Source organism: Nicotiana sylvestris, chromosome 4, assembly GCF_000393655.2.
Source record: "Nicotiana sylvestris chromosome 4, ASM39365v2, whole genome shotgun sequence".
Classification (NCBI taxonomy): domain Eukaryota; kingdom Viridiplantae; phylum Streptophyta; class Magnoliopsida; order Solanales; family Solanaceae; genus Nicotiana; species Nicotiana sylvestris.
The window spans coordinates 71,882,994-71,955,082 of NC_091060.1; the positions used below are offsets into that span (position 1 = coordinate 71,882,994).

Below are 72,089 nucleotides of genomic sequence, written 5' to 3' on the forward strand. Positions count from 1 at the left end.
TTGTAGTTTCAGGAGACTGCAATGGGGTCTTTCATGGGCTTTTGTGGTGCACGGCTAATGATCACGGGCTCGTTCAGCCTAGGTGGAATTACTGGTCCCCCCGCCACATAAATCCCTTTGGGTACATACATCTTGGGTCCCTGTTCAGCTCGAACCTTTTAGGAGGACTCAATGGCAATTGTTCTTTTCTGTGAGCCGGGGAACATAGAGAATGGCGTATTTAGGAGGTACTACCCCTGTTTTGGTTTCCACCATCTTTTCTACACTTCGAGGAGTGGAGTTACTCTTCTTATCCCCCTTTTCTTGCTTTGCAACTACCCTTGGCTTCTTTTCAACATCGGCGATAGCAATGACGACTTTCAGAGCTGGGTCAAACTCTTTATCTTCACAAATCATCCCAATAACTGGCCCATTGTTATGAGCCGGCAATGGGTTATTGGTCACATTGGGGATCTCTTCATCTTTCAGCACTACTCTCTTTTGCTCTATTAGGTTTTCGATTGCCCTTTTGAGAATCCAACAGTCTTCAGTGTCATGCACTTCCGCTCTTGAATGGTAAGCACATCGAGCACCATATCGGTAAGAGGGCGACTCTAGGTTTTGCCTGGTTTGGGGAACGAGTTACAACAAACCCTTTTGGACTAGTTTAGGAAACGGCTAGAGTATGATTCACCAATAGGCATGAAGTTGTTTCTTCTGGGTGGCTCCCGGGCACGGGCATTGTATGGAAAATTATTTTGTGGGGGATGGAGATTATATGGAGCTTGGTGAGGATGGTTATTTCTAGGAAGTGGAGCTCGGTTTTGGTTAAATTATTGTTGTGGCCGAGCATATGGCTGGGCATTCATCACCGCATAAGGCTGAGGAGCCATGGCATAAGCCACATCCTGGTGAGGATAATAATGTTGCGGGGTGTTTGGCGGGAAGTAACCTTGGGGTTGATAGGGGTTCCTCAGACTTGAAGCCGCCATTGCCACTTCTTCTTTCTTCTTTCTGTTTGCTACACCTCCTGACCCACTCTGGATTGCTTGGTACATAGCTCTTATAGCAAACTGGCTCAATATGCAGCCTGTCTTCAAACCATTTTCGACCATCTCCCCAATTTTGATAGCCTTAGCAAATGGCTTTCCCATTGCAGATATCATATTCTGGAAGTAGTTAGCCTCTTGGGCTTGTAGAAAAACACTGACCATCTCGGTCTCATCCATCAGGGGCTTCACCCTGGCTGCTTGTTCGCGCCACTTAACAGCATATTCTCTGAAACTCTCCGAAGACTTCTTTTTGAGATTAGACAGGGAATTTCTGTCTAGAGCTATGTCTATGTTGTACTGGAATTGCCTAACAAAATCTCGAGCCAAATCATCCCATATGTGCCAGTGAGACATGTCTTTATCCATGTACCACTTGGATGCAATGCCAACTAGACTCTCTCCGAAATAAGCCATTAGGAGCTCTTCTTTTCCGCCCACCGCTCTCAATTGATTGCAATACCTCTTGAGGTGGGATATGGGGTCCCCATACCCATCATACTTTTTGAACTTGGGGGTCTTGAAACCGATGGGCAAATGAGCATGCAGGAACATACATGCACCAGTGTAGGATATGCTCTTTTGGAAACTTAAACCTTGTATATTCTTAAGGCTTTGGTCCATGCTTCTCATTTTTCGAGTGATTTCCTCTTGCTCAGGATTCTTTGTAGCTTTCTCTTGTCCCCCAGTAAACTCATACCGGGGTTGTTGAGGGTAAGAATTTGTGGTGAAATGGACAGTGTCTGGTGAAAAAGATGGTACTTGGAAAGTAAAAGGAAGATGGATCAAAACTTGACCTGGGCAAGTTGGTTTTGCCGTAGCCGATGTTGGTGGTGCAGTAAATATGTTAGAAGCCACTCCCAAAATCAATGCCTGGGGGTGAATCTCATAAGGCGTTTCGACAAAGTGGGCTGACATGGTGGGGCACCCAAGTGGGGTGTTCGGGTAACTTATTGGGATGTTGGAAGTTCCACTTGCTCTGGGAAGTTGCTCAGGGGCGGCTCTCTACCGTTGGACCAAGCATACCACATTTCCAACATGCGGAAGCCCAGTGCCCTATTCTCTTCAGCAGTCGCTGACTCTGAGGTTGGGATAAACGATAGCGAGCTATCCTCTAGGATGGGAATTGTTGGTAGATGACTTTCTAATGACATTTCGACACTTCCCTTGGATCTTGTAAAGTAAGGGTGCGAAGCCAGGTTACCACAAAACCAACCACCTTAGAACAGAACCTATACTCAATAGTAGACACAATACACCGATTAGTTCGAAGCAATTAACACATAGGGAAACGCACATTGAGGGTGTGATGCACCTATATAGTTAAATGTGTTTCTACATGTTTTACAACGATTACGTGTCTCATCCCGGCCTTTGTTTAAATCCCCGATCTTTCTCTTGCTCTCTTTTGCACTCTCTCACTGTTTTCTCTCTTGTTTTTGTTCTCTTTTTTCTTGTTTTATCTCTTTTCTCTTTTTCCTTCTTTTTTTTCTTTTGGTTTTCTCTTTTCTTCATTTTCTCTTTTATTCGAGTTATTTTAAAACTATGACCCGATCCGGTGGGGATTTTCTATGTATCACGACGCAGCGTGAATCAGATCATCACGTAGTTCAAGGAATAAATGCATCAAAAAAAAATAAACACAATTTTTTTGGTTTTTCTTCAAATTTCATTTAAAAATAAAAACTCCTAATCTTTTCTATTACAATGATTCCATCATACTTTTCTAGGAATTGAAAAATTAAAAACAGACTCGAAACAGAGTCTAGAATCGAAAACTAAAATACAGACTCGAAACGAAAATCAAGAATACATAAGTGCTTCTAAAACTACTCCAGGGGCCCGCGGGACATCAGTCAGTCTCACCACGGGCCTATGTGCAAGCTCTCCTTGGAGACGATCCAAGTCATTCATTATTTGGCAAACGAAGGTCATCACTGCGGCAAAAAAGGTGGATCTAGTCATGTCCTCACATCCATGGAACTTCATGACGATGTAGTCGGCAATTGCTTTAATCATTTCCCTGATGATGCCTTTCTCTTGGAGAAAATGTTGAATTTGTTGAGACATAGCTTCCAGAACTTGGGTGTCATGGTGGTTTTGGCCCTGCAACTATTGCATATCCTCTTCTAGTCGAGCCATCAGTGCATAACAATGTTCCCTCTCTGCCTTTAAGTTCTTTGCTTGTTTAGCCATTTCATTCTCGTGGGTAGTTAGCTTTTTCTTCAAACTCATGACTTCTCTATCATATTTCCCTTTTAATTGCCGAACAAAATATGCATGTCCCTCAGCGTTCTTTGCCAACTGTGCCCGAGCTCTTGCCAAACTGCCTTCGGATTTTTCTAAATCATTCCCATACTCACATATTTTCTTCCTAAGAACATTAATGAGTCTTTCATCCGCTCGGCTACTTTCCGGATTCTCAGCAGCTATCTTTATCCTTTGGATCTGGGCCCGGAGGACTTCATTTTCTTGGGCTAACTTTTTCTTCTCACCCTCATCCGCAGCGGCTTGCACATCACTATCGAACTTATGGTCTCTGATTTGCCCTTCTAACCCGCTTATGGTGGCCCGATATTCATTTTTTTTTTCAACCACTCCCATTGTTCTTGTGATGATTCAACAAATTCTTGGAGGTGGGGTCTTTTAGCTGGCCTTCCAAACTCAACTTTCCTTTTGTACCAAGCGAGGTAATCGGGTGAGACTTCACCTTTGGATAGATCACGTACTCGGGTATTTGCCGTCAAATATTGGCACTCACTCCAAATCTGGCGAACCACTGCTTCATGAAATTGGTCATCAGAACGGATCTTAACCACATGAAGGCTAAGGTCTTCATCCTTGGGAACTATTTGGCATCTTTCTAGCTGTCTCAAAACCCAGTACGGGGCATAAGGCTGGACACTTCTGAGACCCATCAGGAGGAAATGAGGACCGGTGGCTGGCATGTATATGATTTCATCAATAGGAAGCCAACCTAACGTCCATTCTATCTGATTTGCAGTGACGGAGCAGAGGCAAGATACCCAATCTGCGACCCCTTCTAGTATTTTGAACCCGTCGACCCTTGTATAAAACTCCTCTATGCAGCTTTTCCCTATCGACCCATAGTTCATGTATAGAGGACGATGACATAGATGCTCAATCATCCACATTTATAGCAATAAGTTGTACCCTTCAAAAAAATCTACTGCGACTTTGCAGGCTGTAAGAGCTCGGAATATTTCAGACACTATCATGGGTGCGAGGGTGCTTTTGGCATTGGTAAGCAAAGTGTTGACGACCCCGGATATCCGTACATCGATATTCCCGTCCTTTCTGGGAAACACTAGAATACCCAAAAATACTACCATGAAGGAGAAGCATTTATGCTCTTCCCATTTTAGTCGGTTCCCTTTGCTACAAATTTTTCTTTCCGGATTTTCAAATCCTCCTATGTGTCTGTACCGCTGGTATATGAACTGTGGAGTGGAAAACCTAGCCTCCAAATCTGCATATTGGACCACCCTGCTTATCTTTAGTAAATCCAGAAACTTGTGAGGGGTGACAGCCCTTGGAGAGACTAGGTATTTATGTCTTAGGGCTTCGGTACTCCCAACATAACCGGTTATCTCTTCCAAAGTGGGTGTAAGCTCGAAGTTCGAGAAATGCAACACGTTATGAGCTGGATCCCAAAATGTCACTAGTGCTTTTATTATCTCTCCTCTGGGCTTGATCTTTAATAACCCGGTGAGACCCCCCAAATGATGGTTGACCATGTCTTGTCCTGATTTACCCAAATCTTCCCACCACATGTGTAGCTCCAAAGGAATCTTGGCCATGACCTTCATTGGCAAGTTTTGACTCGTGCTCATTCTGCACATTTAGATTAAGGTGGTTGGTTTAAAACAAAGCAAATTTTATAAAAGAGATCAATTTTGCAAAAATTTTAAATAACATGGCTACTTTTGCAAATACGGCCCTTCAGCACTTTGAAAAGGAAGATTTTAGGGTTGTGCTTGCTAGGTAGCCAAAATTTGATAAAGAAACCTTCGGTGGCTATTCTTGCAAAAACAGCATTCTGGTGCCCTGTCGGAGTGTCTGGCTTATTAGACAAAAATGGCGTTACCCAATTTATTTTGACAACAAATGAAGACATTTTCAAATTTTGGGTTATTTTTTGCAAAAAAGCGGGGTTGGACCCGATGAGGGTTGCCTACGTATCCCACATCCGGTGAGAATCAAACCCGCGTAGTTCGGTCAGTTTTGACATAATAAAAAGACATGAAATATTTTGAAACCATTTTCCTTTCCTTTTTCCTTTTTCTCTTCTTTTTCAAAATTTTGGCAGAGTTTCTGTATATTTTGGACACCAGGTTTTTTCAAAGGCGGGTAATCATCTCTCTCATACCTCAAATTTATTTTATTTATTCCAATTTTCCTCCATATTCTAGAAACCAGTCAATATGCAAACCGAAGCAAATAATTGTATAGGTAGCACGTAAAAAATGCATCAGGGTGGTCTTTTGATTCTGGGGTCCACCTGTTCTAGACGGTCCCAACCCTTTTGTTGAGTCCCCAAAGTCAAATGCACATGATGCAAACAAACGTTCCTACTAGGGATACGGCATGAGGCTGAGTTATTCTAGGTTTAAAACCTAGGTATAGTGTTCTAGACTTGGTGTACCCGAGCGGACAACTCGAGCCGGGGGGCTACGTACCGGAAACCAAAAGGTCATCCGGCTTTGTAACTTATCCGATCCTCTTTCTAATTTAAGGTATGACACTAACAGAAAGAGGAGTCACACCAGCGTGCACATCCCCAAAGATGAAAAGAGAAGGGTTTCGTAACAGTTTATATACAGTTCAAATAATATCAAAGCGGGAAAAAGCGACATTTACCACATTAGGCCCAAACATGTAATAAAAAATCAGATAATAAATAAAAGCCAATTATAACAGTTATTCTAAGCTCGAATTCTTGAACCTTGAACCAAAAGTTCTGGGTTATGATTCCCCAACAGAGTCACCAGAGCTATCACACCTCCTTTTTACCACCCGTGGGGGATATAAGGGAGTTTTTCCAATTAAAGTGACATTAATCGAAATGAGATTATTTTATTTTATTTATCAGAGTCGCCATTTGGAATAGTTTAATTGGTGTCCCAAGTCACCGGTTTATTTTAAAATCCCAAATCGAGGAAATTTTGACTTTATTTTAAAAGTCTGCGAACCAGAAATTCTAAGTAAGGAATTTTGTTAACCCGGGAGAAGGTGTTAGGTATTCCCCGGTTTCACGGTTCTAGCACGGTCGCTTAAACTATTAATAATTGGCATATTATCTGATTTACTACGTGTTTTAAACCTATTGTGCATTTTTAAAACTTTATAACTGCTTTTAATTATTTATTATTACATATTGCAAATCATGTCACGGGAACCGTACCCACGATTTACAACATGTTTAAATTAAGGAAAAAAGTTATTTAAAGTTGTGGTGGGTCACATAAATGTACCCCCCCCCGGATTTGGGAATTAGGTATCACAGCTACGTCACGGGAACCGTACCCGTAACTATGATGATTTTAATTAAACGCGCCTAAAGCAAACTACGAGTGTTTAAAAAGGTGATTTTCTATACTAAGTTAATATTAATATGAGGGCCATAGGTTATGGATTTTGTTTGTATATGGCACATCTCAATTTATTTTAACAAAGGGTTCCATTTCAATTAATTAAGACTAAGGATCCTAATTTTGAAGTTCAAACTAAGAATTCTCTTAACTTAAAGTATGGAAAGGCTAGGCTTTTAAATTACTTCTCTTGAAATAGGGGTTTAAGCTTGGGCGTTCATCACGGGATTAAATTGGGAAACATTCAGCTTTGAAAAGCTGCATTTGGGCTCAAAGTTTGGCCCAGCAGAAAGAGAACTCCAGGGCTCTTGCCCCTGTTGGAATTAAGTCGAAGTTTTTGCCTACATTGGGCTATAGGCGGGCCTAGTTGTAATTGTCTAATATCTGGGCCTATCTACCTCTACCCTTAATTATACATACACACTTATGACAAAAGAGCTTTCAGAAATAACGTTTAAAGAGGTTTAGAATACAAAGATTAAAAGCGATTCTATACTGGAAATAAACCAACTGAACATAAAAAATGATCCAGGATAAAAGGCTCCTAGACTGACTCAAAGTTTGGGCCTATAGACGCCCGACTCATTTGAGGTTGGTCTTTCACTTGGGCTGCAAATTTAGCCCTTTTTCCATCGAATGAGCAGCCTTTTGGTTCTGCTGAGTGGGCTCAAAACCCATCTCCTTTACACCACTACTACTTTTTGTAAAATACATCAAACATACAATTAAGCTCCTAATGTGTCTTAGTACATGACATTAAATCCTAATGCATTATAGCCTTTAAGTAAACCAAACAGCTTTTCAAAACCAAATGCCTTACATTAAGACTTATTACATAAACTAACCATATTATGAGCTAAACTATTACAAATCTTCCTGATTGACATCATGAAGAATTCATGCCTCTTTTGGACATGATTTGTCCATTAGAGCTTGGCCTCCTTTTGTCAAAATATCATAATTCCATTTTCCAGCTTTTGAACCTACTGATTTGGCCAACTAGTAGCCAAATCTACAGGCAGTAGCTTACAGCCAAACAGACAAAAGAGAAAATAAATGGCTTCAAATAAGGGGAAAGCTGTCTACTCAGATAAAGGAAAGAAAAATGACTTTAAAATTTCATAATCAACCTTAATGACTAGAAGATTTGGCTATGAACATAAACAAGGCTATTTTTGCAAACTGAAATTACAAGGCATTCAAGTATCAGTTAGTTTATTCATGCTCAAACTTTAAAACTCACATAGTCAAAACTTAATCACATTCATATCATTGTAAGCTAACTACTAGCATAAAAAAACATTCACTTCTACAAACACCATTTATACATCTGACTTTATATCATTTTAACAAACCATTCATGGCATTACATAGAGTAGGAGTTGAGGTTAAATACCTAAGCAGCAGCAATAAAACCAGCAAACAACAGGAGAAAGAAAAGAATGAAGATGCCTGAAATTTGGAAAGACAGAAACCAACACAGCAGCAGCATCCCCAAATAAACCAGAATTTTAAACCAAACCCAACCAACTTTGAAACCAAAAATTCCAGCTAAAGAACCCAAGAAAAATCCTCTACTCAACGCATATTTTTCAGCTTGTAAAAACCAGAAATAAGAAGTTTTGAATGTTTTCTAGAGTTTCTGAAATCTGATCTTTTTTCAGAAAAGAAGAGAGAACTTTTTGTGCAGTAAATGATGTTGAATGTGTGTCATTTTCAGAATGAGAGTATCTATATATAGGCTGCCTAGGATGGGTATTTTTTAGGAATATTCCTTATCCTAATTCTGAAAATAGTATTGTCCGTTTTTCACAGCCCTGGTACAGTTGTCCCTTTTATCCTATTTTCAGCATCTTTTTACAACAACTAGGACAGTTGTACCCTTTCTAGAAAGTTCTTTTCCTTAGATATTTTCTGAAAATTTATCCTAAGTTTCTTTAAATCAATTAGATCCCTATAAGTCTTAATGATTTACAAACTAGGTCAAACAAGAACAAAGTCTATCAACCAATCAAAAATGCAAATTAAAAGATGTCAACAAAAATAAAATAAAAGAGATGATGCAATTTGAACTAAAATTAACCTAATTACTAATAAAAGGTGCTTTATCTAATTAACTATAGTAATCAAACTAACATTTATCAGAAAAACCACAAAGAAATCCTAGAAGTTGAACTAATCATGTATATGAATCAAAATAGATTAATTAACTCAATTAACACGTGAAATCTAATTACAAAACACGGGAGAGGAACATTTAAACAAAGCAAAGACAGAATAATCGATTCACCAAAACCCTAATTAGGCCTAAACCTATGCAAAATTAACTTTTAAATGAATTGCAAGATTCAGCATGCTTTATAAACAAGTTGACAATATCAATTAAAGGAAACACTGTCACTATCTAAATCATATATGCTAAAAGGAAGAAACAAGTGGAAGAAAAAAAAGGTAGTATAGAAAAAAGAAAAGAAAGAAAGAAAACAAAAAATGGAAAAAGAATTACCTAAGGTTGTTCTGGACCGGACCAGTTGATGAACTATTCTGAATGAAACACTCATGTAACGACCCGACCGGTCATTTTAAGCTTTTACACTCCGCTCGGCAGTTCTCGGGCATGACTTACCCCGTGTAAGGTAATATGACTTATGTAAATTGTTGGTTTTGGTTTTCAGGATAATCGGAATAAACTTGGAAGAACAGTTCTCAATTTGAAACTTGAGATTAGAAAGGGGTTGACCAATATTTGACTTGTTTGTATATGATCTTGGATTGGAATTTTTATGATTTGGTTAGCTCCATAAGGTGATTTGGGACTTAGGAGCGTGATCGGAATGCATTTTGGAAGTCCATGGAAAGTTTAGGCTTGAATTGGTGAAATTGAGATTTCGGCGTTTTCCGATTGATAGGTGAGATTTTGATATAGAGGTCGGAATGGAATTTCGAGAGTTGAAGTAGCTTCGTTGTGTCATTTGGGATGTGTGTATAAAATTTCAGGTCATTCGGACGTGGTTTGGTTGGATTTTTTATCTAAAGCATAATCTAGAAGATTTTGGGATTCTTAGGCTTGAATCCGATGCAAATTTGGCATTTTGATGTTGTTTGGTATGTTCCGAAGGTTGGAACAAGTATGAATGATGTTATGGGATATGTTAGCATGTTTGGTTGAGGTCTCGAGGGCCTCGGGGTTATTTCGGATGGTTAGCGGAGAAATTTGGAGTTGTGTTGCAACAATTGATATTGTTGCTTCTGGTATTTTTGCACCTGCAGTTTGGGGACCGCAGGTGTGGTGCCGCATATGCATTGGAATGGCCGCAGAAGCGAACGAGGAGGAATTTGGCAGGGACCGCAGAAGCGGTCAGGATAGCCGCATCTGCGGAGTCGCAGATGCGGAGTTTGTATCGTAGATGCGGATTATGGTCCCTTAAGTGATTTCCGCAAATGCATAGGGTAGACCGTAAATGCGGTACCGCATATGCGGTTAAAATGCTGCAGATGCGGAAAGGCCTGGGCAGATCATATAAGTCATTTTTATTTCGCGAGTTTGAGTTATTCCACCATTTTTTACTTCGGCTTGAGAGCTTTTGGACGATTTGGAAGAGGGATTTCAAGGGAACCTCGTTAAGGTAAGGATTTTGGACCTAAAACACACTTCTATGGTAGTATTTCATATATTAAGGCTGAAATTAAATGAATTAAAAGGCTAAAATGGAGGATTAGGGCTTGAGTTATGAGGCCTTAAATTGAGGATTTGACGGGTCATTTGAACTTCGATTTTGGTATTCTTGATATGCATAGACTCGTGGGAAGATGAAGAATCTATTGATGTAAAAATTTCTGAGTTTTGAGAAGTGGGATCGGGGCTCGGGTTTTGGTAATTTCGGGATTTGTGCCCTTTGTTGATTGTTTTCGCTTGGACTATGTTCCCTTAGCATATTTTAGCGTACTCGTTCTGATTTTGGATAGATTCGGCGTGCATGGAGGCCGATTTGAGGGGCAAAGGGGTCGCGAGCTAGAGATTTAGTCGGTTCGAGGTGAGTAATGATTGTAAATGATGCTCTGAGGGTTTGAAACCCCGGATTGTACCTCGTAGTGCTATATTGAGGTGAGGCACATACTTGACGATGAGTGTAGGGTCGTGTACTATTGGGGATTGTGACTTGGTCCGTCCCAATTGATGATTTTACCGAGTATTTGACTGAAAACTAATTGTTATCATCATTATTTGGGCTGAATGCCATATTTGGGAATAGTGCCAGCTATTTGAACCCTTCGGGGATTGTTGTTGATATTTCCTCATTGTTTTGATTTTGTACTTGAACTCAGTCATGTTATTTTCCACTGTTTTCAAAACTCAGCCAAATTTATTTTGCTTTAACACTTGAAATGATATTTCAAATAACATTTTGGGTTAAGCATCATGTTTTACTGTTGCCCGAGTGGCTTATGTGATTTTTGACTGAGTAAGGCCGAGGGCCTGTATTGTGAGGATACTTTTGGATCGGCCTGCACGCCGCAGCAGTGAGATACTAATTTTATTATGAGGCCGAGGGCCTGAGATATGTACGCCACGAGGTGGCTTGTTGATTGATATGAGGCCGAGGGCCTAGATTTGATGCCACAAGATGGCTTGATATTGCGCTTGGGCCGTAAGGGGCCCCTTTGGAGTCTGTATACCCCCAGTGAGCGTGGGTACCCATTGTGATGTGAGATTGAGCCTGAGGGGCTGGTATTGTTCTGAGATTGAGCCCGAGGGGCTGGTACTGTTCTAAGACATTGCCCGAGGGGCGGATTTGATGACATTACCCGAGGGGCGGATTTGATGACATTGTGCCCGAGGGGCGAACCTTATGTGCTTATCTTTTCTTATTTTCCTGCCATTTACCTGTTTAAATTTTGTATTTGTGCCCGAGCGGCGGATTTCTGTGCTTATCTGCTCTAATTATTTTGCATTCATTTGCATAACGGTTAAAAAGTCATTTTCAAAGAAGTTTCAAATTGAGCTAAGATGTTTTAAGAGATTTTATAGCTTCACTGCTCTGTTACTGGATTTGAACTGCTTCTATACAGTATCCTGATATGCTTTACGTGATTTCGTACCATTCAGACTTTAGTTATGATTATTACTCACTGAGTTGGAGTACTCACTTTACTCCATGCACCTTGTGTGCAGATTTAGGTATTTCTGAACCCGGTAGCGGGTATTGGCTGGTTGGATGCAGAATCATCAGAGTTTAGAAGGGTAGTTGTCGACGTTCGCAGCACCGCTTTTCTCTCTCTTCATTTCATTAGTCTGTATTTGTACAACTTCAGATTTTCAGTTGTATTTATACCCTAGTAGATGCTTGTGACTTGTGACACGCCGATTAGGGCTATGTTGGGTTGTATTTCTGCTACCTATTATCATTAAATCATGTTTAGACTATTTTTATATTGTTGAACTATTTTAAAAAGTGAATTGGGTTTAATTGGCTGGCCTTGTCTTCGCGAGAGGCTCCATCACGATCGGGTTCGGGGATAGGGTCATGACAAGTTGGTATCAGATCCTATGTTATATAGGTCTCACGAGTCATGAGCGGGTTTAGTAGAGTCTCGCGGATTGGTACGGAGACGTCTATATTTATTCTCGAGAGGCTGCAGAACCTTTAGGAAAACTTCACATTCTTGAATTCTAATCGTGCATCCTTGATTTAGCTTGAAAAGTAACTCTTGAATTCCTTCCACGCGTTCGTATGCGCGCATGAGCACTCAGTATCAGATGTGCCTCCATGGTTTGTGATTCCCTGATCGAGGGGCGAGATGTGATCTCTGTGAGTTGATGTTGGGCCAGTCTGGAGAACTTGAGGCTGGATCTTTGCCTATAGCTTGAGCACCGAGATGCTGATTGTGTGAACAAGTGTTTTTGAACTCATATGTTTGGTAGTGTCCCTACTAGTGGGAGTGACGGTTGGATAACTATGTGATGAGTATGCTAGTACTGCGAGATGTATCCAAATGATTTGGAGGTGACGAGAAGGGTCTGCTAGAGGATAGAAGAACTATTAGGTGCTTGAATTCCATCTTGATTCGAGTTATAGCCCTGAGTTATGGGCGTGTGAAGGATCTTTTCATGTTTACCAGTTGTGAGTGAAGTAAATTTCATGTTACGGTATGAGTTCAGACTCAAGAAGACTAAGTGACTACGTACAGTTTATGACGGTGGAAGGTATACAAAAATGTTAGTTAGAGGCAAAGCAGGTGGGTTGTCTCCTACGAAGTGTCCTGAGGTTGTACGATCCTTATGTGTCTGTTAGAAGATCTTATTTGCGAGTGAAAGATATGTGTTGCAATTTAAATTGGGTCACTTCGAGAGTGGGTGTAACTATTGCGAGAGTGGAATGCGAGATTTGTAGAAGAGTTAAAATTCTAGATGATCTGTGTTTCCACAAGCTTATAAAAGATTTGAGTTTAATCTCACTATGGTATCATGGCATCAATAGAGTATAATCATTATGAGTTATTGAGTGTATGTTGATCTATGGCTTCGAGCCAAGTGGGGGAGTCTGCTATTGAATAGGCAATTGCACGGTTAGGTGCTATAGTGAATCAGTTATGGCTTGCGGAAATTGAGACCGAGGATGGCTCGAGCAAAGGAAAATTTTGATAGAGGTTATATTATGCTACATAGGGTATGAGAATCATGGAATGTCTTGAGTTGTTTGCTCGGTGCATAGAGCAGGAAGTGGCTTAGTTGTTCTAGGATGAGGTTACACTCAGCGGTGTTGGAGTGCTATTGAGGCACGGGTGGTTATGTTCGTTTGGTCAGGCTAATTGCAATTTGAATAGAGTGAATGACTCTCGAGAATGGTTCTAATGTGTTCAAGATTCTACATGTAAAATGGGGAATTTTAAGGTTGTATATGTGGTTAGAAACTGAGTTTTCATTGGAAGATGTCAAGACTTGTGGTATTTTCTATATTAATTATGGGATTATATGTATTTGTATCAGGAAGGTAAAGGTAATGGATTTAGATTCGCAGGAAGTTTTCTCAGAGTAAAGTATTTTGAATGTGGTGCTTTTACGAATATTTAAGAGAGTATTCAGCGGCTTATGAGTTTTGGACGGTGTGGTTTTGTGCTTGGGTCTCGCGTGGTGAGTCTGGGTTGAGGAATTATGGCGTTGTAGCAAGAAGAAGTGTCAAGCTGACGGTAGATCAGAGGGAAACTCGGATAGATGGGATAGCGTGGTAGTAGGCCAGATCGGTATGTTAAGTATATGATTAGTTCCTTGGGTGTTTACAAGGTAACGAGTCTCTGCAGGTGTTTCACGGCAATTCTTTTGAGTTTTAGTGACATGCGTAGCTTAGCTGAGTTAGAAGGATTCAGTCCTGATGAGTTAGTGTTGTGCAAAAGGAATTCGGGGAGTTCTAGATGGATTCCACCACAGTTAGAGAGGTATATTTTTTCCTATTGGAGTGAGGAGCATGGGATGTATAGTGGTTCTCTTCTAGATGGGATCAATGGGAAGTTCTTGGCTTGTGGAATGCATAGCTTCTTGTGGTTCATAAGGGATATGAAATTCTCATGGTTATTCTAGGATGGTACGGGTTATGCGGTATGTTGTGAAGGATTGAGAATCATGTGTGTAAGGTTGTGGTTCGGTTCTGAAAGGAAGGTCACAAACTCTTAGGCGGCAGGAAGTTTTAGACAATTAGAGGAATGAGCTTCAGATAATTAGAGAAAGGGTCTTCGGATGATTAAGGAAATGGTATTGCTAATTTGGGGTAATTTGACGAGGGCATATGTTTCAGAAAGGGCAATGTGATTAAGTTGATGATACTTCGGTAGTATTGCGGCATTTACTTATTAGATCGACTGCTGATATTCGAGTTTGCTTGGTGGCATAGAGAAATTCTAGATTATCTCTCATGGAATGATTGGGTATTTGAGGTGTGATATGTATTCGGACGGCAGAATTGGGACTAGATATGTTGATTCATGGGCCATATGGAGTTGGAGACGGGAAGTTCTCATATTCAGGTTATGTGGTGGTTGTGAGTCATGTGTATCGGCATTGTTTAGTGACTATTGGGATTTGGAGACCCGAACGGAACTTTTGTTGCTTGGTATGTTAGATTTTGGATGTGATATTGGGTTCAGATTATTTGTCTCTGTGTGGTGTCATTCTGGACTATTGCGCTAAGGTGACGTTGTTGGCTATGCCGGAAATATCACGGATTGAGTGGCGAGGTTCGACGGATTATATCCTAGTGGAGTGGTTATGATTCGAAGACCTAGTGGACGGCTGGGAAGGATTGTTTTTCTTAGTTGGGTTTTCGTGATAGATGTCAGTGCAGAGGCTCCTACCATTGATTTAGTTCCGGTGATGAGGGACTTTTCGGATATGTTTCTTGTTGTCGGGCATGTCGTCGGGCAAGGTTGTTGATTTCGGTATTGATTTGATGTCAGGAACCGTATCGTATGGCACCGGCAGAGTTAAAAGAGTTGAAGAGCAGCTCCAGGATTTTCGTGATAAGGAGTTCGTTGGCAGGCCAATATGGATGCGTGTTCTAATTTGAGCCTGCTTGGTTGGATCCTAATTGTACCGTAGAGGGATGTGTTGATTCGATTGTTATTGAGCTTATTAGTAATCTGGGGAGATCCATGAATTACCTTTCTGTGTTGCGAGATGTTATGATTTGTTGGCTATGGGCACATATGGTGCGGTTCTATTGGGGTTTCATGGTGGAAGTCGAGCGGGAAGAGTGATTGGGTGTTGCTCGGTGAATGACGTATCGGTTATGTCCTTTTGGGTTAGTGTGGTGTATGTTATTTTCTTCACCGTGGGTATGATGATTTGCTTTGGTTTCAGACATCCAATTGTGTGTGGTTGTCGATTTCGAGCATAGTGATTTAAGGTGGTTCATGTGGAGAAATATTGGATAGGATCGCACATCGCAGTGAAGTTATGTGGAGGTATGACCTTGCGGGTTAGATTCTTGTGTTCTGTTCCTACGATGTGAGACGGATTCTCCGCCTTGTGTTGTGGTGGTACTGGTGAACTTGAGGTACAGCTCTTTCATTTAAGTCATTTTCATGATTTGAGTATGTTCGGACTGTTGTGTATTGGTGCGTGTATTGTGCAAGTTATGGCTTAGGCCTGTATGGATGTGTCATGTCACCAGAGTAATGTGTTGGATTATAGAAGATCGTTGGGGATCACTAATAAATACGAATGGATGCGATTTCAGCATGTTGGAAGGATAGTATCGAACTTCGGTTCAGAAATTTGCTGTGGTATTTGCCAAGGAAGAAGTGGCTCCATGAATGGTTGATCTGGGAAATAGTTACGGCTTACCGCGTGTCTTAGTGATCATAAGCAGTATATGAAAGTGTTGGGATAAGACTTTAGTTGATAAGAGTTTTTCTATCGGTATGCAGATGTTGTGTGCAGCTACTGTGGTTAGAAGTTATCACTACAAGTGTTGAGTTATGTGGTACACCATGTGATTGCACCGGAGATAGCATATATAGTTTGATACAGCTTGTTCGGACTTATTCACAATATAAAAGTGAGATTCTGATCGTGTTGACGATTTTAGAAGTAGAAATGTGGTTCTATGGTTTATGGACTAGGATGGATTGTGAAATTTTAGTTATATTGTGTTATCGAACCTATGTGAGATAGGGTGACATGGGATCACCCCCGGGTATGTGCATGGTGAGGTTATTCAGCAATTGGTTGGCTTTTGGAACAACTCTGGGCACGTTTGAGGACGAACGTATGTTTAAGTGGGGGAGAATGTAACGATCCAACCGGTCGCTTTGAGCTTTTGCATTTCGCTCGGCAGTTCTCAGGCATGACTTGCCCCATGTAATGTAATATGACTTATGTAAATCGTTGGTTTTGGTTTTCAGGATAATCGGAATAAACTTGGAAGAACAGTTCACAGTTTGAAGCTTGAGATTTGAAAGGGGTTAACCAATATTTGACTTGTTTGTATATGATCTCGGATTGGAATTTTTATGATTTGGTTAGCTCTGTTAGGTGATTTGGGACTTAGGAGCGTGATCGTAATGCATTTTGGAAGTGCGTGGAAAGCTTAGGCTTGAATTGGCGAAATTGAGATTTCGACGTTTTTCAGTTGATAGGTGAGATTTTGATATAGAGGTCGGAATGGAATTTCGAGAGTTGCAGTAGCTTCATTGTGTCATTTGGGATGTGTGTATAAAATTTTAGGTCATTCGGACGTGGTTTGGTTGGGTTTTTTATCTAAAGCGTAATCTAGAAGATTTTGGGATTCTTAGGCTTGAATCCGATGCAAATTTGGCATTTTGATGTTGTTTGGTGTGTTCCGAAGGTTGGAACAAGTTTGAATGATATTATTTGATATGTTAGCATGTTTGGTTGAGGTCCCAAGGGCCTCGGGGTGATTTCGGATGGTTAGCGGAGAAATTTATGTTGCAGCAGCTGATATTGCTGCTTCTGGTATTTTCGTACCTGCGGTTTGGGGACCGCAGGTGCGGCACCGCATATGCATTGGAATGGCCGCAGAAGCGGACGAGGAGGAATTTGGCAGGGACCGCAAAAGCTGTCAGGATAGCCGCAGCTGCGGAGTCGCAGATGCGGAGTTTGCATCGCAGATGCAGATTATGGTCCCTTAAGTGATTTCCGCAGATGTGGAGGGTAGACCGCAAATGCGGTACCGCAGATACGGTTAAAATGCCGCAGATGCGGAAAGGCCTGGGCAGATCATATAAGTCATTTTTATTTCGCGAGTTTGAGTTATTCCACCATTTTTGACTTCGGCTTGAGAGCTTTTGGATGATTTGGAAGAGGGATTTCAAGGGAACCTCATTAAGGTAAGGATTTTGGACCTAAAACACATTTCTATGGTAGTATTTCATAGATTAAGGCTGAAATTAAATGAATTAAAGGGCTACAAATGGAGGATTAGGGCTTGAGTTAAGAGGCCTTAAATTGAGGATTTGACGGGTCATTTGAACTCCGATTTTGGTATTCTTGATATGCATAGACTCGTGGGAAGATGAGGAATCTATTGATGTAAAAATTTCTGAGTTACAAGAAGTGTGCCCGGGGCTCGGGTTTTGGTAATTTCGGGATTTGTGCCCTTTGTTGATTGTTTTTGCTTGGGCTTTGTTCCCTTAGCATATTTTGACGTACTCGTTCTGATTTTGGATCGATTCGATGCACGTGGAGGCCGATTCGAGGGGCAAAGGCATCGCGAGCTAGAGCCGATTCGAGGTGAGTAATGATTGTAAATGATGCTCTGAGGATTTGAAACCCCGGATTGCACCTCGTAGTGCTATATTGAGGTGAGGCACACGCTTGACGACAAGTGTGGAGTCGTGTACTATTGGGGATTGTGACTTGGTCCGTCCCAATTGATGATTTTACCGCGTATTTGACTGAAAACTATTTGTTATCATCATTATTTGGGCTGAATGCCATATTTGGGCCTAGTGCCAGCTATTTGAACCCTTCGGGGATTGTTGGTGATATTTCCTCACTCTTTTGATTTTATACTTGAACTAAGTCATGTTATTTTCCACTGTTTTCAAAACTCAGCCAAGTTTATTTTGCTTTAACACTTGAAATGATATTTCAAATAACATTTTGGGATGAGCATCATGTTTTACTGTTGCCCGAGTGGCTTATGTGATTTTTGACTGAGTAAGGACGAGGGCCTGTATTGTGAGGATACTTTTGGATCGGGCTGCACGCCGCAGCAGTGACATACTGATTTGATTATGAGGCCGAGGGCCTGAGATATGTACGCCACGAGGTGGCTTTTTGATTGATATGAGGCCGAGGTCCTAGATTTGATGCCACGAGATGGCTTGGTATTGCGATTGGGCCGTAAGGGGCCCCTCCGGAGTCTGTACACCCCCAATGAGCGCGGGTACCCATTGTGATGTGAGATTGAGCTCGAGGGGCTGGTATTGTTCTGAGATTGAGCCCGAGGGGCTGGTACTGTTCTGAGACATTGCCCGAGGGGCGGATTTGATGACATTGTGCCCGGGGGCGAACCTTATGTGCTTATCTTTTCTTATTTTCCTGCCATTTACCTGTTTAAATTGTGTATTTATGCTCGAGGGGTGGATTTCTGTGCTTATCTGCACTAATTGTTTTGTATTCATTTGCATAACTGTTGAAAAAGTCATTTTCAAAGAAGTTTCAAACTGAGCTAAGATGTTTTAAGAGATTTTACAGCTTCACTGCTCTCTTACTGGATTTGAACTGCTTCTATACAGCATCCTGATATGCTTTACGTGATTTCATACCATTCAGACTTTAGTTATGATTATTACTCACTGAGTTGGAGTACTCACTTTACTCTCTGCACCTTGTGTGCAGATTCAGGTATTTCTGAACTCAGTAGCGGGTATTGGCTGGTCGGATGCAGAATCATCGGAGTATAGCAGGGTAGTTGCCGACGTTCGCAACACCGCTTTTCTCTCTCTTCATTTCATTAGTCTGTATTTGTACACTTCAGATTTTCAGTTGTATTTATACCCCAGTAGATGCTCGTGACTTGTGACACCACGGTTAGGACTGTGTTGGGTTGTATTTCCGCTACCTATTATCATTAAAGCATGTTTAGACTGCTTTTATATTGTTAAACTGTTTTAAAAAGTGAATTGGGCTTAATTGGCTAGCCTTGTCTTCGCGAGAGGCACCATCACGACCGAGTTCGGAGATAGGGTTGTGACAACTCGTGAACTTATACATCCATTAGTTGGCAGTTCTTACCAAGAACAATCAATTAATGGACGTTTGGGTTCACACACTCCAAATACTGACCGAGAAAAAGAAGAAAGGAAAAAATAGGGTTTTTTGCAGAATCTTAGATTTAAGATTTGACAGGATTAGGGGTGATTAGAGGGGGATTAATGGTGGTTTAGGTTTAGAGGGGTGCAAGGATTATAAAGTGTGAATTTGGGGCGATTTGGGTGAACTAGGTTTTGGGGATTCTGATTTCGATCTAATATTCGAAGGGTTTGATAAGGATTTAGGGAAATTGGTTAGGATATTTGGAAAGGGGAGAAGATGAGGGTTTTGGGGTGTTGATTTGGGGAGGTTTGGAGGTGGTCCGCCTCCGTGAGACGATTTTCGGTCGGCGGAGCCGGTGAGGGAGTGAAGGCGGCTAGGGTTTGGTCTCTGTAGGTGAGGGAAACGAAATGAGAAGGGAAATGGGGATGGACTCGTTCGGACAGTTTTATAGTTAATAAGAGGTGAGTTCTGAGCCGTTGGATCAAACGAATCCAACGGCTGAGATGAAAGATGAGGCAAAATGGGGTTGTTTCTTGGAGCTGGGGCTGGACCAGGTAAGGTTTATTTGGGCTTGGGTTGGGATGTGTTTGGGAATGGGTTCAGGCTTAAGAAATGGCCCAAATTCGAAACAAAATCATTCTTTCCAAACCCTTAATTTCCTTTTGTTTTTTTTTTGTTTTTTTAATGAAAAATCCTATATTAAATTCCAAAATTAGTCTAAAATTATAAAATTAAACAAAATATCTAATTACAAAAATTATAAAATTACTTGATTCTAAATTAAAAGAGAAAAATCACTAATCTAAAATTAAAAGGTAAAAAATGTAAAATGGGCCATTTTGTGATTTTCACTTTTTAATAAAACAAATAATTAACTAATTAATCCTAAAATGTAAAAACAAAACCTAAATGCAATGCATGGTACTTTTGGCATTTTCATGATTTTAATAAAAATTAAACGTGCACAAAAATGCAAACAATTAATAAAAATCCTACAAAATTCATATAAAACAGCAAATAATTGGAAAAATCTATTTTCTTGGATTTTATAGGAGTAATTCATATAGGGCAAAAATCACATGCTCACAACTGTAGAGACGCATAAGGTGATCGAGGGTAAAAGGATGCCCCTCGATCTTGTTTACAAAAAATCGGAGGAGGATCATGATCCTCTAGAATGACGGATGGATCTGGCCAAGAGTCACATCCTGCCTCTTGCAGAAGGCAATGATTATGAGGTCTAAGGACCCAATGTGAAAGGATAAGTGTTAACACTTAGAAACCCTTCCACATGGGTAGTGATTGATTCCTCGGGCGAGGGCACCACTATGTTCTTGTCAACCCAGTTGCAGTCCTCTTTAACTTGGTCGAGGAGATCGCCGGTAATTGTACATGTGTACCTCGACATCGGTTCGCATCGATCCGTTACCGAGGGAGTATTCTCTACCTTAAAATAGACAGTAGTGGGGCACTTTTTCGGAACGAAGTCCTCTAGATGAGGTTCCGCCACGACTCCGTCGCCAGCGGGCCTTGATGAAGAAGCAGTTTTCTTTCGCGGAACAGTTTTTGAAGTCTTAGCCATTTTTACTTTTAGAAATGAAGAAGAATGGGAACTGGGAAGAAACACTAGTTATTTTTGGATGAAACGGGTGAAGAAACACCAAAGATCTGAAGATACAAAGCTTTGAGGAAGGCAAAGAATTTTGAGGGTGAAAGCAGAGAAGATTTGAAAGTAAAGTTCGGGCAAATGAAGAAAGATACATTTATAGGTTTAAGATGACGGTTCAAAATCTGGTAGCGGCCGACCGTCGACTAGCACGCATTAAATGCCTGGGAAATTGTACCAACGAGACGTTTCGGTCACCTCTGTTGCTTATGTCATGATGCTTACGTCATGATGAAGATCGAGGGCTCAAATCGTTTCTTGTCATTACTCTCCAAAAAATTAGGGGACTATCTCTATACGGTCAAAATCGGGCTTGCCCTTTTTATGCAACTGATCTGGGCTGGAGCATGATTAGTCAAGGATCGACTCCGATTTATATCAAACTATGGTGTAGAGTTAGGTTGTCAAGCTCGAGACCCTGAGACCGATTAAGATCGAGACCGACCAAAACCGAGACCGACCAAGATTAAGATCGACCAAGACTGGGACCGAATAAGATGTAGATCGAGGGTAGCTTACTGGGTCAAGTAACGGAAAGACGAAATATCCGCAATCAAGCGAGGATCACGGCGCATCCCGGCACGTATCAAGAAGAGGCCGATTAATTAGCCAATCATGAAATTTCTTACTGTATTTAAAATTGTACCAAGAGTAGGATCCCCTACTATATAAAGGGGTCTGATCATTTGTAAAAGGGGCATCAGCTTAACGTTACAAAAAGCTATATATTCACTTTCTCTTAAGCTCTCAATATTTCTGTTACTTTGTTCTTGTATAAACTGAATCCTCACTTGGTTCTAGGACGATCAAATTCGAGGGCCAAGCCTATTTGATTCATTTGGTTTGCTTTAATTTCTATTTACTGTCAATTTCAATATCAATTTACGTTTTCTCTCAATTTGTGCCAAGTAAAATCACTTGTCCTTAAAACCACAGTTTAAATTCAATTGTTATTCGTTTTTAGGGTAAACAGGTATATTAGGAGCAAAAGCTAGTTTCAAGTACACGAACATCTAGTAAATGCCGTTGGCAGGTCAATGGAGAAGAGAGCTGCAAAATTCCTCCCTTCCCTTCTCCAAACTACTAGCACGGCATCACTTCAGTCTCCAGTTGAGGCTGCTACACCTGACATGCGGGATGGGACTCAACTGACTAGCCCAACTTAAATGGTGAACTGAAGCATGTAATAGTTTTTCGAGAGAACATGTCTAACTTGGCACTATGTGAATAACTCCTCAAATACATAGCCCTAGTGAGAAAATGATATATCTCAGCGTCTATTAATGCAATTAATGAATACGCTACAAAGCCATATTGAATACTGGGGCAAGCTATCGTTGGAAAAAACAAGTAACGTTCAGCCTCCAGGAAAAGAAAAAAAAAAGAAATCTTAAAAGAATTGTTCAACTAATGTTAAAACTGTTCCAATAATCCTGATGCCGTGATTATCGTTATCTTTGCTTGATTAAGGGTTCCCCTTAAGGGGTTTTTGCCTATGTATACAAATGTACAGTATTATACCAGCAAGCTTCAAGCACTATCTCCACCAATCTGGCACTTTCAGCCTCCTATTTCTATGTACATCAAGTTTTGCAGCAGGAAGCTTGTGCTTCACCTGCCTCCATATCATGTTTACTGCATCACCCTTCTTTGGAGGGTACTGGTACTCAAAGTGATGGGTAATGTTCTTAAGATAGCTCCACATTTCAAGCCATCTAGCTCTTGAAACGCTCCTGAGTTGATCAAGCATGTATCCTTCTTTCTTTGCCTCCTGACGTGAGAAGAATATCGAAAACTTGGTGTAGTCTAGTTCATCCTCAAAAGGTAGCTCAATTTTATCACTCACAATTACAGGAACACAATGGCTAACTATAGCATCAAACAGGCGGCAAGATGAGGGTGTGTCACCTGCTGGGTTTAGACAAAACTTCGAAGAACGCATCCCATTTGTTGACTGACATACAAAGGGAAACTTATAAGTAAATGTGAAGAAGTACAGGCAAAAATAACAAGACATTGATGGAAGGAGGAAGGGGATCAGAACAAAAAGGAGCTAATCATTGAAGAGGATGAGTCGTCTTGAAGTTAAGCCGATTAGTCAAGTGAGGGACTATTTGCTGAATGTGAACTGCAGCGGTACCTACTGAAAATATTAGGTAACAGAATAAAAAGGCAACTGATACGTCAGGGAAACTTAAAACTGTCAGGCGAATAGAAATGGCCAATTATGTAAGTATCTAACATATGACATTATATATACACATCGGAATGTGCTCTCATATTTTCCAGATGTAACAACTAAGAGATACCCCCTGATTATACATAATCAGTTTGCATAATTAAACAACTTACTGCATTTACACCTTCCCCTGAGATTCCTGTTGCTTCGAAGACAACATCTTTTTGACCACTTAACATGTCTTTCAATTGCTGACGGTCTTTCCCTTCCTGCATCATACTAGAGTCAGAAAGATTTTTATCATTTGAGAATGCATAATTGATTTATTCGTAACTGAAATAAGCATACATCTTTCCTGTCTGTCCTCCCCCGGAAGAAAAGAAGCATTGTACGAGACTCATATGGGTCTGAAATGTCATCAGCTACAAAAGTTTCAATTACATGTGCATATGGGGCCACTACATCTTTCCTCAAATTAGACACAGTTGGACGAGGGCGACCAAAATCTGCAACAACGAAGATAGCAGCATTCACCTTCTCCCGATAACGCTTGAAAGCATTTGGATGATGCATTGGGATCACATGATCCCGGCCAGAAGACCTCTTCCAATGTTCAGATTTTTGTAAGAAGTCAACAATTTCAGCCTGTTAGAACAACAAAGTCAATGCAGGAAAATTATTATTACAGGGAGAATATTGGAATAACACTAGTACTAATATGCTTCATTTCCAAACTAATTGGATCAGCTATATGAATCCCTACACCACCAATATACAAATCTCCACGCAAACTACAAAGACTCTAGGAAAACACCAATCCCAATGTATGAGTACCAACACAATAAGACCTTATCGTTGATATCGTCTACATGAACTTTTGGTCTACATTGTGTTCTCTTCTTTAGAGGTGCTCGTCTATGGGTATGGTACAGTTTTTAGATATTTCGGTTCGATATTTTCAGTATTCGGTTTGTTAAAATGCTATATCAATATCATATCTAATTAAATTCAATATGGCTCGATTTTTCTCCTTTTGGTTTCGGTTTATTTAAACATTGGTTTGTTCGGTTTTGATAGAGATTGAAACTTTCTTTTTTGCCTTTAAGAGGTAAAAAAATCTTGGAAAAAAACACATAATCAAATGAAGTACTTTCTGGAACTTTCAATTTTCTTGAGAATGAGTTAGAGGAAAGGCTTATGTGATCACGTATGAACTTTTGAACTGGAGTACCATCAATTCTGAAATAAATAGAGGAATATGAAAAATAATGCAAAACAAAATTAAGTTGAACTAGCATTAATGATCTGAAGTGAATCAGATCTTTTACAATGAGGAAAAAGAGAATTAAAGATAATTAGATGTTTTAATTTAATTGCTCACATCACAGTATTCCATTGAGATTCATCGACCAATGACATGAGAATGGCACTAAGGATAAAGAAAGTAAACTTTTAGGCATTTTACATTTATGTTATAATCTAATATATGTGTATTGTGTAAGTTAGTATGTATCTCAGTACAATATCGGTATTTCGATATATTTTTTCTAAATACCGAATACCAAATTTTTTATAAACTTAAACCAAATACCACACCATAATACCAAATGCCGAAATCTTCAATTTCGGTTCGATAATTCGGTATATGCCAAATTATGCACACCTCTACCATGGCGGCATATAGAACTTGCCTATCACTTGTGGCAAGCATCTTCTTATGGTAGAGCTCCTCCATTTCATCAATCTTATATGTATTACATTCAGTGTTGTCAAAGGTGCGCTTAAGCACTGAGGCGAGGCTCAAAACATGTTGAGTGCTTCGGTTCGCTTTGTGGGCGCTTTACTGTCGCATCAAGGCTCTAAGACATACTTTTCCTTACCAATGAATGTAATCATGAAAATGCGACATTAAACAATTGATATTTCACTTTATCGTAAATGTTTTTCAATTTTTTTGTCAATGTATTTGTTATTCATGCTTATAACTATTAGTCTTGGACTACAAATACATATTTTTACTTTTTCTCCAGTTGCGCCTTTTATCTTTAAAGCCCACGTTTTATTTGCGCTTTGCACTTAAAGCCCCAACATACCTTAGAGTTTTTTGCGCTTTTCGCCTTTGATAAAACTGATTACACATCATCTTATCCTTCCATCACTAGGAATACTGAGCCTAAATATCCCAACTACCAATTCAGAACACTGAGCCTAGATATATGAATATCTACTTGGGATATTGAGCCTAGATACCATAACTATCTTCATTCAGGTATCATATTCTGCATAATATCATTTCAACTTTATTCTTTATGGGGCAAAACATGCAATGGATGTATGGTCTTGCTTACTTATCCTATAATTATTAGGGGTCGTTTGGTTCAAAATCAGGCTATCGCAAGATTATAATCCTGTGAGTAAAACCGGGACTATAACCTGGATAACTTATCCCACCTTCTATATGGAATTAGTTATACCAAGATTTTAGTATAAAAATAATACCGGTTTTAGCTAATACCTCCAATCAAATACGGGATAATTTTAATCTCAAAATTTATGCTGGAATAGCCCACCTAGTCCCTTGAACCAAACAACTTACTTTCTTGAGAGTTTCCGCACAGTGCAAGCTTTTGGTTAACTGAATTCTCGCTAATTTTGTCAATAATAATATCATCTGCAGATAGTATGCAGTTGCACCATGGGGCCTCATCTTGTGCACATAGCTAGTTCATCCATAAGTTAGCCCAAGCAAGAGATAAATAGATCTTTGGTGTAAACTGATAGATTTAAGAAGCTCCTTTATATCTTGATGGTCTCATGCCTGTGATAGCTCTTTAATACACATCCTTTATGAAATTTATACCCCCCCCCCCCAATTAATAAAATATTGGCACTACTTCCTTATTAGTCCATTCTAAAAAAGAATGACAACTTCTTAATTTGAAAACAATTAAACTTCAACACCTCATTTACCCTTAGTGACCAACATTTATAGCCACACATGTTATGGCATATTTAAGACCGCAAATTTTGAAAATCTTCTTTCTTAACCTTCATGTCTGCCCAAACTATGCAATATAAATTGAACGGTGGGGGGGGGGGGGGAGTATTTGATATGAATTCCTTTCTTCTCCGGCACCTAGCACAGAGCATCGGTTGTAGATCTTCCCACCATAAATAACAATTTGTTCTTTGCACCCTTCTAATATCCCTAATGCTCTATCATTCTTTTTTCTCAAAGTTTATTCTATGGGTCAAAAGTTTACTACCACGATCTAATTTATAAGAAAAAATTACTATTACCGCAATCGTTCACACATTTTCAATATCTGTTAGTCTATAAGCCACACTTTACATATTTCATTTATTCTTATATAGGAACAGAAGGTACTCTTTCTCTACTTATTTTGCTTTTTTCACTACTTCATATATTAAATAGATAGCTTAGAATATCATAATATTTAAACCTATCTAGGGCACTTTAGAACCTTTATTATATGATCTGAGCAACAGGGAATTCTACTCTCAGATTTTTTATGGCATCCTTAATTTCTTTACATCTAGTTTTATGAGTGTAGCTAAGTTTCTCTCTTGCGCAGATATACAAATACAGTAACATTATCCTTGTAATTTGAGATAAGCAACTGATTAAAATAGCATTTACATCTCTCTTTGATCTCACTATCGCTTGTCAAAACTTGTTGGACATGGCTTGTCAAAACTTGTTGGACATTGCTTTAATACAATTAACCAGGTTTAGATCTTTACTCCTCTTCTCTAAGACAAACTTGTTGGACATTGTGTACTAGGATTTACTTTCTTTCTCCACTTCCCCGATCCTTATTTTTTGGAACAAGTCACAATGTCACATAAGACTTTACCCGGCTTGGCCAATAACCTTTTTACCTTCTTTCTTAACTCCCGTTATACCAGACCCCACAGTGTGGGATAATACTGGGTATGTTGTTGTTGTCTTAACTCCCGTTATACTCTTCAAAGGCTTCACCATGTTCTGACTTTATCATAACTTCCCAGACTAGCAAAAGACGGCTCAAGCCTGCATTCTTAATAACTTGACTAACTCAACTAAAAGGGACTCCCACCCACCTCACCAGTTGAACTTTGATCCTAAGTACTACTGGCTCAGTCAGTTGACTTTTCAAGTTAAATGATTTAGCTCCAAAAGAATGTTACTTTAATGTTTCTCTCGATCAATTGCCCGTTAATACATCACTTCTGTTCTAACAGTATCACACCTCTTTGATCTTACTATCTCTTGTCAAAACATTTTGGGGTTCGTCTTAATACACTTAACAAGGTTTACTTCTTTACCATTCTTGTCAATTCTGTGTACTGGATATACATTTCTTTATCAACTCCCCGCATCCTAAGTTTCACATAAGACTTCACCTCGAGCTTCACAAATAGCATTTTTTTACTCTCATAACTCTCTTATACTATTCAAACACTCCATCATCTGCAACTTTTTATATTTTCATATACCAGCAATGCAAAAAATCTGTACAATTTACTAACTTGACCAGTCCAATTAGCAAGGGGCTCCGACTCACCTCACCAGTTATAATGTGCTCCTAACTATTACTATATGCTCAGCCAATCAATAATATTTTAGATACATCATTTGGCTCCAGAAGAATGCTACAAAAATGTTTGTCGGTACCAATTAACGACGAATACACCTTCTCTTCCAACACTATCATGGTCCTTTGCAAATATTCCACATTGAACCAACGTAACGTCACTTTGTATCTTTGCCTAGTCATTAATAGAAGGTAATGACTTCTTTCACTAACAATCTACATGTAGGAGAACTTTATATAAGACCAAATAAATGCATATATTGCTTTGCAAATTTTATTGGTTCTAAGTGTTCCTTCTCTAACAATTTAACTTTGTGATGCATTTATCATTTCTTTAACCAGTAAGTAGCAATACCTCACCACTGGATCAATGAGCAATCAAAAGGCTCTCGAGAAGTCCTATTAGTGACCACCTCCTTGAGAGAGAGTCAAACTGCTTGAGTGCCAGTTTAACCAAAAAGGAGCATTTCAGAGTAAACTGAGTTTACTCGGATTCCTCTTTATTGGAATACTTGACCTACTTGCCTTTTTGTCCGTCCCAAAATACTAGTCCTATTTTCTTAAACAGGAAGCTTTTTCATTTTTATAAAAATTCAAACTAATATAAAATGTACGATTTTGTCTAACACACAATCTCATCAATGCATTCCACTTTTCCATGTTTTAAATTATTATTGTACACAATATTTTATCTAACTTCAGTACAACATATACTCAAACTTCTCTTCGTCTTCATAACAGTCAAAATAAGTCAAGTTTCCAGGATGGAAGGAGTGCGAGATAAGTAAAATGTGCATAGAAATTGAGTGCTAGTGTGCTACCAAACGTGTAGTTGAATATTCACATAGCCAACTTTTAAGCTGCGCTACAAATTGCAAGAAGCAATCTCTACTCCAGTTTCACAGGTAATATTGCCAAACTGTACACAGTCAGGGTCAAGCCTTTTAATGGATTCATTAACTAGAATTTGGAAGCTACAAGTTTCCAGGTAGAGCTCGCTTAAGTATGAGCTGTAATATTTATCTTGTTTTCTTAGACATTAAACTAATTCTTTTAATAATTAAGACCACATGAGTGCATAAAAAAGAAACTAGGAACAAACTGCAATTCCTCAAATTAGGAATGAGAGCTATAATGTTCTTTCTTATCCTATACTTATGAGGAACCCACTTGTTGCCAGTAATAGAAACAAGAATAATTAAGATCATCTTTCTTTTCAATTAAGTACATATTTATAGCTGAAATATTTGACCCCCGAGTTAAAAGCTTGCTAATCTTTTCGCTTGTTCCTTACCAGTAATATACTAAAAACCAATCACCAAAACTAGAACTCAATCTCAAACTAGTTGGGCCGGCCATTTAAATCTTCTAAGTTTTCCGCCCAATGTAAGTCCCAGTAAGAGAGGTTCTCTAGTTCACAATTATCCTAATTATGAAGGAACACTCACCACTTATCTCCAACCAAACTAATGAAGTGTAACAACAATGACTAAGAATTCAGGAGAATTACAACAATAAAATCATTTCTAAAATGAAATTCAGAGAACTAATTTTGAAGATGCGAAATGAGATATGACAAGCATTTCTAACAATTCATTCCTCATTTAGCACTGAAAACATACATATAAGAAAGAGAGATCACACCTGCAATTGATCATCAAATTTGACCTCTGAATCATTGCCATGTCTATAGAAAGTATTATAACTCAAGGAAGAGAAAAATGGCACGAAAAACACATCAGCGGAATCCGGATCCAAAACCCTAACAGCCTCTCGAGTGGACCCATTTCCATTTTCACCATCACCTGCATAGAGCAATGAAGCCAACATCCAATACTCCACACTATGCTGTCTCCTCAAACCCGTGGATTTGGGCCACTTGGGCAATGTCTCGATCGTCACAGGAGCCGCATTATAATGCGAGCCCTTGAACAAACCCACATTGTATTTCATCTCTAGATCGTACATGTATACCTTCAGAGGCTCCGATCCAGTGAAACAGGGCTTGACTTTACTGGGCAAGGAATCGAATAGCGAAAAGCTTGATCTGTAATCGATTTTTCCAGTATAGAACAAAGAAGCAATGAGAAACAAAATGAACACTGCCAAAATGAGTAAACTCTTACTCATTGTATCTTTCACTTTCATTTTTGTGTAATTTGAAGTTTACTAATGAATTTGGAGCATGGAAATGCATGAAATATTCGAAGAGGAAAGGGCGAATAAGAGGTGGATTGGATTGTAAGGAATGAAATATTCACCTTCTGTACATTTTTTGGGTTTTAGATTCTCTGTGATGGCTTTTGGGATATGGGAAAGTCTGAGCTGTGGTTTGTGGAAGATCTTGGTGGGATGTTCAGGGTATTATTATAGCGCTGAAAACAAAATGGCAATTGAGATGGAACTTGCTGGGGGTGTACAAGCCAAAGCGAACCAACAAACAAGTCAAACCGGAAAAACAAAAGACTTGTGGGGTGTGTTTGGTAAAATATGTTTCAATTTAACCATGTTTAATTGGCTTAAATATTTTGAAAAATATTTTTCCCGTGAACTCATTTTCTTCCAATTTTCTTTATCAAGAGAAGAGAAAATATTTTACAAAACTCTTTTCCAACCTTCCTTTCATTGCCCAGCCCAGCCCACCAACCCACCCCACACCCCCACCCTACCCCATCCCGCCCCTACCACCCCCTCCACCCCACCCCACCCTAAATAGAAATGTTATTAATAGTATTTTCTTTTCATGTTATAAATAGAGTATCTTTTTTCATTTCAACAAATGAGTATTTTCTTTTCATGATGTAGAAAACGTATTTTCTTTCATTTCAACAAAATGAGTATTTTCTTTTTTCATGATGTAGAAAAATTATTTTCTCTCATTTTAACAAAATGAGTACTTTATTTTCATGTTGTAGAAATTGTACTTTCTTTTTCAACCAAAAAAAAATGAGTATTTTCTTAGTTATGGAGTACAAATTTTAACATTGTTTTTGCATAAAAAGAAAAGCAACACATTAGTTCCTTTGGATTTGTGTAAATTTTTAGAAGAATAATTAAATTCTCGAAAAAAATAGACTCATGAAAATGTTGGGTATTTGGGGTGGGGGTGGGGGGAGGGGAGAGGAGAGAAAACATATGGACTTGGGGAAAAGGACGAGGAGAGTAGCATAAAATATTATTTTTCTAAAAAATATTTTTTACTCTCTAACCAAACACTAGAAAATATTTTTCGAAAAAAAGTTTTCATTCACAACCAAACAAGAAAAAATAAGTAATAAAACCACTCATTTTTCATGAAAACATTTTCTAGGAAAATATTTTCCTTTGTAGCAAACACACCCGTGGTTAAGTTTGGTTTGACTGGTTTGGTGTTGAAATGTGTAAAAATTGCGTGGGTTAGCTACTTTTTAAAGTGGTATTTATTTTTTATCCAGCATTTTTAATGCTGAGCAAAAGTAACCACTAGTCTATTAAAATTAATATGAAAAGACGGTGTTACTCTTTCTTCTATCTCTTGACCCCACCTTGGCCCAGCACATCTTCTTCGCTTCAGTATCAAAAGTCCTTGCTCTTTGTTCCTTTTCTCCTACTCGAGATCGACCAAGTGAGCTCATCTCACTAGCTAACCTAGTAGGTCTTTTATATGTTTATCTTAGCATCAACTAACTCAGCATCCCACGAGGTTCTTGTTTACAATGTGGTTTAATGGCTCACAACGATCAACTTTAAATGGTTCATGTACTGTTCTCTAGGAGAATAGTATATGCTACAACTGCATGAGGTTGTTGCAACATATTGATTCTTTTGGCACGGCAAAGAATTTTGTGCATTTGATTTGAAGAGAATAACTGCATATATTTTGCCTTTGTCCTAAATTTAGAGTTACAAGTTCCAAAAATAAGGACATGTAGTCCTGAACTTAGAGTTACAAGTTCAAAAGTTAAGAACAGATAGTCCTAAACTTAGAGTTACAAGCTCAAACATTAAGGACAGGTAGCCCTTAACTTAGACTTAAAAGCTCATAAATTAAGAACAGCTAGTCCTGAACTTACAATAACAAGCTCATAAATTAAGGACATTTGGTCCTGAACTTAGAGTTGGAAGTTCAAAAATTAAGGACGCTTGGTCCTTAACTTAGAGTTACAAGCACAGAAATTAAGGACAGGTAGTCTTGAGCTTCGAGTTCCAAGTTCAAAAGTTAAGGATATGTAGTCCTGAACTTAGAGTTACAAGTTCAAAAGTTAAGACATGTAGTCCTAAACTAGACTTACAAGATCATAAATTAAGAACAGCTAGTCCTGAACTTACAGTAACAAGCTCATAAGTTAAGGACATTTGGTCCTGAATTTTATGATTAGAAAGGTATTTTTGTCCGGACGGATAAAGCAGTGGCTAAAGATGAAAGATATTTTAAAAGTGGCTTAAAGTAAATACATGTCTTATTACTGGCTAACTATGCACTTCCCCCTTGAAATCAACTAGCCCAACCACATAACCACAATAGGCCCACATTGCAAATTCCTACTCGGTTTACCCCAATACAATGTTTTAAAAGGCGGGGGCGTGAGGCGATGCGTTTTATCTCTGGCGAGGCGAGGCGTAAGGCCTGAGACATGGGGCGTAAGTCCCAAGAATCTTTAAATATTACTAATTTCAAGGATTTTAAAATTGTATAAAATAAAAAATAATTATAAAAATATTAGAATTACAAAATTATAACAAACAATCTAGTAAAATATTTATAAATTATAATTCAACTATGGATAATATGAAAAGTATAACATATATCATAATATGCAAATTAGCTATAACACCGTTACAACTCAAACATCAAAAGTAATGTATTCGATACGAAATCTTATATGTATCTTTTAAAGAGTAATGCATCTTGAAAGAATTTCGATATTATAATTTGATATTTTTCTTAAAATACTCTTTTTATTTAATATGATTTCTATTCGAAAGAGAATTTATATAAAAACATAATTCACAATTTATTTGTTTTGTAACTGACAAACTTCAGCTCTAGAGCTGAAGTTTTTGTTTTGTAACTCGCGAAAGTTTTTGTTTGTAACTGGTGAACTTCTGCTCTAGAGCTGAAGTTTTTGTTTTTGTAACTGGCGAACTTCTGCTCTAGAGCTGAAGTTTTTATTTTGTAACTGGCGAACTTCTGCTCTAGAGCTGAAGTTTTTATTTTTGTAACTGGCGAACTCCAGCTCTAGAGCTGAAGTTTTTGTTTTTGTAACTGGCGAACTTCAGCGCTGAAGTTTTTGTTTTTGTAACTGGCGAACTTCAGCTCTAGAGCTGAAGTTTTTATTTTGTAACTGTCGAACTTCAGCTCTAGAGCTTAAGTTATTTAGATCATTTGTAAAAACTTAAGCACTATATAAGCTTCCATATTATTGTTGACAAAGCTTCCTACTCAAAACGCTCTTTCCATCAAGACGAATGCTCAAATACTTGTACATATTGCTTTGAATCATCAGCTTGATATCTTGAACTTTTTCAGCAGTTAATTTGTTTCCATTCAAAAAATTTGCCTGATCAGTAAGGTTGTAGAATAGAAGAAATTGAGTATATGTAACAATAGAAAGCAAAGAAGTACAACTACGAACTTAATGACAAAGGAAAGTCAACATTAACCAATATATTTCGTTTCACCAGCAAAAAGCAATATGCAACACGGCGAGGAGGAAGCATAGATAGAGTCAAGAAGGAGAAGAGGAACTGAAATCCATACAAACAAGTACATAGCCAATCATTAACATTAACCACATTGCTAATCTTCAGAAAGAAGAAGAAAACGAAGGAGGAGGAGAAATGAGGCTGAAGTTATTTAAAAAGTGGGTACAAGTTAAAAGTTTTTAAAAAAATGGGTATAGATTAAATAGGGGCGACCAAATAGGGCGCATCGTGTAATATTTTACTTTTATTTGTACATTAACCCAAATCTGAAGCTCAAATCAAAACTGTCACATCCCAAAATTCCACCAATGGTCGTGATGGCACCTAACCCAATGAGCTAGGTAAGACAACAATCATAATCATCTAAAGTAAGACAAACAAGAATAATTCGCTATCAAGATATGGATAAAACATAAATAAGTTTCCAACCGTCATCCAAATATGAAAATGCAATACCAACCTCCTAAAATCCGATGGTACGAAGTCATGAGCAATTAAATAGAGTACAACTGAGTTTCAAAATATAATAACACCGTCTGAATCAAAAAACAAAAAAAAATGGATAAAAAAAGGGACTCCATAAGATGCGAATCAGGAACGCTAGGTCACCACGGAGTCTCCAATCAACCGCTAGGCTCCCTCCTTATAGACAAACGAATTGATTTGATCCAAAAAAAATAAAGAGATAAAATAAATAATAAGAGTAGCAATTAAAATTGAAACAGATGACAAACATGGCTCCGAATACAGTGTCTCCAAGAGCAAAAACGAGAGTAACGATAAAATGTAAGCAAAGTTATTAAATAGAGAGCAAAAGTAACGAGATAAAGCTTTAGTATGCAGAAAGTATTTTGTATCTTTACCATGGATGTTGAGCCTACTATTTATAGCTTTACTTAGTGAAACAAGATCCTAGGATCAAGCTCCTCTTAAATAATAATAAAAGAGTCATTGATAAACGTGTGACGGCCGACCATGTACAAATATTCTCTGCAACGGTCGCCCATTTAATGCTAGAGAATATTCCCTCATTAAATGTTATCCGATAGTAAACCCTTGATCTTCTGCCATTGACTACGCTCCCTTCAGGATTTACCCGATGCCGATTGCATTTGTTGTATCTGGTAATGGTTGTTACTTGACTTGCCTTCTGCCTATCTTCGGTTTCACGTGTAATATTATCATTCGACCATTTGCTATAAACCAATTTTACCCCACACGTGTTTTCCAATTAGACTATTAATGTTCTTTAAGAAAGGAAAACTTTATCATATCGTTTCTTATAATGAAAACAAATTACAGAGGTACCTGTATTGTAAAATCCATGTAGAAGTTAATGTGTAATATAATATCATGAATGATAAATACCTAAATCGATTGCTCAGCCAAATCCGTGATCACTAAAGTTCTCTTGGTCAAGATAGGAAACCTGAAGTATTATAGCCCGTTTGGCCAATTTGTTTTTAGGCTAAAAGTGCTTTTTTGGCCAAAAGTATTTTTGGCAAAAAGTTGAGGTGTTTGGCCAAGCTTTTGGAAGAAAAAAAAGTGCTTAGCAATTTTTGAGAAACAGAAAAAAAAATAGCTTCTATCCAAAAGCATTTTCCTGAGAAGCACTTTTGAGAAAAATACACTTAGAACCAATTTTCAAAAGCTTGGTCAAACACTAATTATTACTCAAAAGTGTTTTTCAAATTAATTAATCAAATACAAACCACTTCTCACCAAAAATACTCTTTTAAGAAGTACTTTTGAAAAAAGTACTTCTCAAAATAAGCTGATTTTAGAAGCTTGGCCAAACAGGTAGGCACTCACTGTTTGTGGCCCTTTTATAGTTAAGGGAACTCTTTATTCTACAAATTGACACATACATAATGTTTCCGTGAGAGGCAGCAGAAGACATTGGACACAACATTTGTGGAGCACTTATCAGCTACAGTGAGCCGTCGTTCATGCAAGATGTACGTGTTGAAACCAATTTGATGAAAGACAATCGATTTGCTAATCGGTGTCCATCAGTCTTCCTCCCCCACTTTTTTGCTGAAATAATGTTTTAGTAAATTCGGCATGTTTTAATAAGGGTGTGTTTGGTACGAAGGAAAATATTTTCCGGAAAATATTTTTCAATTTTCTCATATTTGGTTTGCTCAAATGTCTCGAAAAACATTTTACTTATGAACTTATTTTCTTCCAATTGAAGGAAAATGTTTTCCTTATCAAGAGAAGGGAAAACATTTTCCAAAACTCCTTCTCAACCTTCCCCACCCGAACCCCACCCCACCCCCTCTTTCCAAAAAGACTTTTTTTCGTCACCACCCACCCTACTTCCCCTCCCCCCAAAAAAAAATTATGTTTTTTTTTTTAATTTTAAATTTCTGTTTTTCCATTTTCCTGCACCCCCACCCCCACTTCCCACCCTCCCCCCGCACATTTTTTTTATATATATTTTCAGTTTTATTTTTTTCATCTTTCGGTATACAAGTTTGAAATTTTACAAGTTCCAAAGTTATGAGTTCGGAGGTTTAAGTGTTTGGAAGTTTACGAGTTTAGAAATTATAAAGTTTACGGGTTCGAAAGTTCGCGGTTTAGTTTAGCGGTTCGAAAGTTTATGAAATTTGTGCGTTCGGAAGGTTATTGGTTCGAAAGTTTATTGCTTCATATTTATTGTATCTAAATTATTTATGAATATTCTTGAAAAGTTATTTTCCTTAATTTGCGTACCAAACACCGAAAAATGAATAAGATTACTACTTGTTTTTCAAGAAAACATTTTCTTGGAAAATATTTTCCACAGACCACGGAAAATATTTTCTAACGAAAAACATTTTCCGTTATACCAAACACACCCTAAACATCAATGCTACGTTTGTATCCTAATGTATGTACCGAAGATCCTTTTCTCATCAGATAATACATGTAACTAGCTTGTGATTTTTGCTTGTAATTCATAAGAAATTAGTAATGCTCACCATGTTTGCTCTACAAATTTATCCCAATTAAAAGTCCAGGTAATGAGTTGATAAGATAGTAATTAATTTCTTCCACACTTTACTTGTCTTCAAGTAATTAAAGGACCACATTATAAGCTCTCCCATTCTTTTTCAATCACCTAAAATTCTGATCTAGTGTTTTGCCTTAAGTCTCTCTATTGGAGTCACGATTTAACCCTCTATGACCAACTCTAAGACGTGGTTTTAGAATGACATACAACAACAGCCCATCGAAATCTCACAGTGGGGTCGGGGTGGTTCTAGAACGACATGATTAATGTATTTGAGAGACTAATACACATGCAATATCATTTTCCAATAGCTCCGCTTATCTGTGTGTGCAGTCCTTGCCAAAGAAGAACATTAAGGTAAAGACGAAGTGCTTATAGGTGCGGGAGCTACTACTTTCAAATCACTACACAGCGTCTACCAGTGACGAACCTGTCCAAAAAGCTACTCCTGGTTGAGGTAAAAAGTCATTATTCCTCCAGAATCCATTGTACCCACATCTGATCGTGAAATATTAGCTTCGCAGCTATGCATGCATAATCAATCACTTACATATCAAAGGCAGCACAGGTGCAGAAGCGAATACAAGAGTTGACGATATTGTACCTGCGTATGATACCCCACGGAACACTTTACCAGTGTTTCTACATGAATTCTGTCCTTCTTCCACCTTTTCTCCCTGAGTACGGCTTAAATGCATTGTTACGTTACGCCAAACAGGTAACTCTTATTCTAAATGCAATATTTGAAGCATTACTAAGAGCATATGCAACATAAAACATATGAATTACACTGGTCCTTGAATATACTAAGTTGATGCTAATTGATAACAAAATGTCCTTGGGCCTAATAAGTTATGGCTAATTGATTAATAATAGAAATCTTAAAGATTTTATGACATAATCGCTAGAATTAAGCATGATGATGACAAGAAAGCAGAACGGAAACCAACCTAGGCCAGGCTGTTTCAATAGAAACTTTACACAAAACAACTACTTCACTAAGCAAATCTTGATAACTGATGCAGCACCAATCCGATGAAGAGCCACAACAGAATCACCAGGCGTGCAAAGCCCTTTCTCTGTGGCTGATTTCAAGGAAGCTTGCAAGATCACCTCAGTTGATTCAGCATCAGTCGCCTTTGCAGACCCTTCAGCGAGAAGTGGAATCAAGCCTCTATATATCAAGCTATGCCGAGCTGGAGTCTCATCAGTGATGGACCAATCAAAAGAATCAGTTGTCAAAACAGGCACAACAACAGACACAATTGGAACAGCAGGCCTATATTTGGCAACCAGCTTAGCAGTGGTCCCGCCACGTGTCAAGACAACAATGAGTTTTGCTTTAGCCTTGTTAGCAGCACGGACAGCGGAAGATGCAAGACTCTCAAGTGGGCTCATGGGTAGTGGGGTTGACCTTATCATCTCCTTGAAGATAGCCCCATAATCGAGTGAGGACTCTGCCTCAATACAGATTCGTGCCATGATTTTCACTGCCAGCTCTGGATAAGCCCCAGCTGCACTCTCCCCACTAAGCATAACACAATCAGTACCATCCAGGACCGCATTAGCCACATCAGTCGCCTCGGCTCGAGTAGGCCGTGGAGACTTGATCATTGATTCAAGCATCTGAGTGGCAGTCACTACAGGCTTTCCAACAAGATTACATTTATATATCATCATTTTCTGGGCCAAGAAAATCTTCTCAACTGGGATTTCCATTCCAAGATCACCTCGAGCAACCATGAAGGAGTCTGTCTCGCGAAGGATTTCATCAAAGTTGACAACTCCCTCTTGATTCTCAACCTTCAACCCAATTCCACAAACAAAAGAATCATTAGATGATATAACCAGTTTAGCACTATCTAACTCATATGATTCATTCGACAGGCATTTGGCAACTGTTACTGAACCAACCACCATACCAAGACATTCTAAGCCCCACTCCCAGCAAGCACGCAAGCGCACACAAGAAACAAGGAACAAATTCAAACACGCTTTCCAGCTGAAGAAATTAGGAGAATGGTCAAACGGAAAGATTCTTTTTGAGGGACAGAAAGATAAATTACTATTACGTTTTAGAACTCAACCAAACTGCAAAGAGAACCTTACATACCTTTGACATTAACTGTATGCGCTTTGCGTGTGGCCCAAGAACCTTTCGAACATTGACAAGATCAGAGCCTTTGCGCACAAACGAAAGAGCAATCATATCAATGTCGTTGGGAACACCCCATACCAGGATATCTTCCTTATCCTTCTCCGTAAGAGTTGGGAGGTCTACAACTACACCTGGAAGGTTTACATTCTTTCTCTCACCTAAAGTGGCAGTATTCTCGCATCGACATCTCACTGTTCCAGCAGCTGCATCGCATGACAAAACAGTAAGGGTTATGGTACCATCTGCACACAAGATAGTGTTCCCAGGCTTCAAGTCTACTGCCAACTTCTGGTAGCTCATTGCAATCATCTCTTCATCTCCTTTTATTGTATAGTCAGTGGTTACAGTGATCTCTTGGCCTTCCCTAAGCAGAATAGGTTTTGCATCCTTCAAAAAACCAGTACGAATTTCTGGTCCCTGCAAAGTACATACACAGTTCACTGTTTAAGCAACAAGTCGAAGCTATACCATAGATACTAGTATATGGAGAAAGAAGTGAAAGTCTCAACACAGATTTGGTGATATAGCATTAATTCTAATCCACTGCATTAACTATCACGAACTAGAAACAATATAGCAGTTTAATTTTACCTTAATATAAATCCGAATTGATATGACAAAAAGTGAAGATAAAATTCATATAATCCAATAATGAAGAATGCTTCTTGGTGAATTTATCATTTAAAATATTCTGTTTAAGTAAGATGCATCTTGCTTGCACAAAAGAAAGAGCAACTATTTTGCCACCACCACAATGACAATTGCTCCTATCATGCCTCAATCCCAAACAAAAGTTGGAGTTAGCCATATGAATCATGAGCAAACATTCTGTTGTGTTCGACCTCAAATCAATAGAAATACTAGTTAGTGTTGTGAAAAGCAAGCGCTTGGTTAATATTGAAGTGTATAACCATCTCATCTAAAAGTTTTGAGCTGTAAGAGAGAGCACATTTTTATTTAATTATATCCTTAACACGGCCCCTCACGTGTGAGATTGATTCTCTTGTTATGGGCCAATCATGTAAAAATTTTATTGATGATAGGTAGCCATGAGAATTAAACTCGGGATCTCTGTCTGCTCTAGTACCACGTTGAAGTATGTGATCATTTCATTTAAAAGTTTAAGTTGTTAGAGAGACTACATTTTTATTTACTTAATTATATCTTCAATAGTTACTTTAAGTGATAGCGAGGCAATGCACACGATGTTGCTTATTACACCTGAGGCGATTCGACTTTACTGAAGAGGTCACTCATAATGGAAAAGCACAAATCCTGGAAAACGATGGGCGAGCACGTTCGTGCAATTTCTCCTTATTTTAAAGGAATATTTAATAACGAGGGTTAAAAACCTTATAAAACATGGGTCACGAGAGCGTGTTTCTCAACTATTTAAAGAGAAGAAAACGAAAGAAAACAACTTACAAAACATGGCACGATGTGCAGAGTAGAATTAACAACTACACCAGCAAATAAACTTGCATTCTGTGATGCTGGAACTCCTCCTGAAGCAATTCAACTTCACTGAAGCGGTCGCTCAAAACGGAAAAGCGCAAAATCAATCATGGAAAGCGACGGGTCAGAGCTCCTCCTCCTCTTCCTCCTTATGAATAGATCTATCTATTATAGTGTCTGTTTTTTTTTTCTTTTAATTTTCTTTTGGCTCAATGTCATTTTTGTTTCTCTTGTTTCCAAACAATATTATCTCTGGAATTATAATACTATTTCGGTATGTTGTGGGTTCTTTTGTTATATATTATTTGATGACCGTGGTGTCTGGATCAGCTTGCGCGCACCTCAACTAGTTCCATGGGATACCAGCTACCTCCCACTAGCAACAGGTCCCAAGTAACTTTATCCAAGAAAGCTTGACAGATGAGAAAAAATCAGTATCTATTTTTAAGTAAAGTATCATATTATTATTTGAAGTCATGCCGTTGAGATATTCTATTTTCAATGGAGTTCGCAATATTTATTAATTGTTCAGCTCAGCAACATGAAGTTGTCAACCAAGCAAAGATCAATGTCATATTCCTAAACTTACGATTGCTATCTTTGACAAATTGATGAAGACAAATTAAACAAATAGAGTGGTTGCCACTTTATGTTGTTAAGAACCGAGCAGAGAATGCATGTAGAATATTGAATCTTTATTTTATTAAAAGAAATCTTTACAGAAATGGTAAGACCGGATGGTCCACATCATTGCACGGAAGTGAAGCTACAGAACATTGACACTATTTTATTTAGTACTCCCTCCATCTCATTTAGTGTGACAGTAGTTGACTAGATACAAAACTTAAGTAGTTAAAGACAACTTGTCACATGTAAGTCAAATGTAGGTAAATTACCATAGCGATCCTTTTAAATAAGTGATGGTGAGAGTTCTATATGTCTTTCCACTTTAAATAAGTGGTGGTGAGGATCCCAACAATCCATGTTGAGGAGGAATAAGATGCTATTCCAACAATGATCTTATTGTCTTAGGATTTATAAAATGTGAACTTTGAAAATTGTCTTTGACTATATTTACCTGAGGATTATGAACAATTTTGCTTTTTATATTGTGATAAGTGCATGTTTAGTATTACTTTTGCATTTATTAAATGTGCATTTTACTTCAAAAAGGCGCGCGCTTCACTTCTTGCGTCTTTCTCAAAGCCCTAGACCATTGTTGCTTTTGCACTTTTTGCATTTGAAAACACAGATAGTCCCTCCATTCCATTTTATGCAATGGCATTTGACTATGCACGGAGTATAAGAAATTAAAGAAGACTTTTGACATGTAAGCCAAATATATATGCAAGGTACCAAAATTATCCTTTTAAGAGTTCTACATGTCTTTTGATTTTCTCTCTCCTTATAAAAGAATGATTTTTTATATCAAGTGGTTCTCAGCAAGTCATATATTAAGGGTAAAATGGGCATGCTAAGATTGATTTTCAAAAAGAAAAAGGCGTCATTCTTTTTTAAAGAGACTACAAAGGAAAGTGTGTCACATAAAATAGAACAAACAGAGTACTAGTTTACTTACATAAAATTTGTTCTTTAGAAAAACTAAGGGTTCTCTGAAACTAAAAGTTACTTAAATCTCATATTTAAGTTATCTTCGTGTGACCTATAGGTCACGGGTTCGAGCCGTGAAAGCAGCCCCTAATGCTTGCATTAGGATAGGGTGTCAACATCACACCCCCTGGGTGCGCCCTTCCCTGGACCTGCGTGATTAGGGGATGCCTTGTGCACCGGACTGTCATTTTACTAGTTTCAGAGTCTCTAACCAAACTAAAAGGACACCTGGCAGACACGTAAGTGAAACAACAATAATAAATCTTGATCAGATTAGTTGATCTCATCTATATGGATCCTTTGCTTCCACTATATTATGTCTTTGGCTAAAATTCACATTGGTTCCACGAGATTACGTTTTATAGACAATTTGTCTCTAAACGGTTTTAGGTTTACCTCATCCCATTTTAGCACATTCAATCGTCATAATGTCGAACTTATGTACAGGAGCATATGAAGATCTATGTGGAGATATACGTAAGCCATGACAAAACCATCTCGAGCAAACTTCTCTCATTTATCCTCTATGTATGCTACTTGATGTGAGTATTTCTAATATTCGTCAACATTGTATCACCGCATCCATCTTAACATCTGCATTTCTGCGACACTCGTGTTGTTTTAAAACATTGCAAAGTACAAATTGGAGAAATAGGTACAGACAAAACCTTGTCCTAATTCTAACTTATTCTCATAGTCCCATTATCTAAGAAGATTAGAAACTTAACCTATTCTATCTGGTTCTACTGAAGCCATTAGGTATACTAAATAATACTCCATCCATCCTACTTTATTGTCCTTATTTAATATAGAGGTCAAACTGACAAATTTTGAAAATCAATTTCGCACAACTTCCTCAAAATTAGGAAAACAAGGTACTTGCTAAACTAGACAAAAAATCTATCAAAGAGCTTTGGTTGCAAACTGTTAAGTGCATTTTGACAATGTGACGTCTCTTTCTTTGACAGGTAAAGAGTAAGTTATCTACACTTCAAATATTTATATGTTGACTTAATGAACCCCATAACCCAGTATTAAGTTCCCACATAGAGAACATAGAACATATAAGTATATATGTTTGGGTGTCTGAGATAGAGAAACAATCGACAAATTATAGCAAAAGATGGTGGACAAAAATAGCACATCAAGAGCAAACGTTGAACAAAAGGTTAACATTGCTTATCCATTCACCAAATCTCCTGGAAGTCCTTGCGCAACAAAGCTATCAATAGTCACAAGGACTACTGCAAGATGAAGAACTTTTCTTCTAGGGTGATTTCCCTATTGACCAGTTTCACTTACTCTCTTCCAATAAATTAATCTTATTTCACCATTCTCCCATTTGTAAATATACTACAAGAGGAAACATCAATTAAGTAATAGAAGCATAAAGAACATGAGAAATTGCAAAAGAAGCTAGGTTGAACGAAAATAATGGGTAAACAAAATGGCTCTTCACATTCAAACCTTAGTATCAAGCATGACAGCACACAGAATCTGAGTATTGTGCATAGCAATCTTGAGATTGTTCAAGGTCTCCTGATGGTACTCGTGTGTACCATGGGAAAAGTTAAACCTGGCAACATTCATTCCGGCACGAAGAAGCTTCTCTATCACTGGCACTGATCGAGAAGCAGGCCCTAAAGTGCAAACAATCTTTGTCTTGGGGATACGGCCATCATGTGGGAGCTCCTCCAAAATTCCACTGATATCTATGTTTGACATCTTATTCTGTCTATTGAAAAGAATGACAAGACACACTCTTTTTAGGAGCACACACAAGTAGCTAGTGTCTTAATGAAGTAGAGTACTAAAAAAGAACATAGCTGAATTGCCCTGAACATGGGTAACAAAAAGTCTAACAGAGACTAGAAAAAAATGTCATATAATTAAGAAAACATACATGTGAAGTAAAAACAACATAATGATTTTTTACTTGGGTGAGAAAATTATCTCAACAACCAAATACAATAGCAGTGTTATTGAGAAATTAGGAAAATCTTCGCCACAGTTGGTTGAAAATATCCAAAGCATGTCAATTAACAGGAAAATAGATGAGAAGTTTTTCGAATAGTTGAGAGGTATACAGAAAATTTGAAGGGACAAAACAAGTGGAAGCCAGTAAAACATGCTGAAGCGAACAAAAAGGGGGATCCAAGACCATAATGATTGAGAATGTGATACTCAAGTCCAAAAAAGAAAAGGGGCATTTGGCACCCTGGAACTTCAGATGCAAAGAAATCAAAGCAGAAGAGTAAACCGACAAGTCTGAGAAGCAGAACAGAGGAAAACTGGACTCACCAGTTAGCACAGAAGCTAGAGTTCAGCCCTTCCTTTCTCTACACAAATGATTGTGGTAACAACTACGTAGCAATTACTCCTACTACCTTAACCTTATCCGTACAGAAAGCTCTAAATAGAGGAAGGGAAAACCGGGGATAAAGGACGGACAGCGCTATGCCATTTATTTTGAAGTGTTTTTCTTAAACCACTCAAAAGTTATTTTGGCTAGAAGCACTTTTTGTTAGAGTATTTGATTTAAGATTTTAAAAATTGATTCTAAGTTTTTTTTTTATAGATATGCTTTCAAAAAAAGTATTTCTGAAAAGAACCTATTTTTTTTTGTTTCTTCGAAACTATTTTTGCTTCTCAAAAATACTTTTTTTTCTTTTAAAAATTTGGCCAAACAAACTATTAATTATGGTAAAATGCATATATTTAAATTCTTAAATGTGAAAGAAAACAAAATAGTTATTCTCTCTATTTTCAATTTATGTAATATAATTTTTTAGTCTGTCCCATATTTTTATTTTTATAAGTATTTTTACTTTAACTTTTCATTTTACCTTAGTAAGATAATTTATAATAACTACACAAATATGTATGACTTGTTTGATAAGACTTGCGAATAACCTACAAGTCCGAGCATAACATCGAAGGCTAAACACAGTGTTTAATAGAAATAGGAAAGCTCAAGTAATCATACAACAGTTTAAGGCATGTCACAAGAACAACAAATGCGAACGTGTGTTCATGTTCTAAATGTGTCACGACCCGGATTTCCCACCCTCGGGAGTCGTGATGGCGCCTACTAGTGAAAGCTAGGCAAGCCAAGTAGTCCAATCCAATTGTTAAATCCTTTTCATTTTTAATCTCTTAGAAATTCCAAACAACATAACGAAAGCAGCGGAAATAATATTAATAAAAACAGTGCGAAAGGCGAATACTTAATAGTTTAGATTATCACAACTGCGGAAGTTTAAGTACAACTCTACCCAGAATTTGGTGTCACAAATTCATAGACTATCTAAAAGTTCTACAAATAAGGGTCCGAAAGATAAATACAAGCTATTCCAGAACTACATAGAAGAAACAATATAGGAAGATAAAAAGAGACGCCAGGGCCTGCGGACGCTTGTAGGACTACCTCGGGTCGCCTGAATGGACTAAAGACAGCACCCTCATTGCAGTCCAAAAGCTGCAACTCCGGGATCTGCACACAGTGCAGAGTGTAGTATCAGCACAACCGACCCCATGTGCTGGTAAGTGCCTAGCCTAACCTCGGCGAAGTAGTGACGAGGCTAGGACCAGACTGCCAAATAACTTGTGCAGTTAAATCATATACATCAGAAAATAAAGGCAAAAATGTACAGTTAAGGATAGGAGGAGGAAACATGCTGCAGGGAACATCAAGTAATAACAGAAGAAATAGCAGATAAATATAAGGATCACCAAAGTTCAGTTACCAACAAGAATTAGTAATAAAAGACAAGTGCACGATATCACCCTTCATGCTTTTACTCTCGTCCTCACCATAAGAATCAATATAAACTGCACGGCATCACCCTTCGTGCTTTTACTCTCGTCCTCACTAATAAAATCAATATAATCGGCACGGAATTGTACATCGGCGGCATGGCATCACCCTTCGTGCTTTTACCTCACAAATATTGGCACGACATCACCCTTCGTGCATTAACACTCTAAAAATCATACACGACATCACCCTTCATTCTTTACTCTCTCACAAAAATATTATGCACGGCATCACCCTTCGTGCTTTAACACTCGTCCTTACCCAAACAACAATCACAAAGCAATAAGGGCAAGGGAATAAATAAAATTACAATAAAATCCCGTCAAGGGAACAATAGCACAACAACAATATCCGGGCAAGGGAAGCAATATATGAAATAATAACGTCCTGGCAAGGAAACAATATCAAAGCAATAACATCCCGACAAAGGAGACAATATCATAAACCTCTTCTCTTCCCACATTTACTTCACAACTCAATTCTCAACTTGAGCCAATACTCTACAATATTCAATTACCAAAAATACTTTCACAAGTCTTGTTCATCAATAGAAATCATTATATAAAGCATGAACAATATGAAACGGAGTCACATTAATCATGGTATAAGACTCACGGGCATGCTTGACACCAACGTATAGATACTCGTCACCATGCCTATACGTCGTACTCAACAATTAGCACATAGCAAATAAGACTCGACTCCTAATACCTCAAGCTAGGGTTAGACCAAACACTTACCTCGATGCCACCAACACAATTCAAGCCTCACCTACCGCTTTACCTCTTGATTCCACCACCAATTCACTCGTATCTAGCCACAATTTACTTAACGATATCAATAAATGCTAAATGAATCAATTCTAATGCATGAAAGTAGGTTTTCCAATAATTTCCTTAAAAAGTCAAAAATTGACTCCGAGCCCGCTTGGTCCAAACCCGAAATTTGGACCAAAACCCGATTACCCATTCACCCCCCGAGCCCGAATATAATTAGTTTTGGAATCCGACCTCAATTTGAGGTCTAAATCCTCAAATTTCAATATTCTTAAATTTTACCCAGAATTTCCAATTCCACCATAAAACCCTAGATTCTAGGATGAAATCTTATAAAAAGAAATTAAGGAGTGAAAGAGATGAATTTAAAATCACTTACTAGTGTTTTGGAGAAGAAAGAGTGCCTTGAAAAATCGTCTCTTATGTTTTAGGGTTTTGAAAAATGAGAAATAACTGAAAAGTCTCGCTTAAATATACTCTTCTCAGACCCTCTCCGCAGACCGTATAAAAAGGACCGCGACCGCGGAGCTCAATTGCGGACCGCAAAAAATCGAGCGCGGCTGCGAAGGTGTGGCCTTGCCCACCACTGATCGGATAAATCCCACCGCGGACCGTGAGACCTAGCTTCAGAGACCTGCAACTTCTCTGAACCTGCAACTTTTTCCCAAGTATAAAGACATCCCGAAACTCATCCGAAACTCACCCGAGCCCTCGGGGATCCAAACCAAATATGTATACTAACTCAAAAATATTATGTGGACTTACTCTTGCGATCAATCGCCAAATTAACACCTTTAACAACGAATTTAGCATCAAATCACAGAAAGATCTCATGAACTCTTAAGTTCCATTTTTAACAACCAAGGGTCCGATTCACGCCATTTCAAGTCCGTTTCTTACCAAATTTTACGGGCTCAACTTAAATACCATGTAAGACCTGTACCGGGCTCCGGAACCAAAATACGGGCCCGATACCATCAAATTCCAATACATTCACATTTCTAAAAACTCTTAAAATTTCAGGAAACAGTTTTTAAAAAAAAATTCATTTCTCGGGCTTGGGAACTCAGAATTCGATTCCGGGCATAAACCCGAGTCCTATATTTCCCTACGGACCCTCCGGGACCATTAAATCACGGGTCCGGTCTGTTTACCCAAAATGTTGACCGAAGTCAACTTAAATTCATTTTAAAAGCAAAATTTATCATTTTCCACAAATTTTGACATAATAGCTTTCCGGATATATGCTCGGACTGTGCACACGAATTGAGGTGAGACAAAAAGGGAGGTTTTAAGGTATCAGGACACTGAATTTACTTGCAATACAAATGATGACCTTTTGGGTCATCACAAAATGTGACTACTGCTAAATTAAATACATCAATCATCATAAGAATGGCTCATGATGTTCAAATAAAGTATCATTAACCTAAACATTATCTCTAGCATGATTTATTGTACTCACATAGTCGTTCAATTGAGTAAAACATTGAACACATAAAACAAAAAAACAAACCAGGCATAAAATAATCTTGAATCTACCCCGAGCATGAATAACCATGGCACATGCATATACACTCGACATCTATCATATATATCAACCCCACATGTAGCAAACAATAATGTATTAAGAAAAATTTCCTCAAGCCAAAGCTAGACAAGACACTTGCCTTATGCGTCTAGTCATCAACCCAAATTACGTCTAAATCTCGTTCTACACCTCCACTTATACAAATCCAATTCAATCATCATCCAAGAAAGTCAAACAATACTATAGCAAGTAATCCCAATCAATAAATTTTCAATTTTTGAATAATTTTTAAAAAGTCAAGAAAAGTCAATGTGGGCCCATGTAGCCGAAATCTTAAACTAATACTAAATCCTGATGACCCATAACCTGTCGAGTCCAAATATGTGATTAAAATTAAACTTTGAGTCCAAATCGATACAAATCTTCAAAATACACTCTTTTAAGTTGTATACAAAAATCCCAAATTTTACTTTGAAATTCCAAAATTTAGGTGTAGAAATCGATAGGGAATCAGGATATATAATCAATATCAAGTAGATATTATTTACCCTAAAAATATGTGTGAAATCCATCTCAAAAATTGCCTCTTTTCGTCTCCAAAAATTAAAATAGTGAAAAATGAGCAATTCTCTATATTCTAGATATAAAATATCCAGGACAAAAATTCCTTCTTCGCGATCGCGACCTCCAGTCATGCAATCGCGATGCACAAAATGATCTAGGACTTCAGCCATTCTACGTGAATGCAAACAAAATAATGTGATCGTGAAGGCCAACTGGCCTCTCCTCTGTGCAAATGCGAGACCGCACAACTCTTTGCGACCGCAATACACCATGATAAGTTGGTAAAATAAGTTGGTATTTTACCAATTTATCTCTTCTTGATACTTAGACTTTTGTATGATTTTAGTGAGAAAGTAAAGCATTGGTTGAGTTTTATTGGTATATTCATGTATTATGTAATTTAGAGAAGATACGGAAGAAAACAAGTCAAAATGAGTTAAAATGAAAAAAATTTAACTACTTTCAGTTATTGCTCTTCGCGAAGGTTCTTGATGCGATTGCAAACATCCAGGAAAATGTCTGTCGTGAATGCGTGTGTTGGAACTTGAACGCGTTGAAGGAATGTCTGGGAAACGGCTGATCGAGTATTCTACGCGATCGCGATGTGGAGTGTCACTACCCAAAGTCCATAATAGGTCGTGATGGCACCCAACGTCGTTGTCTTGCGTCGTTTCCAAGCAAGCCAACACGTGAACCTCCATTAAACTATCCATTTTAATTTTTAAAACCAGTAATTTCATTAAATAAATAGAATAAAATCTAGCACTCATAGAAATTGTTGCTTTTCTTTACCAAATTTTCGAATATAAATAATTCATAAAGTGAAGAGATAATAATAACGTGAAAAGAAATAATGAACATCCACTAGGAACCCCCAAAATCTGGTTTCACAAGTGCATGGGCATCTACTAGAACAATACAACACTACTACAATATGTGTCTAAAATATAAAGTCGACAGGATAAAATAAATGAATATGATGGAAACTCCGGGTGATGCGGATCGTAGCATGGAATTCAACTCACCATAAAGTCCCATCAACAACTGTGCCAATGCGCCAAGATTTCCACCTAATGTACATGCCTCAGTACCTGCACATTCAGTGCAGAAGTGTAGCGTAAGTATGTAAATGAATGCATACCTAGTAAATATCTAGCCTGACCCTGAAGAGGTAGTAATGAGGGGTCGACATTGACACCTACTAGTGGTCCAATAAATTAAATATAATAAGGTAAACAAGTATGAAACATGGTAAGCAAACAGTGAGAACAGATATAGGCAAATAATATGGTCTACGACTGAACAGTGAACACAAAGTCCTCAAATATCGGATACCTCCTCAAATATAATACGTAATTGTCAACACCAATTTAACGGTCATGTCTCAAGTTAGGAAGACTAATGAGTCTGCCGACTCCTTATCAAGTATTTCGTACGATTCTGCCGAGGCGAGTGGCCCAATCCCATAAGAGTAAAGGCATGAATTCCTATCGTAGCGTACATCCCGATCCCATAATAGTCATGTATATACATTGCCGAGGTCAGCCTGATCCATGGATGCATCTTATAATACTGCTGACGAGCGCAAACACACACTTAAATATGCTCTCTAGTCAAATATGGTAAAATATAACATCGTATCCATAGGGATTGGAGTTAAACAATATTATTGTAGTTTGTAGTTGGATCTCTATCCAAGATGATCAACAATTTAGAGTTTTGTGTTTAATACTAAAATTAACTAAGAATCTAAATTATTGGCTAGTGACAATCAATGAAAGTAATAAGCAAAGTAAGTTATCAATTGGGAGAAGATATGGTTGATAGGATGGGTGCAAGACAAATCTTTGGGATTTAACTCTAGATAATTCACTTCTAATGTTCAAGTGAGCCTCTCGAATTCACTTGGTTATTAGTTCAATTGTTCAGTAGAAACTCCTCTCTCGATTAAGTCTCAACATCACAAGATAAATCAATTTTAAGCATGTGAAGATATGCAAGAATTCGTAGTGGATTGGTCTTTAGGAGAACCTCTCTCGATGATTCTCCTAACTAGGTTCAATCAACAATTCAACTAATCTCTTTCAATTACTAAGAAGAATTAATGACTTCAACCAACAAAATATAAAGCAACGATATCACAAGTTATGTCTCTCTCGATTACATGAACTAGTGAATATATGAGCAACGATTAAAACATCCAAAACGATTCAATACATGAAAACTAGAGTTAATTATCCATAAACAAGTATCAGTTCACCAAATACATTAAACTCTAAAGAGAACTACTCCATGGATATGGAGTAATTCATCATAACAATGTTTAAGCTAAAGAAAAACATAAACAATCCAAACCTTTGTCTTAAGTTGAGATTGAATAATGGATTCCTTGAGCTTTTGCTTCTCCACCTCCGCCTTGGCTTCCTTAGGTCTAAGATATGTCAAAAGTCTCAAAAATACCATTTTTTCATATATATATATACACACACACACACACATAAATACCAAGTAGGGTCGGGCCCAAATAAAAACACCTTCTCTTACGCAAAATAGGACAATTTTCTGGAGTTGTACATGTGCGGCCGTGCACTTGGAAGTATGCTCACGCACTTGGTCGTTCATTTTTCAACTTGTTCTGCCTCTAGTGCGCACCCAGTGCGTGGCTGCGTACCTAGGTGGCGTTCTATTAGGAATTTGGGAAAACATAAAGCATGAAAGTTGTAGCCCTTTTAAATAGCTTTCCAACGATATATTGTGGATTCCAAATAAATATTTGAGTTAAAAGTTATGTTCCTTTTACTGGACAATACGCAATATGCCTGCTCGATTCTTTGTTTCGTTCTTAAAGTGCGCTATCATCCGTTGATCCCCGAACACGATCCCAACTTAATCCTTGGACTTTTACTCAGACTTCAAATCTCTAGAATATCTAGAACTCATTCCATAACATCTCTGTAGGTCGGAATCACTCGTACAAGGCATAAAACACACAATTAGTGCATAACACTAGCGATTAAAGCTCAAACTCAACTAAAGTGCAGTAAATTAGAGTGCGTAAAGTCTAACATGAACATAAATTAAAGCAATTAAACAGGAAATGATAACTCAAATATTACATTGAAGACATGGTGTGAGTCTAAGTCTACCTCGACCTAATCATGAGTTCTAGCATACGCACGGACACTCGTCACCTCATACGTGTGTAGCCCCCAAAACATGTAGCATATAGCAATTATAACACCTATGGGGTAGATTCCTCCTCACAAGGTTAGACAGGAGACTTACCTTGCTCCGAAGTTCCATAATTGGCTCTAACGCCTCTCTAATACCTCAAACTGATGTCATCGATTTGAAACTAGTCAAATAGCGTGTAAACCAATAAAAATTTACTCCAATACTCATAATTTTAAAATTTATAACAATTTCTAACTCCACACGAAAAGTCAACAAAGTCAACCCTAGGGCCCACATGCCCGAATTCCAAAATATTTTGAGGATAAACATTACCCATAACGCCACGAACTCAAATATATGATTTTTTTTCTCAATATCATCTCCAGTTTCGTGATCAAAATCCAATAATACTAAATTCTAGGTTTTCTTAAAAAATCCCACAATTTCTACCAATTTTCATGTTAAAATCCATATATAATTCTTGTATTCAACTTACAATAAATAAAATCACTTACCTTACAATAGATGATGAAAATATCCCTTTAAAGAGCTCTAAAAGGTGCCCAACCAAGTGAAAATATGAGAGAAATGCGCTAAGTCCCAAAATAAATTGAAGTTTGCCCAGGCCTTTCTTCTTCGCGATCATGGAATACACTTCGCGATCACTAAGGCCAAAAATACAGCTGCCCAAAAATACTCTACGCGTTCGCCAAGTCGCATTCGCGAAGGCTTAACGCATGCCAGGTCCACCAGCCCCCTTCCTTCTTTATGAACTCGGTACCTTTTCGCGATCGTGTTCAACAGCCATGCCAAGCCTACTCGAACACGAAGGCCAGCCTTCCTGCCCCCATCAGATCCCTTTCCGCGATCGCGATTGACTCCTTTTATGCAATCACGATACACACCAAGAACACCGGAAACCAGTAGTTACAAAACAAGGAGAAATGGTCTGAAACCACCTCAAAACACACCCGAGGACCTCGAGAACCCGTCGAATCGCACCAACAAGTCCCAACACCTTATCCAAACTTATCCAAAGTCCCAAAATGCCATGAATAACATCAAAACCATGAATTGACGATCAAAATTCTTCTTTTAACTTTCCACTCTCAAACTTCTCCGAATGCGTCTGAATCTCACTTAGACATTCTAGAATGATGCAAGATTTTACGTACAATTCACAAATCACAATATGAACTTATTACAAGGCTGGAAATCCCAAACGGACTTCGATAGCACCAAAGTCCACTTCGAATCGAATTTAGAAAATTCTAAAATCTTCAAAATATAAATTTTTCACACTAAGCATCAAAATGCTCCCGGACCATTCGATACTCAACCCGAACATAAGCCCAAGTCCAAAATCATAATCTAAACCTATTGGAACTTTCAAATCTCGATTCCGAGGTTGTTTAGTCAAAAGACAAACATTGATCTACTCTTTCAACTTAAAGCTTCGGAATTGAGAATTTTCCTTCCAAATCAGCTCTAAACTTTCCAGAATTCAAATCCGACTACACATGCAAGTCATAATACATTAAGTGGAGTTACTCAAGGCCTCAAATCACCGAAAGACGTGCTAGAACACAAAACGACCAGTCAGGTCGTTACATTCTCCCGTACTTAAACATACGTTCGTCCTTGAACTTACCAAGAACCGTTCCAGAGTGTCCCCTAATCACTTTGTAACACCTTTTGCACCTACCTATGCCACCACAACCCATATGAATACATTAGCTCAAGCCAAACAGAAGATCCTTCCCGCTGTGTTAGCCAACGAACCTTAAACCCAAATTCCAACATTCCGAATTCTCTATAAGGCCTGTTTATAACATATGCACATCGTTTCAACCTCGAAACGATGAACCAAAACATGATCATGCACCCATGTTGTAATCACACAATGTACCATATAATTCATTTGCCTGTAGCAATATCCTCCAACCACAACAGTCGCAAATTTACAAACCTAATGCTCGTAATATACCTTATATCACACACAAGCCTTGTTCCAACCCTCGCAATACAACAACGATGAAAGAGATATGCAAAAACTCATAGCCGCCCGCTAAAAGAATAACTCATGGAGTCTCTACGCTAGACTAGAATTGCTGCCTCATTCTAAACAAGTAATGACACTTTCCCTATAATATACCTTATATAAATCCGATCGCACTGATTTCAGGTCCAACAACCTCATCCTTGATAGTACAAGCTGCTCAGGCAATAAGTCACATCAAATACCATCCAAAATATCATACGATGTCATCAATGCTCCAATAATCCACAACTCGAATATGACCAGTAAGGAAAACGAACTAGGGTAAAGAAATATCCAGCCCGCGAAACTTATAAAACAACCAGACAAATACTATGAACCTATATCAGAGATGAGGAACAAGACATACAAAACAAGTAATAGGAACCGTGCCCAACATCTCATTATTGCGGCATGCAATTCGATTTAAACATCATACCCCTAGCGGTGTGCCACCCGATCCCCACCTAACAAGCAATAAGGAAATACCCATCAAGCCAAAATACGCATGCCCACAAAATCCCCAACATTAACCACAAGTTTGCCAAATGCATAAACATAACCCTGGGGAGACAGATAGTGTCATGCGCTATAGAATGCCAAGCACGACTAAGGTGCAATAAACAACCTACACCTCGAGAGCCATCTCGCTCATATAACACCACAAGTTACACCAAATCACAACACATGTGTGAATAATCAATCCATCTCACAACCCACATGGCATAAAAGAGTAGCACGAAATAGACGAAGGCAGTAACATCATCCACCATGCTCGAATGCTATTCCGAGTAAGCATATCTTATATGGTATAAAATATACATTCATACTAGACCTACCATCGGACCTTCGGTAGATTCTGATCATCCCAAAATGGGTCAATAACCTTTCAAATATCCTCAATGACCCTATCCATGACACATACGATCTACCGTCCAATCCGGAACAACTCCCCCAGTCCGCAACTAAAGAAATAGAGTGTCTCTCAAACACTATCCCATTTGCAAAAATACCAGAATCTCCATACCCGATTTCAATCTCTACCCCTTAAATAACTGACGCACCGCACTAATACGATCATCCCATGGGAGATACTCCCACAACACTCTCCGCCGGTAACAAAGACTACACATCCATGGACACTAATCGTACTATTTCTGTAATGCTAATTAAGAATCCACAATTAACACACAACGCCTCTTCCCCAAGACACCCTTCCCAGGTGACACTAAAAAGCGTCAGCATACTCTGGACTTCTGAAATCTTTCCCCAACTCTTCCGAGCTTATGACATTCCTGTCAAAAATAGATGGCAAACCTTAATCCTCAAATTCTGATTCCATACTGCTCATTACATCTATCATGCTGCTACTCGAGAGTACACGAATTTCATCATAACTCTTAAACAACCAGTAGAATAAACACTTCATCATTTAGAAACCTTTCACTTAACTTATTTCAGAAGAAGAATCGCAACACACAACCAACTTCCCATAACCGCAAAGACACAAAACTCAATTGGTGTTCTAAACCGCCATAACTCTTTCGGGACCCATTTTCACATAACCAAACCATCATAATTGAATCACATCAAAACAACCAATTATTGAGACTTCCAAGCCTGCAAGTATAGCCACGAAACACCGGTAAAGGCTGATCGCACCAAAAGATCTAATCATTTTCTTTACCATGCCAATCCAAAACCACTTCTAAACTAACTCAACTCCTTAGTTTTCTCTTGACTTACATTTAGAATTAATACCCCTCCTTTATAGCACACAACGAACCTCAATCAACACTTATCCCGAGTGATCCCAAATTTGCAAGACCACATTGCCTCAACACCTACAAGCCATTTTACACTCTTTTCATGCACTCAATAGTATCTCTATCTAATACACCTGTCCTGAGGAGAACTTCTGTGAATCTAAAGCTGTTTCTTCTACTTCTCTAACACTGCTCTGCAAATCCAGTGACAATATAGAAATACTCCCGGTGCCCTTCACACTCTACTGCAAAACCCAATCCTCAGCCACTCATAACGAACCCGAAAATCTTTAAGCATCACACCTTAAATCTTGAATCCACTAGAACCATTATTAAAAGCCACCCAATCTCAGCTAGTCCCGAATATATAAAACCAAACAACTAGTGTTCTATTAGCACATGAATACTCCAAAGAAGCAACCGAATGAATCTTTTCCCATGTATATCACACTCACAAAGAGATATCCGACCTAAGTTGTTTTAGAATCTTCATACTCAATAAGGTGAAATGTAGCACACATCCATCAAATCCCTTATCGAATTACCCCTGATGTTTTCTTCCCTTAGTCATAACTAATCCCCCAACTTACAGATAACCAAAGATAGCAAGGGCACATAATCATTTGACCTATTCATATACGGTAAGCTCCCCCACTTAGTTTAAGCCACGATCACATAAATCCAGAACCCACAATGACTCTTCCTTCTCAATAACATCAGTTTGATCCCACTAACTTTAAATCCCAGTTTCGTCTTTGTTAAGAAAGTCGTGTATTTCGCTTCTACCTAAATTTTGCAATGTCTCCCCGAACTGCATGCACCAGCCTGAACCCTAGAAGTTTCATTTCATTTATATATATTATAGAACACATGCTATACAAGTCAAGTTGAAGAAAAACTGACGTTGGAAACATAAGAGAAGCCTTTTGGTTTCCCTCCTATTTCGGATCTCTATGGTTTTATCGCATGCACATGGAACCTAGCTAGATTTTTCGATACAGAGCATAAATTTATGTGTAAAAATCTACTATTTGCAATAAATAGTAGATATGAGCCTATAGTTTCAAATATATAATGGATTTAATATTAAAAATCTTAAAAGTTTAATCCATAGATGACTTGGTGCGGCATCGTGCCATGGCACGCCCTGCAATGTCCTGCGTCGTGCCATGGCCATGCCCTGCTAAGTTCTTGTTGCACTAATCATAACACATCTATAATTGCCATCCCCAAATGCGAACTCGACCTACTGACAGTCGCACCATCTTCTCCAAGCGATCTGAGCTTGCATCGCAGTACATTCCTCCCGTTGGATAGAAAGTAGAACTCTTCATAGGAACTTCATCAGAAATCAAGCAACCTCTAACATGCTAACATGAGATAGACCACTTGTGTAATTCCATAACGACATCTTCCAGCGTCATTGTCGTAGTTACACCTACTATGAAATCAGTTAATTCTCATGGGTCCCGCACCCATCCGCCATCCGTATGAATCCCATTCATTTCCATTAACATCAACTGAAGATCCAACAATGCATTCAAAAGTCAAAGTCATATTATATTCCGGAACAATAATCAAGCCTTCACATCCATCCACGTTCCTAGCAAACTCTTCCCTCTACATTCCAACTTCCTAAGCAAACTACTCGATATCTACTGCTTGTACTTGACTTGCTAACAACTCGAATACCGTGAGACATAACCTTCCATGTCCTTCTTCATCCTTTGCTACTAAAATACTGACTCAAATCGTAATTCAATTTTTTAGCATCCGAACTAATGAATTTCCATCAACTCTAAGCCTCCATAAAGATCATTTTTCCGAGCCATCAACACGAGAAACATTGATTCAACCCTGAAGCAGTCACACACCGACATCTCTGATACCCGCTTCGTAGGTACTATTTCACAACACACTGCTCTGAAGGTAAACCAATGAAGACCATCACATCAACGAGCCTAAATGTGTTCAAAAAGGACGACGATACCACATCACAAACAAGAATTCCACCAAGTTCAAAAATATCCAATCTCGCTACTCCATCAACCAATGCCTGGACATCCATTTCCAAATTTCCTCTCCTCCATTGGAATTGAATGCTGAATCTCTAAACCACGAACCGAGAAATCCTCCTCTCGGGTCATTCATTACTGCGACACATAAATTAGAACCCTATCATTCACATGAGCACTACGTGATAACAATATATTAACATCATGATACATTGTGCATAGCCTCGAAACCATAGGAAACACTAACACTTGGCTAAGACAGAACACCCCTCGACAAGGCGACTATAATAGTCCGGCCGGATACGCAGGGAAAAACATCATATGCCATATCTATAGCACCACTAAAACTCCTCGATGCCCAATTGATAACAGATGCACAACATCATATAAGAATGAGTAGGAAGGAAATGAAGACATAAGCTTCAATGAAATCAAATCGCACGACGAGGAATCAAGAAGGGAAGTTTTCCTAATAGTCATATAGCCTCTCCAAGATAAGTATAGACGTCTCTGCACCGATCCGCAAGACTCTACTATACTTGCTCAAGACTCGTGAGACCTAAGTGAAACTAGCACTCTGATACCAAGCTGTCATGATCCAAACTGCATAATAGGTCGTGATGACACCCAATGTCGTTGCTAGGCAAGCCAATGCATAAACCTCCACTAAATTATCCATTTTAATTTTTAAAAATAGGAATTTCATTAAATAAATAGAATAAAATATAGCACTCAGAGAAACCTATGCTTTTCTTTACCAAAATTTTGAGTATAAATAATTCATAAAGTGAAGAGATAATAATAACATGAAAAGCAATAATGAACATGTTGTTACCCAATTTTGCTCTTATATTTATAAATTATTCCACATAGTTTTAAAAAAATTATTTTGCATTATTATCTAATTTACAAGGGTCATATAAGTATTTTCTATAATTTTTAAAGCTTTAAAATTGATTTTTTGAATTTAATTTGTTAAAATATTTATTAATTATCCCTTTAAATTATGTTTGGGTGATTTAATCATCCAAATTTATTATTTACACCCACATGAATTTTATAATAGTTTATTCCACCTTTTACATAATTATATTTACTCTTTTGTACTATTTACAATATTGTGCAATAATCACCTTTATTATGTTAATATTAGGTCAAAATGACCTTTTATATATTTTTTTTAAATATATTCATTTATTTTTAAAGTTTTAAATCCCAAAAATAATATTTTTATATTATTTTATAACTATTTTTATAATTTATTTTCTTAATTTTTGTATTATATTTAATTCCAACCAAATTGAACCAAAGGAGGTCCAAAATTCTAAGCCCACCCCGTTTAGACCCATCTAAGGCCCAAACCAAACGACCCCTTTATTATACCCAAACACGACCCGTCTAAATGACACACCCCGCTCTTTTTTAAATCTTGATCGTTGATCTCAGATGATCAAGGGCCCATAAGCAACCCCTCTATTTTACCTACCCAAACTCGGAAACCCTACCTCATTTCCCACCTAACAACCGCCCTTAAACCCCCTCGAATGTTCTCTCTTCTCTGAAAGAAACCTTAGGCACCTCCATTCAAACCCCAGTCCCTAATTCGATATCACATGGAAAATCTTCCATGTTCCCTTTCCTTTTTTAGTACACATGGTGGTTCTTACCATTTTCTCAACATTACTGTGTTTGCTACTCAGTTATTTATGGAAGTTGAGTCAGTAGGTATTCGTTCAACTCCGATTCTATATTATCTTCATGTTCTTGACTTGATACATTCAGTACCAGGCTATATAGGTCCGATTCAGCGAGATCTTTGACTATTTGTGTTCTCCTTCCGGAACTAGGGTTTGCCCGAGTTTTCTCCTAAATTTATTCTAAATCGATTTTGCATGCTTGTCTTTATTTATTTGTGTTTGATTAACTATGTTTCCTTGTTTGTTCGTTCATTTTTGTTACTATAAAAACCTCTTCCCTATTTCCCCTAAAAGACCTCAACAACTACTGTTATTCTCTCACTCTTACTCTTTTTAGATTATTTTGTACTTTTGATTATGGCCGGCTGAAATCAAAGGCCACCAGAATCCTGTCTATCTACCTCCTTAGTGTGGACACTGCTTAGGGCTTGTTTGAAGCTCCAGTGAACTCTGACGTATTAGGGTTTGGAGTTCTTGCTGTTGCTTTTATTTTGCTACTGGAACTTGGTGATTCTCCTCTACTTTTGTTAAATATGCAAATTGGTAAGTGTTCAAACCCTCACAATTATGTTTTTTCCCTGTTTGTGTTCACGCTTCTGAACATCTGTGTTATGTGGACCTTTCTAAGTCAATATAATATTGTGCCGATCTTGCTTTGAATTTCTTCTGCATTCCTTCATCAGAACTTGTATAGGTTTGCATATGTTCATTCAATATAGTCAATTTGGAAGAATTCTGGGCTGTTATACTTGTTTGAGGTTGTCATGTTCATGTATGCTTAAATTCCTACATTGACCGTTTAGTATTGAACCCTTTCTCATGCCTCACTTTGAACATTGGTACTTTTTTGGAATTAGCCCAGAACTTTCTTTAATGAGTCTCTTCCTATTGAATCCTTTATGTGTAATCTATTGTTATCCTGCAAATTGATATCTGACCATCCCATATTACCATACTGTCTTAATATCTAGCCAAACATGTTCCTCTGGTACTTTGAATATTGTATTCATCTACTTGTTAATCTTGTACTCTTTAGCATTGCCTAAGACTTTTAGGATAAACCTCAATGATTAGCTTTTTCTCTTGTGTATGGTCAACTAGTATGAATCCTGATGTCTGTCTATCTTGTTAGCCTAGAGTGGATATGTTCTTTACCTAATACGAGTTCTTTGAAATCTTTGAGCTATGATCAATACTCAATGTGTTAAGTCTTTCACACTAAGTGGTTATTTGAAAGCTGATTTAGACTATGCCTACTAGTCTACCTACCTTTGAGAAGTCATATTTGAATACCAATTAGCTGTGACCATGCCTTCCTTATAATTTATGTGCAGTCATGTACAAACTGCTATTTTTCTTAGAATTAATCCATGATCGTGTGAATTTTGTATGACAATACTGTCTAACTTTCAAAAAAAACATGACTTATGTTTCTATGCAATTTTTGATCCCCAACAATGTATTATTATTCCATGCTTACTATAATTTCGTGTCATGATAGAACCCTACCTGCTAGTGTTAAATTTGTTTGAGTCTAATGCCTTTGGGCAATCCTGGATGTATAATTGAACTTATCATGTATGATCAACCTGCAGAATCTCTAAATTTTTTGGAATTAAGTAATACTTGCAAATTACTTTGTCATACCCATGGAACTGTGTTTATATGATTTTTTTATTTTGGACTTTCATGATAGGGACATCTTTTTGGTTTCAAGCATGTCTTACCTTAGACCCTCTTGTTAAACCTTCTATGTATGAACTCCTATTGAATCAGTTCTGCACCATGTTTTGTTTTAAACCCTCGTCTGTTGAAATCTCTTTAAGAGCTTTGTTAAAATTATTCTATTCTCGTTCATGTGCTTCTTTACCTCTAGGATATCATGTTTAACAAGTCTAGTTTCTTCATTAACTATAGCAACTAAGTATTTCCCTGTGTATGTATCTATATCAAGTTATTTGAGTAATTAGTTTGTGTGGGCTGTTACTTGTGTCATTTGTTGTTAGTTACTGGGTAAGCAAGACAATTGTCTTCGTGTTTGGGATTAGTTTGTTGGGTTTTATGTGTTGTTGGACCTAAGTACTGGATTCAGGTGCATTCTAGCTTGTGAGCTTGGGATTTGGGTCTGCTGGTTATCTAGAGAGCAAGACTGTTGAATGACCAGAACATCACTGGGTTACTTTGTGTTGGGCTTGTAGCTGTTTTATTGGGCTTGTGACTGTTTTATTCTGTTTGCATTATTTATTTGGCCTGTAATAAATTGTAATAACCATGATGGGTAAATTAGTAAAAGGGGGGCTGGGGTATTCTAATTCTCGCATGAATGGATAAAAACCTGTCTATAGGGTCTAAATGCTTTGTTTGTTATCTTGCTTGACATGCTCTATTTCTATACACTGATAGAAAGCATGCCTATAGGAACTTAAGTGCTTTACTTGCTCAATATGTCATATTCTTGTGCACTATTAGAAAACATGTCTATAAGAATCTAAATGTTTCACTTGTTCACATGCTTCACTTCTATACAATATTAGATAGCATGTCTATAGGAGTTAAACATCATTGGCTATTTGCTCAATTTTCTCTACAGCTATGTGTTGATAGATATCATGCCTATAGAATTGCGGTAAGTTACTAAGACTTGCTTCCACTGATACTCATCTAGAAACTATGTACATATGGCCTTAATTGATTAATTAAAATACCGTTATTATTGTTTTCATCACACTGCCCGCCTAGAAACACATGCCTATAAGAATAAGCAAAATGAATTCATGTTCAAATACCAACTATTTAGAAAACATGCCTGTAGGATACCGCTACTCGCTTAGAAAGCATGCTTATAGGACCAAAGATGCATAATATTTAGTTTTCAATGGTTTCATTGCCCAAGCGCAAATCACCTAGAGATCATGCCTATAGGTTTTTAATAATGATTATAATATGCAACTTCGATGATCTGACTTGCAGTACTGTTTATTAGATTTTATTAAACCATGAAGCCACGTAGAAGCCATGCCTATAGGTTTTGAACGACTTTAGTGCGTCTCAATCCCAAAACTACCTATGACCCTTTACTGCACAATCTGAAACCTTGTTAGTACAAAATCTGTGACTGTTTCGCGTGCTTTTATGCTTATGTGCTTATGTGTGGAGGCTAGCTTGAGCCTTTCATTGCTATTATATGCAATCTTACCTGTTTTGAATGTGCGCCTAGTTTTATTATTTTGAGCACCCTAAGTAAAGTCTAGAACCACCCAAATAGTAGGTCTAAAGCCTCCTGGACCATAGACATGGGACGGGTAATGCACGCATAGGACGCAGTCTAGAATTGAACTAAAGCGTTTTAGGTAAACAACTTTAACATAGTAATTAGTTAGTAGGAGATAATAGTTTGTGCCTGCTGAATAATTTGAGCAACCCCTACCTTAAGGGAGTTGCGAAGTATTATTTATGTTGCACGAGGTGATCCTATAGACTAAAAAACTTAGGACCCCCATACGTTTACAATTGCACCTTTGTTTATTCGGACTTAGAACAAAATTAGGTTGTACCTTATAATCTCCAAGGAGTTGTACTAATCATATATTAATGTATAGTCTATTTCCTTCATATGTGCAATCTTCTTATACTTATTTTACATCGTGATTGGATTCCCTATCTTCCTTTAATGTACATAATCACATAGGACAATTATAATCCAATTATCCCACGTAGTGTAAATTCCGATCGGGATCTACAGTTGTGGACCTCGAAGAGTGCCTAACACCTTCTCTTCGAGGTAATTTGAGCCCTTACCCGATCTTTGGTAATACAGACTAGTTAAACTAGAGTTAATTTGCAAATAGGTGCCCTAACGCACCTTAAAATCGTTAGGTGGAGACTCTATTTCTTCTTAATACCCATTTAAAAGAGTTGTTACACGTCGAAACCCGCTTTCGTGAGAAAATAGGGCACGACAGAACATCCACTAGGAACCCCCAAAATCTGGTGTCACAAGTGTATGAGCATCTACTGGAACAGTGCAACACTACTACAACATATGTCTCAAATATAAAGTAGAAAAGATAAAATAAATGAACATGATGGAGACTTTGGGTGCTTCGAATCGTAGAATGGATTGCAGCTCACCATAAAGCTGTGATGACCCAAAAGGTCATCACTTGTTTTAAAAATAAATTTTGTGTCCCGAGGCCTTAAAACTTCCTTTTTGTCTCACCTTAATTTGTGTGCGCAGTCCGGGCGCGTAGCCGGAAAGCCATAATGTGAAAATCTGTGAAAAATGATAAATTTTGCCTTTAAAATGAATTTTAGTTGACTTTGGTCAATACTTTTGGTAAACGAACCTGAACCTGTGATTTGATGGTCCAGGAGGGTCCGTAGGAAAACATGGGACTTGGGCGTATGCCTGGAATCGAATTCTGAGGTTCCAAGCCCGAGAAATGAATTTTTAAAGAAAATTATTTTCTGAAATATATATAAGTTTTTGGAAATGAAATGTGTTTGGAATTTGATGGTATCGGGCCCGTATTTTGGTTCCGGAGCCCGGTACAGGTCTTATGTGTGATTTAAGTTGAGCCTGTAAAATTTGGTAAGAAACAGAGATTATATGACGTGATTCGGAACCTTAGTTGTAAAATTTGAAACTTTGAAAGTTCTTGAGATGTTCTTGGATTTTGATGTTAAATTCATAGTTTTTGATATTATTTTGGTAATTTGATTGCACGAGCAAGTCCGTATGGTGTTTTTGGGTTAGTATGCATGTTTTGGTTGGAGCACCGATGGCTCGGGTGAATTTTGGATAGGCCATGGAGTGAAATTTAGACTTAGGAATTGCTGGTATGTTGCAGGTCTGCAGGCTTCGCTCCTGGCTCATAAATGTGAGATCGCAAATACGAATAACCCATCGCAAATGCGAGAGAAGGCCTGGGCAGGGCTGATCGCAAATGCGATCATTTCTTTGCAAATGCGAGGAGGCCCAAAAATCCCCCTTTGTCGCAAATGTGACTCCACCATCGCAATACAAGTTTGCAATTGCGAACAGTGGTTGTAAATGCGAGAGTAGCAGGTCCTGAAGGGTTCGCAATTGCGAACCCTAGGCGCAATTGCGACATCTGTGACCTGCAAATTCATGACTTAGCCGAAAATCTTTCATTTTTCAAACCCTTTTAAAACATAAGCTCTCTTGGGCGATTTTTCAAAGACAAGTACTCTTCCAAATCGATTGTAAGTCATTTCTAACTTGTTTTTATTAATCTTTAACATTTTTCTCATAATTTTAACTCAAAATCAAAGGTTTTCATGGGGGAAATTGGGTGTTTTGGGTAGAACCTAGGTTTTTCAAATTTTGGGGATTTGGACCTCGATTTGAGGTCCGATTTCAAAACAAATTGTATATATGGGTTCGTGGGGGAATGGGTAATCGAGTTTTGGTTCAAACCTCGGGTTTTGACCATGTGAGCCCGGGGGCAATTTTTGACTTTTGGGGAAAAACTTTAGAAAACTTATTTTCATGCATTGGAATTTATTCATTTAGCATTTGTTGATATAATTAAGTAACTTGTGGCTAGATACGAGCGAATTGGTGGTGGAATCAAGAGGTAAAGCGATAGTTGAGACTTGAATTGTGTTCGTGGCATCGATGTAAGTGTTTGGTCTAACCTTCGCTTGAGGGATTAGAAGTTGTGTCCTATTTGCTTTGTGTTAACGAGTATCTATATGTTGGGGTCAAGCATTCCCGTGAGTCTTATACTATGATTAATGTGACTCCGTTTGTATTGTTCATGCCTTATGTGATGGTTTCTATTGTTGAGAAAAGCTTGTAGAAGTACTAGTGGTATTTGAATATTGAAGAGCGTTGGCTCAAGTTGTATAATGAATTGTGGAAGTATAATTGGCAATTGAACCTTATAGAGCATTGGCTCAAGTTGTGAGGTGAGTTGTGAAGTAAATGCGAAAAAGAGAAGAGGATTATTATGTTGTCTCCCTTGCCGGGGTGTTGTTGCTTTTAATGCTATCTCCCTTGCCGGGATGTTGATGCTTTGATATTGTTCCCTTGCCAGGATTTGATTGTTAAACTATATTTCCCTTACCGGGATTTTATTGTGATTTTATTTATTTCCTTGCCCTTATTGTTTGTGATTGTTGTTTGGGTGAGGAAGAGTGTTAAAGCACGAATGGTGATGCCGTGCATTGTTTTGGTGAGAGAGTGTTAAAGCACGAAGTGTGATACCGTGTATAATTTTATGAGGAAGAGTGTAAAAGCACGAAGGGCGATGTCGTGTCGCACGATGTACAATTCCATGCCAATTATATTGGTTTTATTGTGAGGAGGAGAGTAAAAGCACGAAGGGTAATGTCGTGCGGATTATATTGATTCTTATGGCGAGAACGAGAGTAAAAGCACGAAGGGTGATGCCGTGCACTTGTTTGATTTCTGATTCTTGCAGATAATTGAGTTATGGTGTTCCTTATATTTACCTACTATCCTTCTATTACCATTTGATGTTTCCCCGCAGCATGTTCCCCCCTCCCATCCTTAATTGTATATTCCTGCTTTTATTTTCTGCTGTATATGATTTAACTGCAGAGGTTATTTAGTAGTCTGGTCCTAGCCTTGTCACTACTTCGGCGAGGTTGAGCTAGGCACTTACCAGCACATGGGGTCGGTTGTGCTAATACTATACTATACACTGTGTGCAGATCTCGGTAGTGGAGCATACAGACCGTAGCTTTGGGTTGTTGCCTTTACCATTCGGAGATCCAAGGTAGTCTTGCAGGCATCCATAGGCCCTGACGTCTCCCTCTATCCTTTTATTCTGTTTCATGTACGTATTTCAGAAATAGTGTTGTATTTATTTTTCGGACCTTGTTTGTAGTATTCCTAGACCGTATGTGAAGTTGTGACACCAGTTCTGGGTAGTCTTTGTTTAAGAAATTGTATTGGAAAAATTTAAATGGTTTTATTTGTTTCTTCTGCTTGTTTAAATTCCATGTTTATAAACTGTTGGTTCATAATTGTTAAAGGATTAAAAATGGGAAAAAGGTAAATTGTTCAAATGGTTGTCTTGCCTAGCTTTCACTAGTAGGCGCCATCACGACTCCTGTGGGTGGGAAATCCGAGTCGTGACAAGTTGGTATCAGAGCTCTAGGTTACATAGGTCTTACAATTCATGGACAAGCTTAGTAGAGTCTGAGGGATCAGTACGGAGACATCTGTATTTATCCCCTGAGGCTATAGAGTTAAGAAAAACTTCAAATCTATTCTTTCTTGTCGTGCAGTTTGGTTTCTCAATGCTAATTGAATTTCTACTCTGTTATTTCGCAGATGGCGCGAACACGCACTTCTTCATCCACTGATCAGTAGCCCGAGCCCCTAACGGCAGCTCCCATGAGGGGCAGAGGGCGAGGGCGAGGCCGAGGTAGGGGCAGAGCTCAGCCCAGAGCAACAGCACCAGCGGCGGATCCTTAGGTTGAGTTTGATGATGATGTTCTAGCTCAGGCAGTTCCGGTGGGCCCAGCTTAGGTCCTAGAGGGGTTCATTGCTACCCAGTACTCCAGGATGCTCTGGTCAGTCTAGTGGGCCTTATGGAGAGTGTCACCCGGACAGGCTTGCTTCTTGTAGCACTAGCCGTCTCTTAGGATGGAGGAGGAGACCAAACTCCCGTTACTCGCACTTCAGAGCAGATGGCTCCCCAGTTTTAGACTCTAACAGCTCAGCCAGTTGGAGCAGTTCAGCCGGGTGTGGTAGCTCAGACCGGTGATGGAGCAGCTATGTCTGCTGATGCCTTGTGGAGATTGGACAAGTTTACCAAGCTCTTCATTACCACTTTCAGCGGTGCATCTTCTGAGGATCCCCAGGATTATTTAGACAGCTGTTATGAGGTTCTCGGGAACATGGGGATAGTGGAGACCAATGAGGTCGACTTTGCTACTTTTTGCTTGTCTGGATCCACCAAGACTTGGTGGAGAGATTATTGTTTGGCTAGACCAGTTAGGTTACCAACTTTGAGTTGGGATCAGTTTTCTTAGCTATTTCTTGAGAAGTTTATTCCTGTTACTCAGAGAGAGATCTATCGGAGGCAGTTTGAACGTCTCCAATAGGGTTCTATGACTGTTACTCAATACAAGACTAGGTTTATTGATTTGGCCTATCATGATCTACTTATACTCCCCACTGAGAGAGAGAGAGTGGGGAGGTTCATTGAGGGGCTCATTTAGCCTATTCGACTTCAGATGGCTAAGGAGACAGGGAATGAGATTTCTTTTCAGGAGGCGACCAATGTGACTAGGAGAGTTGAGATGGTTCTATCGCAGGGAGGTGGTCAGGGGTCTGACAAGAGGCCTCGTCATTCAGGCAGATTCATTGACGCCTCGTTTGGAGGTAGGGATTCGTATAGTAGAGGCCATCTTCCTAGGCCTTTTCAGTCAGCACTTCAGGTTTCTCACGGTGCTTCAGGTGGCCGTGGTTCTCATATGCAGTATTCTGATCAGCAGTCCTACAGTGCACCACCAGCTCCTATCAGTGCACTGCCGCTCTAGAATTTTCAGGGTGGTCATTCAGGTCGTCAGGGTCAGCAATCCCAACAGCCGAGGGCTTGTTATACTTGTGGTGATATGGGTCACATTGCTAGATTTTGCCCTCGAGCATCGAGCAGCTCTCAATATCAGGGTTCTCGTGCCATAGTTTAGACACCGAGTGTTCCACAGACCGCTCGGCCAGCTGGAGGTAGAGGTAGAGGTATTAGAGGTGGAGGTAGAGGTATTAGAGGTGGAGGTCAGGCTGCTAGGGGTGGAGGCCAGCCAGCAGCAGGCCATCCCAAAGATGTAGTTCAGGGTGGTGGGGCCCAACCCCGATGTTATGCTCTTCCAACCAAGCCTGAGGCTGAGGCTTCCAATGCAGTTATCACAGGTACTGTTCTGGTTTTTAGTAGAGATGCTTCAGTTCTATTTGATCCAGGATCTATATACTCCTATATGTTATCTTATTTTGCATCGTATCTGGTCATGCGTAGTGATTCCTTGAGTGCTCCTGTATATGTGTCTACACCGGTGGGTGATTCTATTGTGGTAGATTGTGTCCATCATCCGTGTTTAGTTGTGATTGAGGGTCTTGAGACTCGTGTAGATTTGTTACTTCTGACATGGTTGATTTTGATGTCATATTGGGGATGGACTGGTTATCACCTTACCACACTATCTTGGACTGTCATGCCAAGACTGTAACCTTAGCCTTGCCGGGTTTACCTCGTTTATAGTGGAAAGGGACTCTTGGTCATTCTACCCGTAGTGTTATCTCATATATGAAGGCTCGGCATATGGACAAGAAGGGGTGTTTGGCCTATTTGGCATATGTTCGTGATTCTAGTGCCGAGGTTCCTTCTATTGATTCTGTGCTTGTTGTTCGTGAGTTTCCTGAGGTATTCCCTTCAGACCTGCCGGGTATGCCACCCGACAGGGATATTGACTTCTGCATTGATTTGGCTCCGGGCACTCAGCCCATTTCTATCCCTCTGTTTCATATGGCCCCGCCTGAGTTGAAGGAGTTGAAGGATCAGTTGCAAGACTTGTGTTTACCGTGAAAATGGTAACAACAATTAAATTTGTAAATGGGATTCTAAAAATACGTGATCTATTACCGAGCTAGTTGTTAGAGCAGTTGATGCTAATAATATGGAGTTTAATGATGAAATGGAAGCTAAAACAAGATAGAAATCGAACTGAAGGGCCTGCTGCCCGGATATAGGTCTGGTCGATGGGGTACCTCGGGGTCAACGTTAGGGTCGAATTCAAGCTATTAGGGATAGTTGGGGACGGGATAACAGTTGAAGATATAATTAAACAAGGCTATTTATGGCCAATACTGAGTTATATGATGAAGAACAAGTAAGGAAACGATGGATATCAAGGTAACTTCGGGCCAGTGAGAATGAAGAAGTTAGAAAGAAAAGAGAGAGAGAGAGAGAGAGAGAGAGAGAGAGAGAGAGAGAGAGAAAGAGAGATATATAGAGATATTATTGCACTTGTGGAGAAATGGAGCAACATCAGTCGTTTACAAGGTAGGGTGAGTTCCCTTTATATAGGAGGGGAACTTGGCTACAAGTACGTGGAGATTAATTACAAAGTATGGAGATGGAATGGCTTGACGCGATGCCTCAGCATAGGCTATGGATAGGCCGGCCCTGTCAGACTTAGCCGTGTGCCTTGGGAGCTTCCCCTTCTATCCTGGCTTTGATCTCCGTCTTCTCTGAGTCGGGCCTCGACGAGCCCCAAGGTCGGGAACTCGGTTGTGGCTTACCATCCTCGGGGTCTCAAGGCATTCTTCCGAAATGACTTGACAGTGAGAAATCAAGTCTTCTGATTTTTCCGCATACAGATATCTCCGCGTTTCCCATAACAAAGTGATGGGAAATGATTCTGACACTTGACTCATCGAGTTTCTTACGGCGACGTCATACCGATGGTGACTCCTAGCATGAGTTTTATAATAATCGAGCATCCACGAGCTCATGTATTTTTGACTTCATTCAATGTACTCCCGATTCCCGCTCTCCAAGGTGAAGGTACCACCGTCGATTCGGTTTTCCAAGGATGCATTAACTGTGTCCGTCGGTCAATCTTTCAAACTCTCGACGACCGTGTCGTAACCCCTATACATGGGGGTGTCTTGGTGGTGTTTTTCCTATCCCAGTGCTTTCGTTGGCTTGCTTTCCTATTACTTTTTATCATATTCTTCTATCCTTGAACATCATTCTTGGGGCTCATGGCCTCAAGGCCGTTTGGAGGAGTTCCCTTAGATCATGTCGTGGCCCTTTGCCGGGACTTCCCTTTGTCGAGTGTAATCACGTGCTATTGTTGTGGTTGTCGATATGCTGGCCTTTGTTGTTGTTGTTGGCCTGAGGTGATGATGGACGGGGAGTCGATTTCCCCCTCATGTAGATAGTTATTCGGATTATGCACCGCTGCTCAAAAGGGGGCTCAAATTATACACCGCTGCTCACCTTCATACCCCGACTTGACGTGGCACCCTGCTCTGAGTTGGGGGCTTGCACAGCTAGACGCTCTAGGAAGTGGATTCTAAGTAGTCGTGCAAGCGGGACCAAGGGTTGTTCGGTCCGCTGTCTCTCCGAAGTTTTCTTGGCCTACGAGGGTCCTCGAGCTTCGGAGAGCTATGGCATTTTTTATCCCTCCCTTCCACTCACCTTGTCCCTTGGGGAAATCAGTATGGAAGGTTGGGATGAAACTTCTGAGGATGCACGTCCGAAGGCACCTGTTGCAGACCTTCGAAGGTGGACCGGTCTTCGGGCTTTTACTTTGCGTGTGCATCCCTTTGTTTCTTCCTTCGAGGGCTGTTGTACATGGATTTTTATGAATATGAAATTACTCCATTGACTTCTGCTTTCGATCTTTGCTTTGTTATTGCATGCTCCCGTGCCCTTCGAGGCCCTTTGAATGTCCTCATTTATTGTTGACTGCCGACATTTTAACTTGGGCGTGAGTGTTCTTTCCGATCCTCTGCCGATCGACATGGCTCTCTTTCGAACCCATGGTCATACCTCGAAGATCTGATAGGCCAGGGCTGCCGGGGCCCTCCAAGTTGTATGGAGATAATACGCCAAATTTCTGGGCCTTCGAGGACTTTATTTTGAATGAAGGTCAGCTTCGGGTACCTGGGGGTCCCTTTTGATCTTGATGTATATAGCTCCTTTAAAACATATAGGATAGATTTCTATTGAGGAGTTGCCTGTACTCAGGCACTGCCTCGGGCCTTTGTGGAGCTTTGTGATCAGAGTTTCCTGTGCTTGTTCCTCTTTTTTAGAAAGGGGGAACCATGAGACTAGGTACTTGCCTTACGTTGAGTGATGGCGTTGAGAGCTTCTCAAAGTCCGACTTCTTCTGGTCGGGGATCCTCGAGGTAGAATGCTATCTCGAGCTTAGAGATAATACGAACGACTCCTCGAGTCTTGGCTTTTCGTCGAAGGATGCTTTCGGGATCAGGTATCACCCCGTCGATCTGCATCGAAGCTGTAAGTTTCTCGGGGTTCACTTCGGGTAGGCGAGTCGCCACTGCTTCTCGCATATATGTGGGGCGGCTTTGGCTTTTTCGCAAGACCTCACTATTTTTAGATAGTTACCCTTCCGCTTTGGCATAGGGTTCTTTATTTCTTTAAGCACAAAAAGTTTTGCCATGCCCTTGCTCTGATCTATTAGCTTTTCCATAGTCATGGCAACCACTTAGAGGCCGGCCTAGCAGGGAGTGGGGAGTGCTGCTCTCGGCGCTCAGGAACCGCGAGAGTTCGCTCTAAAGATAGTGTGTTTGATAAAAGGGGAACATCCTGAGATGGCGAGGAGATACTAAGGATGGAGTGAGGGTATAGCGCTGCGGGTTCTTCCCCCGGATGAGAGTATTACGGACTCTGCTGATGGATTCTTGAGCGTATACCTTTATCCTTTCGCATTCGGTCCCTTTGGTAGGGTTGTGCTTGATTTTTGCTTGAAGTATCGGGTTACTTTGGCGTAGATAAATTTGTCGTTTTGGCGAGTGCTGATGATGAGGTTCTTTGCAGAGAAGGCTGGGCTTGAATTCACGCTTAACTATCTCGTCAGGCCATACCGGCCCTTCCATCACCAGGGCCTATTAACCCTGAGGTGTCGTTCATCCACGCCTTTTGTAGTTGACGATGAAGAGGATAGGGATCAAGAGTGGGCTAGTTGGTTTATTCAGGTCCGGACAGTCGACATTATCCATGTTGAGCTTTTGCCATTTCCCGAAGGGTGGAATTATGCACATGAGCGGAGCATCTGGTGTCTTTTTAGATTTTGCCTATAGCAAAAATTAGTTGAATAATAGCGTTTTTTCCCCTGTTGCAGCAATTTCATGGATGCCGAGCGAGGTCCTTGACCTGCCTGATTGTGTTCGGAGGCTGTTGACTCATTCAATCTGCGA

General features: G+C 38.9%; 2 protein-coding genes across 2 annotated transcripts; both read right to left on the bottom strand.

Moving 5' to 3' along the window:
* Positions 1 to 22,454: 22,454 nt before the first annotated feature.
* LOC104233811 (probable arabinosyltransferase ARAD1) lies at positions 22,455 to 30,249 on the bottom strand. Its single transcript, XM_009787260.2, has 4 exons — positions 29,503 to 30,249; positions 23,609 to 23,905; positions 23,434 to 23,529; positions 22,455 to 23,035 (listed from the first exon to the last, which is right to left on the bottom strand). The coding sequence occupies exons 1-4, from the start codon at positions 30,004 to 30,006 to the stop codon at positions 22,619 to 22,621; spliced, it is 1,314 nt and encodes a 437-aa protein (XP_009785562.1). The 5' UTR covers positions 30,007 to 30,249; the 3' UTR covers positions 22,455 to 22,618.
* A 7,089-nt stretch (positions 30,250 to 37,338) lies between these two features.
* On the bottom strand, positions 37,339 to 44,259 carry LOC104233810 (pyruvate kinase, cytosolic isozyme). The gene is made up of 4 exons (XM_009787259.2): positions 44,067 to 44,259; positions 43,233 to 43,500; positions 38,655 to 39,116; positions 37,339 to 38,344 (listed from the first exon to the last, which is right to left on the bottom strand). The coding sequence occupies exons 2-4, from the start codon at positions 43,488 to 43,490 to the stop codon at positions 37,532 to 37,534; spliced, it is 1,533 nt and encodes a 510-aa protein (XP_009785561.1). The 5' UTR covers positions 43,491 to 43,500; positions 44,067 to 44,259; the 3' UTR covers positions 37,339 to 37,531.
* Positions 44,260 to 72,089: the final 27,830 nt, after the last annotated feature.

Coding starts and splice junctions, on each gene's coding strand:
- LOC104233811 (XM_009787260.2), bottom strand. CDS start 30,006: ATGAAAGTGAAAGATACAATGAGTAAGAGTTTACTCATTTTGGCAGTG. Junction 23,906..29,502: donor AATTTGATGATCAATTGCAG/GTGTGATCTCTC, acceptor TTGTTCTAACAG/GCTGAAATTGTTGACTTCTT. Junction 23,530..23,608: donor GGAGGACAGACAGGAAAGAT/GTATGCTTATTT, acceptor AGTATGATGCAG/GAAGGGAAAGACCGTCAGCA.
- LOC104233810 (XM_009787259.2), bottom strand. CDS start 43,490: ATGTCAAACATAGATATCAGTGGAATTTTGGAGGAGCTCCCACATGAT. Junction 39,117..43,232: donor CTGTCATGCTTGATACTAAG/GTTTGAATGTGA, acceptor TGTACTTTGCAG/GGACCAGAAATTCGTACTGG. Junction 38,345..38,654: donor GCATACAGTTAATGTCAAAG/GTATGTAAGGTT, acceptor ATTGGGTTGAAG/GTTGAGAATCAAGAGGGAGT.